The sequence below is a fragment of the Helianthus annuus genome, chromosome 8, assembly GCF_002127325.2.
Source record: "Helianthus annuus cultivar XRQ/B chromosome 8, HanXRQr2.0-SUNRISE, whole genome shotgun sequence".
In the NCBI taxonomy this organism is placed as follows: Eukaryota; Viridiplantae; Streptophyta; class Magnoliopsida; order Asterales; family Asteraceae; genus Helianthus; species Helianthus annuus.
Genome location: NC_035440.2, coordinates 85,701,385 through 85,773,473, shown reverse-complemented (window position 1 = coordinate 85,773,473; position 72,089 = coordinate 85,701,385). Strand labels below are relative to the sequence as shown.

The 72,089-nt window shown below is 40.3% G+C and overlaps 1 protein-coding gene and 2 long non-coding RNA genes across 4 annotated transcripts; all 3 read right to left on the bottom strand.

Annotated features, from left to right (window-relative positions):
* Positions 1-39,638: 39,638 nt before the first annotated feature.
* On the bottom strand, positions 39,639-44,790 carry LOC110873293. Its single transcript, XM_022122224.2, has 3 exons — positions 44,614-44,790; positions 42,432-43,788; positions 39,639-40,244 (listed from the first exon to the last, which is right to left on the bottom strand). The coding sequence occupies exons 2-3, from the start codon at positions 43,775-43,777 to the stop codon at positions 39,998-40,000; spliced, it is 1,593 nt and encodes a 530-aa protein (XP_021977916.1). The 5' UTR covers positions 43,778-43,788; positions 44,614-44,790; the 3' UTR covers positions 39,639-39,997.
* A 1,164-nt stretch (positions 44,791-45,954) lies between these two features.
* LOC110871278 lies at positions 45,955-47,508 on the bottom strand. The gene is made up of 3 exons (XR_002553614.2): positions 47,474-47,508; positions 46,894-46,960; positions 45,955-46,084 (listed from the first exon to the last, which is right to left on the bottom strand). It is a non-coding gene; the product is annotated as an uncharacterized LOC110871278 (long non-coding RNA).
* A 5,215-nt stretch (positions 47,509-52,723) lies between these two features.
* Positions 52,724-54,296, bottom strand: LOC110871277. Of its 2 annotated transcripts, none has more exons than XR_002553612.1 (3): positions 54,242-54,296; positions 53,663-53,729; positions 52,724-52,860 (listed from the first exon to the last, which is right to left on the bottom strand). It is a non-coding gene; the product is annotated as an uncharacterized LOC110871277 (long non-coding RNA). The 2 variants fall into 2 exon arrangements; XR_002553613.1 differs by having other exon boundaries at positions 52,724-52,853.
* Between the last annotated feature and the right edge of the window lie 17,793 nt (positions 54,297-72,089).

Here is a 72,089-nt window from a genome sequence, read left to right as displayed (position 1 = left end):
GTAAAACGCAATGACTAAATAAAAACCCAGATCGTGAAAATGAAATTAAAGAATTTCTTACATGGATCGAAGCTGGTTTCTTCATCAATTGACGAAATTTGAATGATAGAAACACTTATCAGCGATTGAATCGAACAAATCGAGTGATTATCTTCAAAATCACCAGAAAAAACGAGATTTTGAATGAAATTAAACTGGGTTTTCTTCGAAAAAATCTGAAGAACACGTTGATCGGGTGGTTGAATCATTGATTGATGACGAAAATCACACTATAATGTAGTGATTATTGAGATAGTAAGTGAAGAAAAGGTTGGAGATGGTGGGTTTTGAAAATGGTGGGTTTTGAAGTAACTGGGGAGAAGAAGGAAGAAGAAATGATGAGATTGACTAAAATACCGTTTCTCTTTATTTTAAAATTTGCCACATGTCATAATCATATGGCTTCCTATCCTTCCTAACCAAAATTAACTTCCTATTTGATCTTTTCCCTTGTATATAAAGTTAGCTTATTCTACTTTCAATTAGTTAATGAGAATCAAAAAAAAAAAAAAAATCCCTAATAAGTCTCTTCGTTTTACAAAGAGGAACACCATACTCTAACGAAAATGGTGTAACAAGAATGAGGGAAGTTTTTTCTTATTCTTTAGATATGTTAATTAAAGGATCTATATATTTAAATTTATATTATCGTTGGTGAGTAACACCCGGGCAATAAATTACTATATAATACTGATACGATTCTACCTCAAAGGATTTAACTCAATAGTATATGTTAATTCTATAAGGGGCAAAGTGAATGTTCTCAAAAGGGTAAAATGAATGTTCTCAAAAGGGTTAAGAGTTTGTTAGATGAATATTAGTATAAATAGTAATGAATAAAACGAGAGAGATTAAGATTGAGTTTGTTCAGTTGTTAGGCTCCTGCATATGCATTGAGAGAGAGGGCATGCATGACCCTTGAACTATCTTTGTAATTTCTTTTTTTTCTGCCAATTTCTTATTTCCTTTCCAATTTCATATTTGAGTTCACAATTCACATTCAGATCTCTATCATTGGTCCGACTTGCCCTTCATCTGCTCTTTTTGATTCGTTCTCACTTCTGATTATCAGATCTCAGTTCGATTTCTACTTCCGGTTTCTAAATCCAATTCTTCCATCTATGTTTTTCCGATTCAATCATGGTGAATCAGACATCTCGATTGGATACTCATGAGCAGCAAATCCTGCTATTACAAGCTGATGTTACAGAGACCAAGGCGTCTCTCGTGGTATTGAATGAAGATCGTGCGGAATCGGCTAAATTCCGCAAAGTTGTTCTAGCATGGATGAAATCGTAGGAGAAGAAACATATTGATGATTCATCTGGATCTGGCTCCTCGGGTATGGTGTTCTCGACGTCCAGCTCCAGATTTGGCCCTTCTGATCCTCCGTCTGGCTTACCATGGGCTGTGAAGAAGGTGAAATTGCCTGAGTTCTTTGGTTTTGATCCGCAAGGAATACTAGAGGCTCAAGAGCTACTCTTTATCAACTCGGTTAAAAGCTCGAACGAGCCTAGCTTTAACGAGCTCGAGCCCGAGCTTGAAATAGAGCTTATTTGGTTATCGAACCCAAGTTCGAGCCTAAAATACAAAGCTCGTTTAGGCTCGCGAGCCTAAATGAGCCCAAACAAAATTTTATTTTTATTATATATTATATAATAAAAATGATGATAACATTGGAGAGCCGAACTCGAGCCGAGCTTTGGCTCGTTTAAGCGATATTGAAACGAGCTCAAGCCGAGCTTTTAGCTCATTTGAGGTTATTCTCAAAATAGCTCGAGCCGAGCTCGAGCTTTGGGTTTTACTTACGAGCCGAGCTCGAGCTCAAATAAGTAAGCTCGAACCGAGCCGAGCTCGAGCTCGGGCTCTGCCCGGCTCGTTTACACCCCTAGCAAGGATAAATCCAAAAGGCAAATATGTATTTCGATCTCAACCATACTGCTGATGCTTCTCGGTTGCAACTTGCTCAACTGAGTATGATAGGTGTTGCTCAACACTGGTTTATATCATCACTCAGGTTTGGCCGACTCACTCTTGGCTTGAATTTCAGTCGGAATTGCTGTAACGTTTTAGTGGCCTGGAAATTCAACATCCGTATGAACAACTAGCCACGATTTAGCAATCCAAACCGATTTATGATTACATCGATGATTCGAGTATCTATTGTCCTTGGTCCCTAGGTTGCCTGAATCTCATGCACTAGGTTACTTTGTTGTTGGTTTAAAACCTGATGTGAAGCAATGGGTACGATTGCATCGCCCTTGGTCTCGATTGGACGCTATGTATTTGGCTAAGGTTTGTTCCCTTTCTGATACTGAGTGGGAGGATCGTAAGAAGAAGGGATTATGTTTTCGTTGTGGTCAACAGTATGGGTCGGCTCACAAATGCCCTGAGTGTACCATTCGGGTTTTGTTATTGGGTGTGGATGAGTTCGATGTTATGGAGGGGGCTAGTTTTGTGCTGGAAAATCAGGCTTCCCATGATGATCTACAAGTAGGGGTTTTTCGTGATTCGGACCGCTCCATTTGCAAGTCTTGAGGTCAAGACTTAATTGATAGGGGAAGTAGTGATACGGTTCTACCTCAAAGGATTTACCTCAATAATATATGTTAATTCTATAAGGGGTAAAGTGAAAGTTTTAAAAAGGGTTAAGAGTTTGTTAGATGACTATTAGTATAGTATAAATAGTAATGAATAAAACGAGAAAGATTAGGATTGATTTTGTTCATTTGTTAGGCTCCTGTATATGCAGTGAGAGTGGGCATGGCACTGGAACTATCTTTGTAATTTCTTTTTAGTTTTTCCCCATTAATAAAAATTTTTCCGCCAATTTCTTATTTCCTTTCCAATTTCAGATCTGAGTTCACAATTCACATTCGATTCTCTATCAAAGACCTTTCGAAAAAAAGTTAACATATAAGAAGTGACGTGTTTCTAAAATATACTTTAAAAGCTTATACTATCATAACTAGTGATTTCTGCGTTAAATACTAAATAATGAAATGCCCTGAGGGTACCCTTCAGGTTTTGTTATCGGGTGTGGATGAGTACGGTGTTATGGATGGGGCTAGTTTTGTGCTGGAAAATCAGGCTTCCCATGATGATCTGCAAATAGGGGTTTTCGTGATTCGAACCGCTCCATTTGCAAGTCTTGAGGTCAAGACTTAATTGATGGGGGAAGCAGTGACACGGTTCTACCTCAAAGGATTTATCTCAATAGTATATGTTAATTCTATAAGGGGCTAGTGAAAGTTCTTAAAAGGGTTAAGAGTTTGTTATATGACTATTAGTATAAAAAGTAATGAATAAAACTAGAAAGATTAGGATTGAGTTTTTTTAGTTGTTAGGCTCCTGTATATGCAGTGAGAGTGGACATGGCCCTAGAACTATCTTTGTAATTTCTTTTTAGTTTTTTCCCATTAATAAAATTTTTTTGTCAATTTCTTATTTCCTTTCCAATTTCAGATCTGAGTTCACAATTCACATTCGTTTCCCTATCAAAGACCTATCGAAAAAAAAAGTTAACATATAAGAAGTGACGTGTTTCTAAAATATACTTTAAAAGCTTATACTATCGTAAATATTGATTTCTGCGTTAAATACTTAATAATGAAATAAGTGAAATAAAAAATTGTCGAGTAATACATTACGAAAAAACCGCATACATAACATGTAGACCAGGCAATATTGACCCATCTAGTTAAGTTTGGATTGCTTTAGGGAAAAATATAAACTTATGGGTTGTTTTAGATTTACTATAAGTGGTTAGGATGGGCAAATTTATAAGCGGGAAAAAAAGTAAGTGGGTCAAGATGGGAATGTTAGAAAAAACAAACGAGTTAGGATGAGTTTATTCAGATAAACAACTCTCTTAACTCTAAATCAAAAGGTCACGTCAAACACCAAAAACTACGCTATTAACGTCACTGTTCAACAACAAACGTTTGTAGGTGCATCTTCTTCTTGTGTTCGTGGACCTTTTTCTTCTGTTTATTTTTAACTTGTTGACAGATAGGTGTTGCTGCTTCTTGAGTTTAGGGTATATTCGTAAGAAATTATGGTTTTGATGTTGTTTGTGATTGTTAGTTGTTTGTTTTGTTAATTGGCCTCAACACGCTTAATTACTACCTAGTTTTTACCTGTACTTGTTATGAACTCCGTGATGTTGATTTCCCGGAATTTTTGAGCTTCATGTTTTATCAAATCAGAAACTAATTTTAGATGTTTTTGAGTTGAATTGATGTACTAATCTAAAATTCTTGCAATTTGATGTTAATTTTTTCAGATATTTGATTTTTGAATGATATTATGAATTATGAACAATGCATTGTAAGTTATAATTTTTGTGTTGAAATAAGTACATAATGGAGATTTGTGATTATGATGACTAGAATGACACAAAATCATGCATCTTTGATTTAGATTGACTGGTTGTATGTGTATGCAAGAGGATTTTCAGCTCTATTTTTGAAAAAATCCTACATTTTTTTTTGTAAATTTGTTTAAAAAAGTCAGACAATGATCTATTTGATCTTCCCAATGAAGGGCCTGTCATCTGTCGCGCTTTTTGTTTATTGTAGCAATGGAGGGTTTATCGGCTTTGATTTATTTAGCAGTGGAGAAGGACCTTTTCAAGGAGTTTTTTTTCCTAAACTAGTGTTGGTGGAAAAATTATTTACCATTTTGGTGTTCCTTCAAAACTATTTACTAAAATAGTGTTTTTATTCATTTTTTTATTTGCCTTTTCTTTTAATCAACAAAAAAAAACTTATTAATTTTTTTCTATTAAATCAATCCACTGTTAGCATTTTTATTCGTTTATAAAAGAATAAAAATGGAATGTAATATTATAATTACATTAGGAAGTCAAGAAAACAGTGAAAAGATGTGGTAAAATTATTAAGTCTTATTACCAGAGTAAAACCGTTAAGTAATCATCTTTTTTTTTTTTATCATACCATTTTGTTTTTGAAATTTATGTTTCTTGCTATCTCAACCCAAGAATGTTAGTATAAGTTTCATTACAGTTATAATGTTTGATTAACTTTTTTTGTATGTTTTTTTTTTTTAATTGTTTAAATTTACTGTGAATGATTTTATTAGTTTGTCTCATGGGTTGGTTGAAAAAAAAAATTATAACAAAATGGAAAAGGGTATAATATTGATTTAATATAAAAAAATTAATAAGTTCTATATGTTGATTAAAAGAAAAGGTAAATACAAAATAAATAAAACATAAATAATTTGATTGAAAAAAAAAACATATCAGATTGATTGAAAAAAAAAGGTATAATAAAAAAATAAAAATACGCACAGTGAATTGATCGAATAAAAAAGAATAAGTCTATTATGTTGGTTAAAAGAAAAAGACAAATACAAAATAAATGAAAACCCAATTTGGTTAATAGTTTTGAAGGAACACTAAAATGGTAACTACTTTTACCGCCAACACTAGTTTGGGAAAAAAACTCCCTTTTCAAGGGTGTTAAACTTCTCAATTATCAAATCAAATGTTACGATGTTATTGAATACTTCATTAGAGAATACAAGCAATCCTAATATAGGCTAGAAAATTACAATTAGGTACCCTCTAAAATAATACTTATTTAATTAAAGACATATAGTCTAACATTTCCCCACAAGTTGAGGGCGGGGAACGACCTGCAACTTGGATCTTAGAAACTGAAATCTTTGAGATGATAAGGGCTTGCTGAAGACATCAGCAATTTGATCATCAGTCGATACGAATTGAACATTCAGATTTCCTTAAGCAACTTGTTCACAAACAAAATGGAAATCTACTTCAACGTGTTTAGTACGTGCATGGAACACAGTATTTGCAGACAAGTAGGTTGCACCAAGGTTATTACACCAAAGTGTTGGTTTAGGAACACCAAGACCAAGTTCTTAAAGTAGTGATTTCAACCAGATTAATTCTGCCACAGTATCAGCGATAGCCTTTGTATTCTGACTCTGTTGAAGACCGAGATACGGTCATTTGCTTTCGTGCAGACCAAGAAACCAGATTTGAACCCAGATAGATGGCATAGACCCCCGTGGATCGACGGTCGACTGGGCAGCCTGCCCAGTCAGAGTCAGAATAGGCTTGAAGCGGAGAGACCAAGGTATCACGCCAATGGGAGTCAGAGAAAGCATGGAGATTGGTACCCGAAGATTGGCGAAACAGAAGACCGAGGTCAAGGGTTCCTTTTAGATAGCGTAGTATACGTTTGACAGTCGACCAGTGATTTTCAGTCGGAGCATGCATAAATTGGCAAACCTTGTTGACTGAAAAGGCAATATCAGGCCGAGACAAGGTTGCATACTGTAGAGCACCGACAGTTTGACGATAGGCAGTGGGATCAGAAAGCAAGGGGCTATCATCAGGAAGCAGGATTTGAGAGGTGCTCATTGGTAAGACAGCAAGTTTACAATCAGAAAGACCTGCACGGTGTAGAACATTAAGGACATGTTTTCTTTGTGAGAGGATCACATTGGATCCATTTTAGAGAACTTCAATACCCAAAAAATAGTGCAACGGGCCCAAATCTTTGAGGGCAAACATGGAACTCAACCGATGAATGATAGAGGTAACGGCCTGATCGTTGTTTCCCGTGATAATAATGTCGTCTACGTAGACAAGGACGTAAATGAGAGTGCCATTATGATTGAGAATGAACAATGAAGGGTCGGTTTTAGAACCATAGAACCCAAGGTCAAGCAATGCGTTAGATAACCGAGTGAACCAAGCACGAGGGGCCTGTTTAAGCCCATATAGAGACTTGTGCAAAAGGCACACAAGATCGGGTTTTTCCTTATCAACAAACCCGGGTGGCTGCTTCATATAAACAGTCTCGTCTAAGTCTCTATGGAGGAAGGCATTCTAGACATAAAGTTGGCGAAGATTCCATTTAGATGTAATAGCGAGAGACAAGACTGTACGAATCCTTACCGGCTTAACAACAGGACTAAAGGTTTCATGGTAGCCCACACCCGGCTGTTGATTAAAGCCCTTAGCCATAAGACGAGCTATGTAACGAGTGATATTCCCATTAGGATCTTTTTTTAACCGATACACCCATTTGCAATTGACCACATTGACATTATGAACAGGGGGCACAAGCGACCAAGTTCCTTTTTTGTGTAATGCACTAAGCTCCTCCGCCATGGCATTGTGCCATTCTGGAGACTTATTAGCAACGGTAAACAAGGTAGGTTCAGTGGGTAAGGTGATGGTAGAGGCAGTATAGGCTGCAGGGTCATAGCGAGATATAGGTTTAGGATTTTGGCGCAAGTTGGGTGGTCGATGGCAAGGTGGTGGAGGAGTGGTTGTTTCGGTTTGGGTGGGTTGGATAGGCACGGTTGGTAGTGGGGATGGGCTGTTTGGTAGGGGCTGGGTATTAGGAGTGGATGAGAGAGGGTCGGGTACAGGTTGAGTTAGGTCAGGGCCGGGTTGTGGCAGATCATGAATGGGATGTAAATCTAGTAAAGGATCAGGGTAAACCGAGACATAAGGGTCAGCGCTAGCTGTAGAAGCAGCAGAAGGTTGAGGAGTTGAGAAGGGGAAGACAAGTTCATTGAAACGAACATGTCGAGCCACGTATAAACGATCGATGGTTGGGTCAAGACAGAGATAGCCGTGATGAACAAGGCTATATCCCATAAAAACACAATGAGTGGACCTGAAATCAAGTTTGTGGCGATTGTAAGGTCGAAGGTAGGGAAAGCATTGACAACCAAAAACCTGAAGAAAGGAGTAGCCTGGTTTGCGATTAAAGACATGTTGGAATGGAGATTTGTTAGAACAGACACGAGATGGGAGACGATTAATAAGATAGACGGCAATTTCAAAAGCAAATTGCCAGAAGCGTTGAGGAAGGTTGGATTGGGCCAAAAGGGCTAGACAGGTCTCCACAACATGACAATGGCGACGTTCGACGATACCGTTTTATTTACTAGTATGAGGACACGGTCACCAATGAATAATTCCCAATAATTTGAAAAAACTTATAAGGTTACGAAATTCCCCACCCCAATCAGATTGAATACCCTTTAATTTTGTATTAAACTTGCGTTTGGCCATGGTAACAAAGGATGTCAAGCCAGAAAATATATCAGATTTTTGTGCTAACGGATAAAACCACATATATCTAGAGTGATGATCAACACATAGTAAAAAGAAACGACATCCATTAAAAGATAAAGTGGATGCGGGGCCCCAAACATCACAATAAACTAAGTATAAAAAATTGGAACTACGAAAAGTAGAATCATTCAAAGACAACTTGGAAGACTTGCCTAACTGACAAGCTGTACATAAATCAGAAGACAATTTATTTGAAATAGGTAAAGAACAAGACAAAGCAATGGTATGAAAGACTCGAGCATGTGGATGACCAAGTCGTTGATGCCAGACATTGGACGAAGCACGGACAACAGTGAAAGCAACTTTGGGAAGAGACTTGAACTGTGGAAGACGTAGAGAGTAGAGACATTGTTCACTTGGACCCGTGAGGAGAGTAGTGCGGGTAGACTCGTCCTTCACAACAAAAAAGGAAGAATGAAACTCAAAAAATACAACATTGTCAGTGCAAAATTTTTGAACGGAAAGTAAGTTCTTTTTAAGGGTTGGGACATGTAGAATATTGGAAAGGTTTAGAGATTTGCTTGGGGAAAAAAAATTGGTAGAGCCGAAGTGAAAAATGGGTAAGGGTTTACCGTCACCAACAAGTAGAGAGTCATTACCGTAATAAGCTTCGGAGTTGTCAAGGTTGTCATGTCCGGTGTAGCATGATGATTAGCACCTGTGTCTGGATGCCAGAAAGTAGCGGATTGCGAGCCGAATTCAGAGGCAGCATAGTTGACCTGAGGCTGAATTCTAGGAGCATTGGATCGATTTGGGCAGTGTGCGGGGATGTGACCAATGCCGCATCGGTTGCAATAACCATACACCGTATTTTGTGTTGATGCCCAAGAGAACTGACGAGTACCTTGAGACTCACGAGCACGACTGCCACGGCCACCACGTGAGGAGCCACGCCCACGGCTGCCTCGGTTATTGTTGAAGGATCGTGGTGCAAAATAAGCCTGAGACTGACCCGAAGAGTTATTAGAAGTGGTGTTTAATTGAAACCCGAATTGAGCAGCCATAAGTTGAAGATTTGCAGCTAATGTTGAAGAGCATCAAGGCTGGGTGGAGGGGCTGGATAGGCAGCAGAAACAACCCCTGTAGAGCCAGCAACAGCAGTGCCAGCGGATGTCAATGGTGAATTCGCAACAGCAGTAAAAACCTGTGGTGGCACAGCTGTTTTGATAACAAAATCATAGTCAGAAATCAAACCATGTAACTCATTGAACTTGACAACATGAGTTCGGGTTAGAAGGTTGCTTTTGAGACCATCGTACTCGTCCCGTAAACCTGCAATTGTAAGCATCACAACATCTTTGTCTTTCATTGGTTCGCCAATATTTGCAAGTGTCGTGGCATAATCTTGGGCACGGCTCAAGTAATCAGCCGGTTTCTCATCGCCTTTCATTGAAATTTTGAGGAGTTGAGTTTTAACAGTAAACTCATGTGATTGTGTTGCAGGGGCATAGGCTTGTTCCAAAGCGAGCCAAATAGCACGTGAGGTTTGTCCTTAGACGTGTTGGAAAGATGATTCTGAAATTGTTGATACGAGTAGCATACGAACGTGGGCATCATTAGCCACCCACCGAGAATAACTTGGGTTCTTAGACATCGTTGTTTCAGTTGTTATTTTGGATGGAGGGCATGGTATGGTACCATCAATGTATCCAAAAAGATTGTTGGATACAAGGAAGGGTTCAACCATTGATCTCCAATAGCCATAGTTTGTGGGGTTGAGGGTAAAAGCAAATTTATGTGAGTTGTGGGCTGTATTTTCCTGAGTAGAGAAAGCAGCGATCTGAGCTATGAGATCGGAGATGAAGATTGGCCGGAATTAAGGTTGAGAAGAAGGCCGGAGGTTGCGACGATAGAATTTTTTTTGGCCAGAAGTTGCTGGCGGCAATTAGGGTTGAGATGATTTGGCTCTAATACCATATCAAATAAAATGTTACGATGTTATTGAATACTTCATTAGAGAATACAAGCAATCCTAATATAGGCTAGACAATTACAATTAGGTACCCTCTAAAATAATACTTATTTAATTAAAGACATATATTCTAACATCAATGAAGGACATGTGTCACACCCCGATTTCCGGTGTGCCCGGATGGGTACACTCGTGACGGTTGGATAACAGTTATCACAGTATAATAATATGCAATGGAAGTATTGGAATAAAATTATTAAAATAAAGCTTGAATGTATAAAAGTATTACAAGCGTTCGATACAGGCCCACAGGCAGGATCCAAATAAACAGAGCTTTAGACATCATAGGCCTTAAGCATCATGAGTGCAAATTCCTTAGTCTTCATTCTAGCCGACCCGTATTCCCAGCCTATTGTAAGGTTCGGTACCTGCTGTTCAATCTTTTGAAAATACGTCAGCCAAAGCCGGTAAATACAATTAACTGACTCTTAGGAAAAATAGTTTTTCGAAAAGAGTTTTATACATATAGATAACCCGTATGTGATTTTTTTTAAATATATCTTGGGATTATTCTTGTTACGAGATTATATACTTGGTTTAACCCATTGGGTTGTCCGGACATGGTATCATTAACCCCCAATTACGATAATTATCAAGTAAACGGATTAAACCGTATTCCTACACTTTTGCGCCATCATAGGCGACTTACTTATGTAATAACCATCCCAAGAGACATATTTGCCATCCCAAGTTTACACTAAATTAAGTCAAGGGTATTTACCTTTGCTAGCTATAACAACCCTCCTAAAACAATTCCAACACCCCTAAAATATTTAGAATATCTCTAAATGTCCTAAAATACACCCCCATATACGAAAACAGACCCTAAATACCTTTAATTTTGTAAAAAAATAAATAAAAACAAATTTTCATCATCGCTCGCGGGCCGCGAAGACTATGTCTTCGGCTTACGCGGGCCGCGACAACTCAAGATCAGAGCACACCCGGTGCCGCCACGTGGCAATAACGTGTTGGGTCTAGTGGTTGAGTCAGACAAGCTAAGCCCTACCCTAGACTTGCTCGTGGGCCGCGGAGGCTTTGCCTTCGGCTTACGCAGCGCGCGTCAAGGTGGACGAACAACCCTATATATAGAGGTTGTTGGCCTTCAGTCCCAACTCGTTCACAATTCACTTTCTCTCTCAAATTTCTGCATAGTAATTATAATACCCATGCATTATACTCGCTAAAATAACGAAGTTCTTCCTCATTGTAAGTATCATAACCCCCGGTTACGTATTAGATACGCTGCCCGATTGATCTAGTACTCCGTAACGGCTGTTGAGGCTCTGGCCAATGTAGGCGTTGGAATACTGTCTCGGGGAGGGTATAATTAATGTAAAATTTGGGTTATTATACTAACACGTGTGCATTGTTTAATTAATAGATTATAACCAGGAAAATCACAGGAAAAACCCTAAAGTTGCAAAGTGAGTAATTCCTCTTTTCACAAAGTGTTTTTACAAAACCTCAAATGTTTAAATTATATTTCACAGTGATTGAGTATTTGTAATTCTACAATTACCGTCGGTATGTTGGGGTTTTGTATACAAAATTTGTTACTACACTGTGAGTAGTAACATTACCACAAGTCAGGATTGATAGTACCGTGGGTGGTAATTAAAGTAGAAAAATAAACAAATGTAATTGCGAGATTGCCCTCAATACTGTAAGATGATAAAACATGTCTTGATTAAATTGGGATTCACTCACCAGTATTTCTCACTGACAAAATGTTTTTAAACGCGTTTCAGGTAACAAAATGTGAAAGCCAAATAAAAGCCAGCTGGACAGCACTGAAGGCTTGGAAAAGTGGCTATAAAGTTACCTAAATAAAGAAGATGCCTTATTTTAATAAAATAGGGTTTATCCCTATAAACCTGTTTGTAACAAAACTTGGGTTTTATCCCAATATATTTATTAATATAAAATGTGGTGTTTTACTCTGATAAAATATTTCCTAACTACGGTCCTAATGAAATTTCCGTTGCCAATTAATGATAAAACACCGATACCACCATCTATTAGTAGGACGCGGCCGCCCACCTCCCGAGGCAGGGGTCGGGGGTTGCGACAGCAGGTGGTATCAGAGCTACAGCCACTGATTCAGCCACAGAAGTCTTCCGCTGACACCAAAATTTTATCCATTTTGTTAAGAAATAATCTACGTGGTTACGTGCATATCTGTATATTATCGTTTTGTGTTATTTGAAAATTTGTTAGTTTACAGTATGAGTGACCAAGGACCTTCGGACGCTTACCGTCAATTGTCCAGCTCACCTAGGGACGAAGGAACCTCTTCCCAGCCTACCCCCTCGGGGTATTCGGCTGACACCGAAGAAGGGATTTTCGAATTCAAGGCACAATCTGAAGAGACATTCCCTCCCAAGAAGAGAGGATGGTTCAGCAGAGGAGCTCACGAGCTTAGAAAAAGGATGAGAAAACTACAGCAACATCGAGCTTTAGCAGCCGCGAATAGAGAAATGAACACTCAAACTCAGGATATAATCGATAGGAGACTAGCCAATTTCCACATACTTGCTACCACAGCCGCAGACCCGAACCTAGAATAACTCATAGCACCGCAGCCACTACCCTTATTCCCAACACAACCCATGGATATTGAGCCCAACCCAGGAAACCAAATCCCAGCACCTACTTTCGACCCAGCTGAAATCCCGAGAATACCAGCACCCCATCCCCCAGACTATTACCCATGGTTTGAAGACCATAGGAGCTACCCAGAACTCCACCCACAAGACGAACCCATGCAAAACCTAGCACCTTACCCAGACCTTGACCCTCTAGATCCCTACTGGGACAATGACCAATATATCAGGGAGATTCTAGAGAACCCGTACCCTTACGAAGAACCCATGCCACAATACTCTGACCCGATACCAGCACCCGCACCACCCATGAGCACTGAGAATGTGCAAGAACTCTGCACCTTTGGTGAGGAGATATTAGAAGGAAATGAAAGGATGAGACAGATAGGGGAAAGACTCGTTTGGAAATATGACAAGCACAACATGCAATATTGGATGAACCCCTATCAGTAATAGTAATAATAATAATAATAATAATATATGTGTGTAAGTTTGAAGAATATATATATATATATATATATATATATATATATATATATATATATATATATATATATATATATATAGGGTAAGGTTCATGCAAGAACCACCCTTATTGCGAGAACCGCGAGAACCAATGTGAACACAAAATAAAATCTAAAAAAAAATCAAAAAAGCACTCAAAAAATTTTTATATTTTTTTTAATATTTTAACAAAAATCGCTATATTTAGTTACCAAGAAAAAACGTTTTTTTTCGAGTAACAGTTATCCATGCACATGTGCATATGTATCATTACTTCAACAAATTCCGTAATACGTTATCAGTAATAGACAATTGCACTTTAATTTACAATACCATCTGTAATACACTGCTTTTTACATCACCAATATTCAAAATGCACATGTGCATCATTAGGTATAACCATGATATAACATTTTTTGGTACAAAAAGTTTGTGATTTTGAATGGAGAAGTAGGCCCCATATACATGTTTTTTGGTTAGTTATATCTAGTGGTTGATGGTTTGGCTATAGTTGTTACTTTATGATGTAATATGATGATTGGATGGTATAAATGGTGTTGATATACATGTAATAAAGTGAAAATATTGGTAATGGTATTGTATTATGGATGGTTAGAGGTAATGATGTTGTATTATGGATGGTAGGAGGTAATGGTAGTGTATTAGGGATGGTTTGATATATGAAAGGGAAAGTGTATTCAAAGTAGTGTACCAAAACACCTTATTTCATGTTGATACATATAGATGCACATGTGCATTTCTAATATTGGTAATGTAGAAAGTAGTATATTACATATGGTAGCGTAAATGAAAGTGCAATTGTCTAATATTTGTAATAAGTTAAGAAATTTGTCAAAGAAATGATACATATGCACATGTGCATGTTTGTGTATTATGGATGGAAGGATAGATGAAAGAGAAAGTGTATTCAAAGTAGTGTATAAAAACCTTATTTCATGCTGATACATATAGATGCACATGTGCATTTCTAATATTGTTAACGTAAAAAGTAGTGTATTACACGTGTCAGTGTAAATGAAAGTGCAATTGACTAATATTTGTAATGGATTACGGAACTTGTCAAAAAAAATGATACATATGCACATGTGCATGGATAACTGTTACTCGAATTTTTATTTTATTTTATTTTTTTGAAATTTTTTTTAATTTTTTTATTAACAAAAGATAGAGATTTTTCCCAAAAAAAAAGTAAAAAAATAAAAAAAAAATTTGGGTGTTTTTTAGATTTTTTTAGGAATTACTCTTTGTGTTCACACTGGTTCTCGCGGTTCTCGCAATAAAGGGTGGTTCCTAACGGATCTTTGTCCTATATATATAATCAACTAAAATAGATAATCTTATAGTTATTGATGCATACTAGTATTGTAATTTTTTTTAAATTTCAGTTGTGGTTGTAATAGATATAGATGCATATATAAGATAGAGTAAAGGTCGCAACGACGACGATTTTGGATCAATGTGTTGTTGTGTGATTATACGCATTCAATATTGTTTCATGATATTAATACTTGGTAAATGTTTATAATCCAGATGGACAACGAAGTGAATCAAGAAAAACAGAATAACGATAATAACGGAAACCAGATAGATAATAGTGCCATCCAACACATAGTGGCACAAGGGATTATAGACGCAATGCCATATATTATCAAAACGGTTAAAGAAGCGGATAATAATAAAAGTAATAGTGGAAACAATGGACCAATACTTCAAATGCCCATTCCAAAAAGAAGAAGAACCATGTCTTATGGTTGTTCTTATAAAGAATTCTGGTCTTGTAAACCAATGGAATTCTCGGGCAATGAAGGAGCCATTGCAGCTTTACGCTGGATAGAAAAGACTGAGGCAGTCTTAAAAATAAGCAAGTGCGCATAAGAGGATAAGATAATGTTCGCCTCCAATCTGTTTAAAAACTCGGCTTTAGAATGGTGGAACACTATCCTCCAATCTAGGGAAAGTGACATGGTCTATAATATGGAATGGAATGAGTTTAAGAACATGGTGGAAAAGAAATTATCTCCTCCTAATGAAAAGGAACAGATAGCCAACAAATTTTTAAACCTTAGAATGACTAGAATAGATAGTAAGGGTTACACTACTACATTCTTTGAATATGCTAGAATAGTGCCAACCCTTGCATCACCAGAACCAGTATTAATTTCCCGTTACATCTGGGGATTAATCAGTGAGATTAGACATGTAGTAGAGGCAGCTAGACCACAAACTATAGAAGAAGCTGTAGAACTAGCAAACACCTTGACTGATGAATTAGTACGAACACAAGAAGAGAACCAGAGGAGGAACCTAGCTCAAAAGCTTACCTAATAATTTCGCTATGGAAATTCCAACCATGGGAAAAACGTAGGTACTACCTCCGCACCTTACTGTAAGGCCTGTAAGAAGAAGCATTCAGGAAGATGCTCCACCTACTGTAACTTCTGCAAGATACCAGGACACAAGGAAGAAGATTGTAGGAAGAAACCCAGTAATGGAGTGTGCTTCAACTGTGGAGAAAAAGGGCATATCAAGCTGAATTGTCTGAAACTAGCTCCAGCCATGAACAACAAGACTAATAAAAATGCTAGGGCATTTGTTTTGGCAGTAGAAGAAGCAAAGCTGATCCCGGACGTGATTGCCGGTACGTTTTTAGTTAATGATGTTTTTGCTAAAGTATTATTTGACTCTGGTGCAAACCAAAGTTTTATTAATGCTTCATTTTGTAAATTTCTCGATCAACCATTAACTAAACTTCAACAAGAATGTCTGGTAGAGACAGCAAATGGGGAAACCATTAAGATTACCGAAATCTTACAGGGAGCAAGAATAGAATTTTTAAATCAAAAGTTTATTGCAAATCTTTATCCAATGAATCTGGCAGGATTTGATGTTGTATTAGGAATGGATTGGTTAGTATCCAATAAAGCCAGTATTCTATGTGATCAAAAGTCAATTCAAGTAAATTCACCAAAGGGTGAAAAGATCATAATTAAAGGAGATAAGCCATCTAGATCCACAAAATTCATTTATGTGATGAAAACAGCCAGTTATGCAAGAAAAGGGTCATTAGTATATTTGATTTCTATAATCATTAACACTAAAGGAAAGGAATTGAAAGATATTCTGGTAGTATCTCAGTTTCCAGATGTGTTTCCAGAAGAATTACCAGGATTACCTCCAGACAGGAAAGTTGAATTTAGAATTCATCTTCTACCAAGAACAGCACCAATTGCCAAAGCACCTTACCGTTTGGCACCGGCAGAAATGCAAGAATTGAAGAAACAACTGAATGAACTTTTGGAAAAGGGATTCATACAGCCAAGTTAATCACCATGGGGAGCACCGATCCTATTCGTCAAAAAGAAAGACGGGTCAATGCGTATGTGCATTGATTACCGTGAATTGAACAAGGTCACGATTAAAAATTGATACCCATTACCGAGAATCGATGATCTGTTTGATCAACTGCAAGGAGATCGATTCTTTTCTAAGATCGATTTACGCTCAGGATATCATCAATTAAAGGTACAGGAAGAAGATATTCCTAAGACCCCTTTCAGAACAAGGTATGGCCATTATGAATTTACTGTCATACCATTTGGTTTAACCAGTGCCTCGGCCGCATTTATGGACATGATGAACCGAATATGTAAGCCATGTTTGGATAAATTCATAATTGTCTTTATAGATGATATTCTCATTTACTCTAAGAGTAAAGAGGAACATGCAGCGCATGTGTATGCACTTCTAAATTTGCTGAGAAAAGAAAAGGTTTATGCTAAATTTTCAAAATGCGAATTTTGGTTAGAAGAAGTGCAGTTTCTTGGACATTTAGTCAATCATGACGGAATTCATGTGGATCCTACAAAGATTGAGGCAATTACTAAATGGAAAACCCCTGAGTCACCAACCGAGGTTAGAAGTTTTCTAGGATTGGCTACTTATTATAGGAGGTTTATTCAAGATTTTTCCAGAATAGTCATTCCCCCTTAACTAAGTTAACCTGTAAGTCTGTTAAGTTTGAATGGGGACCAAAACAAGAAGAAGCCTTTAGAATTCTTAAGCAAAGATTAACCAACGCACCCATACTAGCGTTACCAAAAGGAACGGAAGGCTTTGTAGCCTATTGTGATGCTTCTAAGTTAGGTTATGGATGTGTGTTAATGCAACGTTAAAAGGTTATAGCTTCTGCATCTAGACAACTTAAGAATCATGAAGAAAACTATTCAACCCATGATTTAGAATTAGGGGCTATAATTTTTGCCCTGAAAATTTAGAGACATTACCTTTACGGTAGTAAGTTTATCATTTTTACCGATCATAAGAGTTTAAGATATGTTTTCGGGCAAAAGGAGTTAAATATGAGACAAAGACGCTGGATGGAGATACTTAGTGATTATGATTGTAATATCCAGTATCATGCAGGAAAGGCTAATGTTGTAGCTGATGCTTTAAGTTGAAAATATCACGAAAAGCCAAAAAGAGTACGTTCTCTTAAATTAAATCTACAAGTAGATTTAAATGAGCAAATTAGAGAAGTACAAGAATCAGTAATCAAGGACGATACTGAGAAACTGAAAGGAATGATTAAGGAGCTAGAACAAGGAACAGATGGAATTTGGAGATTCCATAAGAAAAGAATGTGGATACCTAAACTAGGAAACCTACGCCACCATATATTAGAAGAAGCCCATAAGTCTAAGTATACGATGCATTCTGGAGGTGATAAAATGTATCAAGACTTAAGAAAAAATTTCTGGTGGATAGGAATGAAAAAGGATATAGCAGCTTATGTTGCTAAGTGTCTAACTTGTTCACAAGTAAAAGCTGAACATCAGAAACCCTCAGGTTTGTTGCAACAATTAGAAATGCCAATATGGAAGTGGGAATTGATAACAATGGATTTTGTTACCAAATTACCCAAGACAAGAAAAGGTAATGATACCATCTGGGTAATTGTAGACAGGTTAACTAAGTCAGCTCATTTCTTGCCGATGAAGGAAACTTTCAGTATGGAACAATTAGCTAAGTTGTAGGTAAATGAAATAGTTTCATTACATGGAATTCCTTTATCAATTGTTTTTGATAGAGATAGCCGTTTCACTTCTCATTTTTTGACAAGTTTCCAAAAAGCAATGGGAACCAAGCTAAATCTAAGCACCGCTTATCATCCTCAAACGGAGGGATAAAGCGAAAGGACGATTTAGACAATGGAAGACATGCTTAGAGCTTGTGTAATTGATTTCGGAGGAAATTGGGACGATCACTTACCATTAATAGAGTTTTCCTACAACAACAACTATCATACCAGCATCAATGCGATGCCAACGAAAGTGCCGAACTCTAGTCTGTTGGGCATAAATTGGAGAAAAGCAACTGTCTGGACCAGAAATAGTACAAGAAACAACGGGCAAGATCATTCAAGTCAATGAAAGACTGAAAGCCGCACGGGACCAACAAAAGAGTTATGTTGATAACAGGCGAAAGCCATTGGAAATTCAAGTGGGAGACAAGGTATTGTTAAAAGTTTCTCCATGGAAAGAAGTAGTCAGATTCATCAAGAAAGGAAAGCTAAGCCCCAGGTATGTTGGACCTTTTGGGATTATTAAAAGAATAGGACCTGTAGCTTACCAGCTACAACTGCTAGAGGAAATGGCAGGAATACATGATGTATTTCATGTATGTAATCTCAAAAAGTGCTTAGCCAATGAATCACTAGTAGTGCCTCTTAAGGACATAGAGGTAAACGAGAAACTTAAGTTCATAGAAAGACCTCTGCAAATTGAAGACAAGAAAGTCAAGAATCTCAAACACAAGAGATTGATTCTAGTCAAAGTGAAATGGGATTCCAAAAGAGGACCAGAATACACTTGGGAACTTGAATCAGAGATGCAGAAGAAATATCCACACCTGTTCCAGTAGACCTCGATGACGAGTTCTAAAACAAGGTGGGGAGGATATAACAACCCTCCTAAAACACTTCCAACACCCCTAAAATATTTAGAATATCTCTAAATGTCCTAAAATACACCCCATATATGAAAACAGACCCTAAAACCTTTAATTTTGTAAAAAATAAATAAAAACAAATTTTCATCATCGCTCGCGGGCCGTGAAGACTATGTCTTCGGCTTACGCGGGCCGCTACAGCTCAAGATCAAAGCACACCCGGTGCCGCCACGTGGCAATAACGTGTTGGGTCTAGTGGTTGAGTCAGACAAGCTATGGCCTACCCTAGACTTGCTCGCGGGCTACGAAGGCTTTGCCTTCGGCTTACGCTGGGCGCGACAAGGTGGACGAACAGGCCTATACATAGAGGCCGTTGGCCTTCAGTCCCAACTCGTTCACAATTCACATTCTCTCTCAAATTTCTGCATAGTAATTATAATACTCGGGCAGTATACCCGCAAAAATAACGAAGTTCTACCTCGTTGTAAGTATCATAACCGCCTGTTACGTATTAGATACCCTGCCCGATTGATCTAGTACTCCGTAACGGCTGTTGAGGCTCTGCCCGACGTAGTCATTGGAATACTGTCTCGGGGAGGGTATAACTAATGTAAAATTTGGGTTATTATACTAACGCGTGTGCATTGTTTAATTAATAGATTATAACCAGGAAAATCACCGAAAAAACCCTAAAGTTGCAAAGTGACTAATTCCTCTTTTCACAAAGTGTTTTTACAAAATCTCAAATGTTTAAATCATATTTCACAGTGATTGAGTATTTGTAATTCTACAATTATCGTTGGTATGTTGGGGTTTTGTATACAAAATTTGTTACTACACTGTGAGTAGCAACATTACCACAAGTCAGGATTGACAGTACTGTGGGTGGTAGTTAAAGTAGAAAAATAAAAAATGTAATTACAAGATCGCCCTCAATACTGTAAAATGATAAAACTTGTCTTGATTAAATTGGGATTCACTCACCAGTATTTCACACTGACAAAATGTTTTTAAACACGTTTCAGGTAACAAAATGTGAAAGCCAAATAGAAGCCAGCTGGACATCACTGAAGGCTTGGAAAAGTGGCTATAAAGTTACCTAAATAAAGAAGATGTTTTATTTCAATAAAATAGGGCTTATCCCTATAAACCTGTTTGTAAAAAACTTAGGTTTTATCCCAATATATTTATTAATATAAAATGTGGTGTTTTACTCTGATAAAATATTTCCTAACTACGGTCCTGATGAAATTTCCGCTGCCAATTAATGATAAAACACCGATACCACCATCTCTAAGTAGGTCGCGGCCGCTCGCCTCCCGAGGCAGGGGTCGGGGGTTACGACACTAGCTTCCAATCAGTAAGACTATATTTGGCAAAGAGCCGCAAGTCTAAGTATTATTAACCCAAGTCCGATTATCTGGGGGGGTACTATAGTCTGGAATGTACAGATTTATTATCTGTTAGAATGTATACGAGCCAAAGGTAGTTCCTTTATATATGACCTAATACTTAAGAATAGGTTCGCTAGATTAAGCGCATACTGAAAAGAATGTGGTTTAAACCCAATAAGTACTAGGACTTGTATAATATGGGTAAACATTGTACATTCTGGATTTTGAGAACAAAATGGTAAGGTTAAACCTTTTTCGGTAAACTTATGTAAATTAGTTACGTAAGTCTAACCGTACGCGTATAAGAGATGACGGGTAACCGGATGAGTCATGAACAAGTTCCATATGCCAATACACTTTAAACAAGTTATAATAGCAGTAGGATATTAACTTGTATGCCCGTTAAGGTTTTAAAATCAAACTATGCCTCATAAGGGCATTTAATAATTTTTACAAATTATAAAAGGAGCTTGCGAGTAAACTGATGTCATGGTCATAAACATTTTGTAAAATTAATTAAATTATGATATCATATCAGTAGGATGTCAAGTATATGTGTGGTTTATGCTTTAAGACCAAACTATACGCCGTAGGGGCATTTTGGTCATTTCACACATAGTTTTGATGACTTATTTGGGATTCTGAGTTTAGGACTTATATCTACTGTAAAAATATTTATAATGGTTTATAAAATCAGTAGGTATCAAGTCTTCGTTTATAAATATGGTTTAAAACCATACTACGCGCCTAAACGGCGTTAATGTCGTTAAATAACGATTTATGTTAAGGTTTATGAAATCTGATGTTATGACCAGCTTTACATAGTTAAAATATTTTATTTGTCATAACATATTAGTATGCAAAAGTTTTGGTTTGAATATTATGCTCAAAACACATTTTATGTGCCATAAGGGCATTATCGTCATTTATCGGCGTTATATACGAAACTGAAGTTAAACTCAGTTTACAACCTGACTTAGCATCCCAAATAATCCTAATTATCATATCATATCAGTAGGTAATGAGTTTTATGCTAAAATTATGTTTAAAACTCATTTTAGACTTATAAGGGCATTTTAGTCTTTTTTTAAGCATAGTTTACGCTTATACGCGTAAACTTAGTTTATGACTAGGTTATGCACATAAAATATTCTAAACATGTTTACTTATCAGTACATAAGTCATTTGCATGCTCATTTACTTTTCAAAACCTTATTTTTAAACAAAAGGGCATTATAGTCAAATTACGGCATAATAACGGAACATGCGCATAAACTCAGATTCCTAGTCCGATCGTGTAATATAAGCTTATGGGGTTATACTACATTATATTACGATCATAACGGAACCTAAAATCAGTAGCATACTAGTTTAATTCGGTTTATAACCAAAAGTCAACGTAGAAGTCAAACTACACGACTTTCGGTTGCGAACCGACCCTAAAACTGGAATTGACGAGCCGAACATGTTTACACATGTTCTAATCATTATTACCAAGTTGTTTAAGTGATAAAACATATTTTAGAACACTCTTAAACTTAGATCGTAATTATTTTAAAATCTGACTTGTTGACTTTTTAAATTAATATTACTTTGACTCGTCAATTGTAACAACCCGTGTTTCGAAAGTCAAAGTCAAAGGAAGAAAAGATTGCTAATTGCGATCTGTCACTCCTTGCTTAACTATTGATTTTACTTCTTGACTTGTAATCGAATCCAATTAGTTGTTTGCTTTAGTTGTATTATGTGGAGTATCTATAACAATCGAGGTTTAATCGATGCTTGTCGCTAATCTATTTATCGCTTTATCGCTAATCGCATCGCAATTGCATTCGCAACTTGATTTATAAGTTCTGTATATTGTTTTACGTGTGTGTGCTACTTATGTGTTACTTGTGCATGTTTACTTGATGTTTGTGGTAATTAATCGAAACGCAATCGCAACTTTATCGCAACGCAATCTAATCGCAAATGCTAAACGCAAGTTAAATTATGTTGTTGTATGTTAGTTATGATATTTATGTGACTATTATCTAAATCGATCGCATCGCTTAATCGGCACTCGCTTAAACGCATCACAACGCTCGACACGTAAAACGAAGCGCCGAAACTCACCCGCGGCAAACCTTTGATCGAATGACCATTCAATCGAATGGTCATCCGTACGGATGACCATCCAATCAGATGGCTATCCGATCGGCTTGCCATCTGATCCGTTACATGTGCACACTTTCCTCTTTTGGAATCCTATAAATACCTCCTGTCACATCACAAACAGTGATGTGATAGCTCTCTCTCCGGCCAGCACACTCAAGCCCTATTTTCTCTCGATTTCTCGTGATTCTTGTAAGTTTTCAACTCAAATCTTGTACATCTATCAGCTACACACACTTCATCATCATTTTCACCTTTGAATCTCCACTTTTAACCGTGAAATCAGCGGATTTGAGGTGTTCTAAGATGATGTCATCATGGGGTTCTTATGAACTTCAAGTTTTGGCCTCATTCCGCCAAGAACAACTCAGATCTAAGAGATTTTGACATGTTTAAGCATTGATTTCACAATAAAACTAAATATTTTCGAGATTAAAAGGATTGAAAGATGGTTTCTAACCTTTCTTTCAACTCTTTTACACTCAATGCACTCAAAACTGATAGAATCGGAGCTCGTTCAGGCCTTCTACCCGTTTCCTAGTGAAGTGTCGGTCCAAGATCTGATTCCTATCAAGGAGACCACCGATTTCAGGTTGAACATGAACAACCGTCACAAACAGTTAACTGATCAGGCTGGGGTGATTCCCACTTCGATCGGACGACTTGGGCTCGGCGGGGTTTCTGTTGTTTAACACGTTGTCATACCATCTCGATCAAACCGCAAACTTTTCAAACTTAGCAAAACATCTCAGCTTTCAAAACGATCAGATTGTCGAACGGATTGTCGTCCGATCGGATTGCCATCCGATCGAATGACAATCCGATCGGACGACAATTGGTCTTAACATTTAAACATTTTACAATCTTACAATTTTCAAAGAGCATCTGTTTCTAACGGATTGCCATCCGATTGGAAGATCATCCGATCGAATGACCATCCTGCTGTGAACTTGTTCTCTGAGAAATACCTCACTGATCGGATCGCCTTCCAATCGAACGGCCATTCGATCGAACGGCCATTCGATCGAACGGCCGTTCGATCGAACGACCTGAAAGGTAGAGATACTTCTCTGATTTTAAAATGCTACAACAAAAACTTCAAAGCCATCATACACAAACACATCCATCCCAAACGAATGTTAATTCGACCGAATGGCCATCCAACTGGATGACCATCCGAACGGATTAACATCCGATCGAATGACCGTCCGTTCGGATTGTCATCCGATCGGATGACCATTCGTCACCCAGTCACTTTTCCTCGTTTAACGCGTCATTCATCGCTTATGCTATCGCTAACTGTTCAGGCTAATCCCTCAGCGCTCCCTTCAATCCAAGAGAGTGTTATTTACTAAACACGATATGTGAGTATACTCGATCCCTTTTTGCTTTACGCACTTTTGGGTGTTACATACGTTATCAATATCAAAATACAACAATCACACAACGTAATACTTTTATACGCTGACCGATATTGCATGTTATACGTGTTACTCGATGAATGCTTGTATGATATGTTTACACAGTGATTGTTGCCTAACACCTTAGCATCGATAGTACCATAGTTTGGACTCAGCACCTGTCGTGGACAGGGGTTGTTAAGGGCTTTACTTCACGTGTCCCAGTGGGGATATGTGTTGCGCATTCTACAACTCGCAGTCACGTCTGTGAATATTTCATTGTCGATAACCTACTAGCTTCACTTTGCTACATGTTACATGTTGGTTATGCGTAAACGTTTTCGCTATTTATTTATACCATTAAACTTGTATGCTCACCTTTACACTATGTGTATTGACCGCTATTTTAACGTATGTGGCAGGTGTTTGAGATGCTAGGATGCCTGCTATATGGAATCATGTAGGAGAGAGTCTAGAAACAAACAAACAATTTAAATTTTGAGTTGTCGGAACAATGTTTTGCCTTGAGATATCTATGTCTGTAATAACTGCTTTATTTAGATAAGTTATGGTATGGGACATAATATTTAATTATCAGGTAAAATTAGTTGTTTTGGATTTCTCTTGGACAATCTGTTTCGCTCAGTGCCGCGCCCCGATGTTTCCGCTATCGGTTGGGTGTGACAGATTGGTATCAGAGCCATAACTATAGGGAATTAGGCAAGACTCGACCAGTCCAGGTCGGTGTCTTAGAAACGACCTAGTCTATAGTCTAAGCACCAACAGACCGCCTTGTGCGAACCCGGTAGGGGTTCCGTGCGAGCCTATTTCTTTTATTTAATCGACTCGCAATCATGCTATACTATCACACTGCCTTTCATAAGGCAGTCACACTGCACTATTTTCGAAAATGAACGAGTGATTAGATCGAGACTAGGTGTGAAAACCGCAAACTCTCGATCAGATCGCTTGCTCGACCCGTATTTTACTATAAACAAGAGAATTTGCGTTGAATCAGGAGTGAAATCCGTACTTCGACGCAATTTTCTTTCTCTATCTCGTGATTTTCTCACACAAACAGGAACGTAGTCGCTAAGTTATGGGTGAAACCCGAACCTTGACAACTCGTTCCGCTTTCTATTTTGGTTTTACAAAACTCTCACCAAAGTCTCGATGGATTCCAATGACTCGAGTTGCGTAAATGACCGAAAGGATGCGTGCCATTCACCGTATGTCGGTGATAGAGCACAGTCTATTAGGCCAACGCGTGTACTCGCAGTCTCTGAGAATAGTCGAATCATTTTGGGTAGTCGACGTCTATCAACCAAGACAATCTATCTTCGCTTTCAAGCTCGCAATCGCTGATTTTGTGTGTTTCGATTCTGAGCCCGCAACCACTGACTCTGTGATTTATTGTGATTTATCGCTTTTTATGGGAGCTTTTATATGTTTTATGTGGTTTTAAGTGTTTGTGTGTTTCGATTTTAGTGATTTGTACGCTTTTTGCTTTTCGCTTTTCGCTTTGATCAACAAACACAACTCGCACTGCACATCTATCTCTAATACGTTGTGGATAATTGCATGTTATGTTACTCGCTGTGCTACTCGATGTGTACCCGCTAATCGCAATCGCAATTTTCGAACGCGTGAACCTTGAATGATAGGTGAATATCTGCAATATAGAAAGGTGAATACGTGCAAAATATAATGTGTCCTGAAGGTTGTTGTGTTCTAAGTGCCTTATGTGCTTTTGTGCTCTATGTGCTTATGTGTTTCTGTGGTTTATGTGCCTATGTGAATATGTGCTTATGTGATTATTTGTGTTCCAGAGCTTTATTTAGTAGTAGTGCGTGAGAGGTGAGATTCGATTATATAGTGTTTGAGTCCTATGGCGATGTCTGTTGCAGACAATGTCGTCATTTGGATCGTTTCACTCCCGCACCGCTCGCCGCAATCACGAGGACAAACGCATCGTGATTCTCGTCGCTAAGCAAATAGCTAAAGTTATCCCTCAAATCGTCAGTGAGCTGAATGAGAATGCCAGCAAATCCTCTGAAGAATCAAGGACTGACTCGCCTAAGGGTACTTTCAGCTTTAAGCAGTTTAAGGCCTGCGGCCCAAAAGACTTTACGGGCGAAGATGGACCTACCGCGATGTTTCAATGGTTCGATTCAATCGAATTCATGCTCCATCAGAGCGGATGTCCGAAACACCTACGAACTGTCAACGCTACCGGCGTCTTCCAGTCCAGAGCTCTGGAGTGCTAGACTGTCGAAAGGAACAAATGTGGGAATGATGCAGCCTTTCGACTCACTTGGGAGGAGTTGAAAGACCTCATGATGAAGGAATTTTGCCCCCCTCACGAGCTCCAGAAGCTGGAGAATGAGTTCTGGCATATCAAGCAAGACGGTGGCGACAACACTGGTCTTACTGCCCGCTTCAAACAGCTGAGTATCATCTGTCCAAGCCAGGTGGCAACACCTGACATGACGATCAAGAAGTACATTCGAGCCTTACCGGATTGTGTTGCTGACTTCGTGCAAGTCACGAAGACAACAACAATTGAAGAAACCTACCTACTCGTCGCTGAGATAAACGACAAGCGAGTTCTCGCTGGGTACTTCAAGAACACTCTGAAGAGCTTTCATCAAGTCACCGCCGGTCCCACCGCTGAAACCGCCGCCGCACCGCAAGCTTCAAAGTCCTCCGTCCGCGAGAGAAAGAACAACAACAACAACAACAACAACAACAGTAGCAAGAACTACGATGTCACAGCCGCCGCTCCGCTTCAAGCTATCTCTGCTCAACCGCAACCCCAGAACCGCCAAGTAATGTCCCCAGTGACCTATGCACCGCCGGCTAAGCGTGCATATACTGGTCCTCACCCGCTCTGCCCTACCTGTACCTATCATCATCCCATGGGGATTGCTTGCAGATTCTGTTTTAACTGCAACATGTATGGCCAGTATACTGCCAATTGCCGTACTGGTCCACATCAAGCTCTAGCTCCAGGTCAAGGTCAAGCTCCTGCACTGCAAGCTCTCCTTCCTGCTCCTCAAGGCCAACAAGCTCCTGCACCCGCTGCTCACGCTAGAGCTTGCTTTGCATGTGGTGATCCCAACCACTTTGCGAACATGTGCCCTAACAGAGTGGTGAAGCAAGAGCCACAGCAGCAGCCACAACAACATCAACAGCAGCAGCCTCAACAGCAGCAGTAGCAGCCCGCGAACGTGCTTTCAACATCAACGCCCGCCACGATCAAGCAGACAACAACGTGGTTAATGGTACGTTCCTTGTGAATGGTATATATGCTTCGTGTTTGTTTGATACTAGAGCAGATAACTGTTTTGTATCGTTTGAATTCGAAAAGCTCCTTAATCGTAAGCACACCCATCTCCCCTCGATGTTCGATGTTGAAGTTGCCACTGGAAGAACCGTCGCTGTCAATTCTGTTCTACGAGATTGTACGCTTGAACTCAACAATCACGCCTTCCCTATCAAACTTATTCCGATGCAGCTCGGTAGTTTTGACATCATAGTAGGCATGGATTTTCTTCGTGAAAATCGTGCTGAAGTTGTTTGCTTCGATAAGATGATTCGGTTCTCGCTCGCTAATGGTGATCAACTTTGTATGCATGGCGAAACTCCTTCGAAAGGTCTCAAGCTTTTGTCGTGTGTCCAGGCTAGCAAGCATCTCCGCAAGGAATACCAAGCTTTCTTGGCGCACATTGTAGTAGCAGAGAGAAAGGAAGTTAAGGAAATGGATAAGGTGCCTGTGGTTCATGATTTTCCTAAGGTCTTTCCTGATGATTTACCTGGTTTACTCCCGAGTCATTATATAAATTTTCGTATTGACCTCATTCCTGGAGCTAATCCTGTTGCAAAATCTCCTTATCGTCTCGCTCCGTCCGAAATGCATGAACTCTCGAGTCAACTCCAGAAATTACTTGACAAAGGCTTCATTCGCCCTAGCACCTCTCCTTGGGGCGCGCCAGTTCTTTTCGTCAAAAAGAAGGACGGGTCGTTCCGGATGTGCATCGACTATAGGGAGTTGAATAAGCTGACTATCAAGAATCGTTATCCCTTGCCTCGAATCTATGATTTGTTTGACCAATTACAAGGTGCTACGTGTTTCTCGAAGATTGATTTACGCTCAGGATATCACCAGTTAAGAATCCAGGAGGAAGATATACCGAAAACCGCTTTTCGAACCCGATACGGCCATTATGAATTCGTCGTAATGCCATTTGGTTTAACCAACGCACCCGCGGTTTTCATGGGTTTGATGAACCGTGTGTGCAAAGCATTTCTTGACCGCTTCGTCATCGTATTCATCGACGACATCCTTATCTATTCGAAGTCGAAAGCCGAACACACGCAGCATCTACGTTTGGTTCTCGAACTACTCCAAGGGAATCGACTCTATGCCAAGTTCTCCAAGTGTGAATTATGGCTGGAGGAGGTTCAATTCTTCGGTCACATCGTCATAGTCAAGGTATACACGTCGACCCCGCGAAAATCGAAGCTGGTAAGAGTTGGGTTACTCTAAAATCACCACCGACGTTCGTTCGTTCCTTGGATTGGCGGGCTATTACCATCGATTCATCGCTGACTTCTCAAAAATCGACGTTCCGCTTACCTCTTTGACGCATAAAGACAAGCCTTTTGTTTGGGGAACTGAACAGGAGACTGCCTTTCAAACTCTCAAGCATATGCTCTGCAATGCTCCCGTTCTCGCTTTACCCGACGGAAACGATGACTTCATTGTCTATTGTGATGCCTCGAACCTTGGTCTCGGTTGTGTTCTCATGCAACGAGACAAGGTTATCACCTACGCGTCTCGTCAGCTCAAGATCCACGAGAAGAACTATACAACCCACTATCTCAAGCTTGGTACAGTTATTTTTGCGTTGAAAATTTGGCGACACTACCATTACGGTACCAAGTGTACGGTCTTCACAGACCATAAGAGCCTACAACACATTCTCAGCCAAAAGGAAATGAATATGCGCCAACGACGATGGGTTGAACTTCTTAATGATTACGACTGTGAAATTCGTTATCATCCTGGCAAAGCAAATGTCGTTGCCGACGCCCTCAGCAGACGAAGCTATTTGCATAGCGTTCGTAATATTCACGCCCAGCACAATCTCGAAACTCTTATCCGTGACGCTCAACATGCTTGTTTTACCGAACGCACTCTGAAGAAGGAAAGGATTCTCCATAATGGCGAACAGTTAGTGAATAAGTCGAATGGGATATTCCATTACTTAGACCAAATTTGGATTCCCAAGCGCACTAACTTACGACAAATTCTACTGGATGAAGCCCACAAGTCTCGATATTCTATTCATCCCGGTGCCAATAAGATGTACCAGGACCTTCGCTACAAGTACTGGTGGCCGGGCATGAAGAAAGATATAGCTATCTATGTTTCGAAGTGCCTGACTTGTTCGAAAGTCAAGGCCGAACAACAAAGACCCTCTGGCTTACTCGTTCAACCTGAGATCCCTATGTGGAAAGGGGAGAGTATAGCTATGGACTTCATAAGAAAACTCTCGCGCACGCCATCAGGTCACGACAGCATCTGGGTTGTCGTTGACCGTTTGACTAAATCTGCTCATTTTCTGCCGATACGAGAAGACTTTAAGGTAGAAAAATTAGCCCGAATCTACACCGACGAGATCATTTGTCGACACGGGACGCCTTGTGACATCATCTCTGACCACGATAGCCGGTTTACCTCGCGTCTTTGGGAAACGTTTCAATCTGCTCTCGGTACTACTCTCAATCTAAGTACCGCTTTCCATCCCCAAACCGACGGTCAGACTGAAAGAACGATTCGTACCCTTGAAGATATGCTTCGCTCGTGTGTCATAGATTTCGGTGGTAATTAGGACGCACACTTACTTTTGGTTAAATTCTCGTACAATAACAGTTATCATTCTAGTATTCAAATGGCACCGTTTGAGGCATTATACGGAAGAAAATGTCGATCGCCTATTGTGTGGCATGAGATCGGAGATGCGCAGATAACCGGTCCTGAGCTGCTACAAGAAACGACTGACAAGATCCTCCAAATTCGAGACAATCTGCTGAAAGCTCGGAGTCGTCAGAAAAGTTACACCGATAGACGCCGCAAGCCCCTTGAATTTGACGTTGGCGATCATGTACTCCTAAAGGTATCACCTTGGAAGGGTGTGATCAGATTCGGTAAGAAAGGAAAGCTCGCACCTCGATATGTTGGACCCTTTAAGATTATGGAAAGGATCGGCAAGTGGACTACAGACTCGAACTACCGGAGGAACTTAGTAACGTCCACCCGACTTCCCACGTTTCGAACCTCAGAAAGTGTCTAGCCAAGCAAGATTTACAAGAGCCACTTGAGGATCGACAAGTGGACGAAACATTACACTTCGTGGAGAAGCCTGTCGAGATCATGGATCGAGAAACCAAGAAGCTTAGGCGCTCACGCATTCCCATTGTGAAGGTTCGCTGGGAAGGCAAACGCGGCGCAGAGTTCACCTGGGAACTCGAAAGTGACATGAAGGCGAAATATCCACAGCTTTTCGTTATGCCTGCGCCTTAATTTCGGGACGAAATTCCCTAAAGAAGGGGAGGCTGTAACAACCCGCGTTTCGAAAGTCAAAGTACAAGTCAAAGTCAAAGTCAAAGGAAGAAAAGATTGCTTAACTGCGATCTGTCACTCCTTGCTTAACTATTGATTTTACTTCTTGACTTGTAATCAAATCCAATTAGTTGTTTGCTTTAGTTGTATTATGTGGAGTATCTATAACAATCAAGGTTTAATCGATGCTTGTCTTAATCTATTTATCGCTTTATCACTAATCGTATCGCAATCGCATTCGCAACTTGATTTATAAGTTCTATATATTGTTTTACGTGTGTGTGCTACTTATGTGTTACTTGTGCATGTTTACTTGATGTTTGTGGTAATTTATCGAAACGCAATCGCAACTCTATCGCAACGCAATCTAATCGCAAATGCTAAACGCAAGTTATATTATGTTGTTGCATGTTAGTTATGATATTTGTGTGACTATTATCTAAATCGATCGCATCGCTTAATCGGCACTCGCTTAAACGCATCGCAACACTCGACACGTAAAACGAAACGCAGAAACTCACCCGCGGCAAACCTTTGATCGAATGACCATTCGATCGAATGGTCATCCGTACGGATGACCATCCGATCGGATGGCCATCCGATCGGCTTGCCATCTGATCCGTTGGATGTGCACACTTTCCTCTTTTGGAATCCTATAAATACCTCCTGTCACATCACAAACAGTGATGTGATAGCTCTCTCTCCGGCCAGCATGCTCAAGCCCTATTTTCTCTCGATCTCTCGCGATTGTTGTAAGTTTTCAACTCAAATCCTGTACATCTATCATCTACACACACTTCATCATTTTCACCTTTGAATCTTCACTTTTAACCGTGAAATCAGCGGATTTGAGGTGTTCTAGGATGATGTCATCATGGGGTTCTTATGAACTTCAAGTTTTGGCCTCATTCCGCCAAGAACAACTCAGATCTAAGAGATTTCGACATGTTTAAGCACTGATTTCGCAATAAGACTAAACATTTTCGAGATTAAAAGGATTGAAAGATGGTTTCTAAACTTTCTTTCAACTCTTTTACATTCAATGCACTCAAAACCGATAGAATCGGATCTCGTTCAGGCCTTCTACTCGTTTCCTAGTGAAGTGTCGGTCCAAGATCTGATTCCTATCAAGGAGACCACCGATTTCGGGTTAAACATGAACAACCGTCACGAACAGTTAACTGATCAGGCTGGGGTGATTCCCACTTCGATCGGACAACTTGGGCTCGGCGGGGTTTCTGTTGTTTAACACGTTGTCATACCGTCTCGATCAAACCGCAAACTTTTCAAACTTAGTAAAACGTCTCAGGTTTCAAAACGATTAGATTGTCGAAAGGATTGCCGTCCGATCGGATTGCCATCTGATCGAACGACAATCCGATCGGACGACAATTGGTCTTCAACATTTAAACATTTTGCAATCTTGCAATTTTCAAAGAGCATCTGTTTCTAACGGATTGCCATCCGATTGGAAGATCATCCGATCGAATGACCATCCTGCTGTGAACTTGTTCTCTGAGAAATACCTCGCTGATCGGATCGCCTTCCGATCGAACGGCTGTTCGATCGAACGACCTGAAAGGTTGAGATACTTCTCTGATTTTAAAGTGCTACAACAAAAACTTCAAAGCCATCATACACAAACACATCCATCCCAAACGAATGTTAATCCGACCGAATGGCCATCCGACTGGATGACCATCCGAACGGATTAACATCCGATCTAATGACCATCCATTCAGATTGTCATCCGATCGGATGACCATTCGTCACCCAGTCACTTTTCCTCGTTTAACGCGTCATTCATCGCTTATGCTATCGTTAACTGTTCAGGCTAATCCCTCAGCGCTCCCTTCAATCCTAGAGAAGGTTTATTTACTAAACACGATCTGTGAGTATACTCGATCCCTTTTTTATTTACGCACTTTTGGTGTTACATACGTTATCTATATCAAAATACAACAATCACACAACGCAATACTTTTACACGCTGACCGATATTGCATGTTATATGTGTTACTCAATGAATGCTTTTATGTTATGTTTACACAGTGATTGTTGCCTGACACCTTAGCAACGATAGTACGATAGTTTGGACTCAGCACCTGTCGTGGACAGGGGTTGTTAAGGGCTTTACTTCACGTGTCCTAGTGGGGATATGTGTTGCGCATTCTACAAGTCGCAGTCACGTCTGTGCATATTTCATTGTCGATAACCTACTAGCTTCACTTTGCTACATGTTACATGTTGGTTATGCGTAAACTTTTGCGCTATCCATTTATACCATTAAACTTGTATGCTCACCTTTACACTATGTGTATTGACCGTTATTTTAACGTATGTGGCAGGTGTGTTTGAGATGCTAGGATGCCTGCTATGTGGATTCATGTAGGAGAGAGTCTAGAAACAAACAAACAATTTAAATTCTGAGTTGTCGGAACAATGTTTTGTCTTGAGATATCTATGTCTGTAATAACTGCTTTATTTAGATAAGTTATGGTATGGGACATAATATTTAATTATCAGGTAAAATTAGTTGTTATGGATTTCTCTTTGACAATCTGTTTCGCTCAGTGCCGCGCCCCGATGTTTCCGCCATCGGTTGGGGTGTGACATCAATTGACCAAACAAACGTGATTCTTAGGAGGTGCCCTTTTGAGGGATTAACACCTACCTAATTACGATCACGTAGCCATGTTCGTTGCGAACAATGGCTTGACCGTTTAAGGTCTAACTAAATGTCAAAGCGTTTATCATAAACGCTTGACTTTTCGGCTTTAAGAGCCAAGTAAAATAACTAGCCATGAAAGGATCACTTACTTGTGGTCCTTAGGACTGAAGAAACTGAAGGGGAAGCTCCCAATTGCTCAGGAACCTCCAAAGGAGAGTTTATAGAAAGAAAGAAGGATAGGTGCAAGTTTGAACAAAGAATTCAACACTTAGTCACCTATTTATAGTTGAAGAGGATCAAGGAGATCATTCCAGGTGTTTAGAGGCTTCTTAGGATGATTACAAGTGCCCCTTAACGTGTCACAAACAACATACAAGCCCCTAGTTTTGATTAGAGAGGTATTGACAGCTTTGTGTGGCTGGCAAGCAAAATTCATATCTGCAGGTATGCTTACGGACCGTATAGGTCCATTCTTACGGTCCGTATGGACCCTGGTCAGCAATAAACTTTCAAATGTTGACACGTTTGGCCCTTGGACTTTGTTTCGTCGCGTTTTGTCACCCGTAACCCCTTTTAATCCTAATTTCTAGGCTTAATAAAGGTGTTAAGGCATTTGTGACTTGGATTATGTCCGGGAATATCACGGATGTCGGTTCATTCGGTTGTACGGTTACGCGTTTCGCAAAAATGCGTAAAAGGCTTTAACGTACACGAAAACGATCGAAATTTTGAACGATGGACATCTTCACATCCTTATCAATAAAACACAAGATTTTATTGTATGTAAAATATTTGGATTTGTATATAGGGTCCGTATTCAAATCACGAGAATCGGTAGACTTCCGCAGTTGTCGAAAATAGTAACCGAGCTTGTAAACTTTCGTATTTTATCGTTTAATGGCATGAAGCCTTAAATGGCCAATATTAGGTATTTCTAAGAGTATGATTGAATATCATAACGTTCTGGATTCGTTAAAAGGTTACTCAGAGGTACTATTAACATGTTGACACTTTTAACCTCCGTTACCGAAACTTTTGAGTTTATCGTAAACGGTTTCACTTATCCAACAAGTGGCTTAATATGAGAATACGGATACCGTATAATGTCACTCAGAGGGTTAGTTTAAGCATGTTGACACTTTCAGTCATCTCATTTTCGAAGTTTTAACGGTTTGGCGATCATAGTCCCTCCTAGTCAACGTTTGACATAATTAGGATTAGGGACACGTGTTAATACATTATTGGACACGATTTTATGAGGTGTTACAACATGTCATCTCTCACACCTCATATGCTGATGTTACTTTATTGGGTGAGTGGGATCATCAAAATCTTATGAACCTTAAAGAGAATTCTTTGGTGTTTCTATATGATTTCTGGTCTTTGTATTAATTATGGTAAATGTTGATTGATTGGGGTTGGGTGCTCGGAGGATGAGGTTAATCAGATGGCTCAGCAAATGGGATGCAAGGCAGATTCTCTCCCTATCTCTCACTTGGGTCTCCCGCTCGGGGCAAATATGAAACTATATAAGTATTGGGATCCTATAGTTTAGAAGTACAAAAACCGTTTAACCACTTGGAAAGATAAAACTTTATCCTTTAGTGGCAAACTTACTCTGGTAAAATCAGTTCTTGGCAACCTTCCTTCATACTTTTTCTCAATGTTTAAGGCCCCATGTAAAATTATAAATAATCTTGAAAGTATAAGAAGGAGGCTCTTATGGGCGGGTAATGATTCTTCTAAGAAAATAAGTCGGGTTGCTTGGCGTAGGATAATGTTTCCCAAAGTAAATGAGGCCTTGGCGTGGGGAGTCTAAAAGATTTGAATATGGCACTTCTTGTCAAATGGAAGTGAAGGGCGCTAACTGATAGGAACTGTCTTTCGGCTGATGTGGTTAAAGCTATACACAAGGTCTCCTTTGTTTTTGATTGACGATATGTACAAAAAATCCATTTCTTACGTGTGGTCCTGTGTTGGGTCTGTGGAGGAGGATTCTAAAGCTTTGGGACTGGATTTAAACAGAAGTTTAAGGAAGTTGGTAGGGGATGGTAAATCTACCTTGTTCTGGTCACATAAGTGGTTTGGTTTCCAGCCCCTAAAAACTATATTTCCTGATCTCTATAACTTGGAGAAAAATAAGAGGTGTCTTGTCTCTCAAAGAGTTGTTTTAAACTCTCATGCCTCTTGCTCCTTTGTTTGGAATTGGAATGGAAAAAAATTGTGTGATAATTTTCAATCTCAAATCAAAGACCTTGAACAATTAATAGAAGCCTATCGGTTTGGAGAAGACAATGATTCATTGAGATGGGTTATGGATGCAAACGGGGTTTTCTCAACTAGTTCATGTTGGGCGTGGATCGATAGTGTTCGGGCTCCTTTTGATCATCCTCATGTAAGATGGGTGAGTTGGATTCCTATTAAAGTGAGATGTTTTGGATAGGATCCCGGTTGTGGATTCGTTCACAAAAAGGGGGCATTCACCTTCAGCATGTTTCTTGTTAGCTTTGTACCCTTGAAATTGAAGATGTAAATTATCTTTTTATTAGGTGTCCAACAGCTAGAGAAATGTGGAGAAAAGTATCCAACTAGATAGGTATTGACATTTGCAGCTAGGGTACCATTCTTGAAGCCTTATTTTCTGTCACAAAGTCTACAGGAACAGCAATGGAAAAGAAGGCTTTGGCTACTATTATGTACACTTCTATTTGGGTGCTATGGAAAAATAGGAATGCTTGGAAGTTCTCATACAAAAGAGAATCTATGAAGCCATTGGTGTATGAAATAATGGTCCTCAGCTTCAATTGGATTAAAGGCAGATCGAAGAAAGTGGAAGTAAATTGGGATAAATGGGTTCTTTGCAATTCTTAGCGATCTTTAATACTCTGGTTTTGCTTTTTTCGGTGTTGTTTGGGGTTTTGCTGGCTGGCAATAGATATCCGTATAAGACACGATTAGACATGTTTACTGAAAAAGTACACAATGTGATTTTTACTTTTTTTAAAATAAATAAAATTATGAGGTTAGGATCCATCATTTCTTTTTCTTGGTACATAAAACATAAAACTATGTTATAGACATGAGATATCAAGTAGTTAAACTAGTTGTATTCATATTTAATACTTGTGTTATACGCGTCGTTAGAGACCTGTTAAACCTGATAAGACACGATTTGCCAGCCCTACCTGCTAGCTTTTTATATGATATCTCATTGTTGCCGTTAAAAAGATACAGGTAAATTAATCATATAATCCGTTTTTCCTAGCATACTAGTCAATTTAGTTTTTTCCAAAACTTTTTAGAATCCATGCTGGTAACTTACTTGAAATTCGGGGTGTGCAAAAAACCGAATTAACCGAACCATAACCGAATTAACCGAAAACCAAACCAAATAAAAAACCGGTGGGTCGGTTAATGATTTTTTGGAAAACGAAAGTAGCGGGTCGGTTATGGTTATCATTTTTTCCATACCCAACATAACCGAACCGAACCGACATGTAATAAATCTTTGTAGGATTTCAGACTTTTCACCATATTTTTAATATTTGATGTTTTTGACGGAAGATTTTTAGTACTTATGGGTTTTTTATATCATTTTCTTGGTTTGTTTGAATGTTTATTTAAATTTATGGAATGTATCATATCACTTTATTTGAATATTCGATAATAATTGGTATTAATATTATAGATTATATGTATTCTGTAATCCTATGTAATATACAAATATGCAATAACAATTTATTCCATGTTAAAACAAATAAGCTATTTTTAGCTAAGCTAAATACACGGTTAACCACCCATAACCGACCCACTATAACCATCAAAACCAAATAGCCATAACCACCATAGCCAATCGGTTATGGTTATCAAATAACCGACATCGCGGTTATGGTTATGGTTTTTTGTCAAAACCGACCCATACCGACCCATGAACACCCCTACTTGAAATAAGCATCATCTTTGTTGATTTTGCGGCGAAAATCTTCCAAAAGTAGATTCCTTAGATTATATTATTAATTAGAGTAAACTTCCGTTTTTTCTTACTGTGGTTTGGTCGTTTTAACGGTTTTGCCCTAATCCTTTAAAAATAATCATTTTACTCCTTGGTCTATTTAACTTATCTCCGTTTCATTCCACGCCTCTAACTACGTCCAAAATTTTTGTTAGAAGCACCACCACAGCCACCGCCTATAACCACCAGAACCACCCCCATCTGACCACTACCGTTCTCACCATCACCCTTAAAAACTCTCTCTATCTCTGCAACAACAACTTTCACAACCCAAATCTAACCTCCCTTGCCTAAAAAACAAACTTTTTCGTAACTTACGACCACCTGCAAAATCATAACACCAACCGGATCTGAACTTACCATTTTTGTTCTTCACATATCTGAACGGTTTCAATCAAACGAAATTTCTCCGATCGCGCTCTCTGACATGTTTGGGGCCTATGACCGATTTGGGGCGATTGGCTGGTGGCGTCGGAGAATTGATAGCACATCAATGGGGGTTCATCTTTCAGATTATGTTTTATGGTTTTGGTGGCGGCGGCAGGTGGTGAATGGTGGTGGTGGCTGGGAGAAAGACTTAGAAATATTCAAGGGTGATGGTGAGAACGGTGGTGGTCAGATGGGGGTGGTTCTGGTGGTTATAGGTGGTGGCTGTGGTTGTAGGCCAGCAGTGATGATTCCAAGAAAGCAAAGAGGGAAGAACACATGATTGATGTTGTAGATGAGCAATCTGATTTGTTAGGATATGAAGTGTTATCTGGAAAGCTAGTTTTAAAAGATTTAGTTACTTACTTATAATATACAGTAAACTTCTGTTTTGCTCCCTGTGGTTTGGTCGTTTTAACGGTTTTGCCCCAATCCTTTAAAAATAGTCATTTTACTCCCTGATCTATGAAGCTTATCTCTATTTCACTCCCCGCCCCTAACGCCATCCACACCCACCACATGAAGGGCATTTTAGTCTTTTCTCATCCTAGATATTTTTAACATCTTTTTTATTAATTATAAAACTTAACCCCACCCCACACCCACCACATCCTATCATAGTATATTCCTTCCAAACCAGTTCACCATCTCCGGTAAATTCCGGCAGTTCAGCGGCCACTATCTCTGGTGAATTCCGGAAACTCTTTCACCAACCTAATCCTACAAATCCCCTTAACCAAAAACCTAACTTTATTAGCCGGTGAAAACATAAGTTCCCCTGCACCTTCTTCGTGTCGGTGAGGTGACAAGATAAAACCACCTACACCATCGATCGAAACCGTTTCTCAGGTACATTTCTCTTTCTCACTTGCCCTCATGTCTATTACCCCACTCCTCGTTTAGATCTGTGGTTTAAATAAGTGGTTTTTAGAATCGTTTGAGTTAGATTAATGATTATGTGTGTTTTTTGGTTGAACTTGCAGAGTCAAAGATGAATCGATGGATTTTTTAATCGACAGTTTGATTTCTTCAATTCCAGAGCAAAAATGGATATAAAATAACAACATATGCGTTTTTAGGCATCGAAATGAATCAAAATGATATTGTGATTAGATAATTTGATTTTTAGCCATCGCTGCAAAATCAACATCTCTTTGAGAAACATATAACCAAAATTACCCTCCTTCCTCTAACCTTCATCTTCCTGGCATATCTTGAGAGCTCAAAATTAAATATTTAAAGATATTGAACATACTGAATTAGAGGGTCTCGACATCGCCGAAGCTCACTTTTTTCTTCGGTGACAAGTTTTAAGACAAGTTATAATTAATTACTTATAAATAAAATTACTGAAATACCCTACCCTTAGTTGAATGATTTAACTGAGTTTAGAGTTGGGGAGCAAAATGGAAAAAAACATGGTAAACTATTGGAGTAAAATGGTTATTTTTAAAGGATTAGGACAAAACCATTAAAACGACAAATCCATTCTATTATATTTTTATTTATTATTCTTTTTTAATCTTTTTAATTTTATTATATTTTAGCATACTTTGACTTAAATCCATTCTAATCCAAACTCATCCAGACTTAAACTCATTCTAACCCAGATCATTCTAACCCAGATCATCCTGACCCAACAACCAATTGCTTGAACCAAGTAAACTAGATGTACCATTTAGTCTTTAATACTTTTTTTCAATGTGTACCATACTACCATGTGTAACGTATTAATTATCCTTTATAAACAAAATTAAGAAAAATTAATTACAATTGTTGGCCCTTACAAAATCACATTTTGTAGCGGAAATAAAATATAATCAAACTAGAACTTGAAAACATCATCACCACCACCATCACCACCACCGTCACCACCACGACACCACCATAGGTCCGTGTATCAACCAGAACACGCGTGCCACCATCCATCACATTCGCTGTGAAAACTTCCTTAACAGTACTAACCACACACCTCTTCAACCACAAATTAAGCGGCCATAAACTTACACTTTTTTTTTCATTTCATCCTTATTATCAACCACACGACTAACCTAAACCGACTTTGCGGTGGATAAAGGTCAAGAATTGGTGATTTCAGGCGAATCAACCGGGAGACAAGTGTCGTCGGGTCCATTGGCCCAGAGAAAATTTGCATAAGTGGCTGCATAGAAGGGGTTAATGGGGTCAACAGATATGGCTTCCAATAGAGTTTCCTCAGCAGCCCATAAATCCTTTCTTACTTCCCATAAGAAGTTTGCGTATTTGCTTAGTGCTTCTGCGTCTTTTGGCTCTACCTTAGTAGCCCTTTTGAAATACTCTTCCGCTCTATTCACATGAATTAACAACTTTTATGGCATAGTGTACAAGTCATTAAACTGTTTACAACTAGCCCTCCCTATCATAGTTTTCCCAACTTTAAAAAAAAAAAAAAAAAAAAAGAGAGTAAAATGTCATTTTCGTCTATGAGTTTTGGCCAGTTTTACGACTTTGGAGTTTGGACTCAGGGACTATGGATGAAAGTCGCAAGACTAGCCAAAACTCAAGGACAAAAATGACATTTTACCTAAAAAAAACTAACAATAAGTTTGACAAGTCAACTAAAAGCACCCCTTTCGAAATTTCCAAATTAGATTTTTTATGATATAACTTATGATCTATTATTAAATAGAAACTCATACTAACGATTTAACAAGTGACACTAGAAAATTTTGTTTCATTGTTATTGACAATCCCACTCACATAATAATTAATCCTTATACAAGTCGGTTGCCGTATACAACGAAAGTAAAAGTTTAAAGTGTCATTGGTTAAATTTTTAATGCGAATTATTAATTTATTATTGACCAATGAGTGATAGGTTAGATTATTGAAATTCAGTTTACCTAATTAAATAGAAAATGATTTAAAAAGTGTAACCAGATTAGAAAAACATTTCTAAAGGTAAGAATACATTACTTGGGTTCCTCTATAGAAATGAATCACTGATGTAAAAGATGAACCAACCAATGAGTTACAATGTAACACATCATGTTGTTTTTATTTAAATATTATTTTTATCTGGATATAAAAGTAGGCAAAAGATCAAATACAAATAATCTTAACATACTAAACATACAAATTGAAGGAAAACCCAAAAAGACAAGGTGGCATTTTTGTAATTACCACCAACTATCAAAGTTACAACCAAAAATACCTAAAAAAAACACAATTTTTTTTAACATTTTTTATTAAAAAATCGCTACATTTCGTTAGCAAAAAAAAAAAAAAAAAAAAAATTTTTTTTTTTTGCTGCTACTAAAAGTAGCGATTTTTTAATAAAAAATGTTAAAAAATAAAATAAAATAATTTGTGTGTTTTTTTATTTTTTTAGATTTTTTAGGTTTTTTGGGGGTTTAGTTTTTAGCATTTTAGCTTGGGTTGGGGGGGGGGGGGGGGGGTTAGGTTTTTGGGGGTGGGGGGGGGGGGTTAGGTTTTTTTTTAGGTTTTTTAGGGGGTTTAGTTTTTAGCATTTTAGCTTGGGTGGGGGGGGGGGGGGGAGGGTTAGGTTTTTTTTAGGTTTTTGGGGGTGGGGTGGGGGGGGGGGGGTTAGGTTTTTTTTTAGGTTTTTGGGGGTGGGGGTTTAGGTTTTTTTTGGGGGTGGGGGGAGTGGTTAGGTTTTTTTAGAGGTATTTGTAGAGTAACTTTGATAGTTATTGATAATTACAAAAATGCCACCTTGTCTTTTTGAGTTTTCCTTCAATTTGTATGTTTAGTATGTTAAGATTATTTGTACAAGAACTTTACCCTATAAAAGTAAGATGCTTTTTTTTGTATGTGCATGAAGATAGATACATCTAGATTATTTCTTTTCATGCAAGAACCCATACCACACAATTCATCCTTATGCCCTTATCCCTTCCTTGAATATGACTATTTGGCTTTCACTTTATTGAAAAAGATATATTAGAAAAAGATGCCTATCTGCCTTGGAGTCACGTTTGGCAAGGAAAAGATATTTTATTATCAAAAGCCACAATATGAGTCGTTTCAATTTAACTTATTGAGCAACTAAATTATACAAATGGTATCTATGTTTTACTAAAATTTTAAATTTATTTCCTATCTTTTGAAAAATACATGAATAGTCTTTGTGTTTTGCACTTTATAACACATTTAGTCCTCAGTCAACAAATCTATACTATAGGTTTTAGCATGTTCAAGCTAAGGATTAAATTCGTTACACAGTGCAGACACCATCCATGTACTTTTAGAAAAAGCTGAGGACTATCCATGTACTTTTGGAAAAAGCTGAGGACTGAAAGCGTTACAAAGTGCAAACCACAAGGACCATCTGTATACTCTTGAAAAGCTATGAGCAAAATGCGAAATTTTGGTAGATACTTTATATTTGTTGCATTAAGCCATTGGATTTTTATACTTTTAGCATAACTGTTTAAAAGATGGATTATCTTAATTATATTAAGGATTCTAAATCTTAATATAACCAAAGTATTAAAAATCAAAGAGTTGTACCTATCAAAATCTTGGGCGATGATGTAGAGAAACTGAGCATAATTAGCCAGGAGAAGAGTGTTATCTGGTTCTTCAGATAAACCCATTTGATATAAAAGATCTGTTCTAAAATGGCCTTCTGATGCATTATCTTCTTCCATAACTTTTGCATTCACTGGAGATACAAATCTTTGCATGGTGTGATGATCTAAAACACCATCTCTAATCACATCCTGCATATCAACAGCTTCTTCCACAATCAATTGCCATAAACCCGATTCCTCTTCCCGGGTCACCTGACCCGAAACCGACGGGTTTATCGTTGAGGCCGAGGAGGTTTCATCCGGAATAACCTTCTGGTGATGTCCGACCGCCCCATTGAAACTCTCCTCACCGTCTGTGCCGCTAGCTACCGGTCTAGATTTACCACCACCACCATTGATGCCATCAATTGAGGTGTGTTTCCCATTTGAAACCACAGGAAAAGTCTTAACTGATGAAGAGTCAATATTGGTAGGCTTCTGAATGTCAACAAATGAAATAGACTCCATGGTGGTTTGAACCGCCGCAAAGGCTACATTATTGGACATTGCGTGCACGCTATAATTTGCTAAAAGAATCATCACATACACCATTAATGTAGGAGTATGTGAAAAAACCTGCTGAAATAGCCATACAAAAGATGCATTCATCTCTTTCTGTACTCTCACCAACACCCCTTGTAAATCTTCATAAAACAAAGCTTCTCTCATTTGTAGAGTGTAACTTTGAAGCTCACGAATTATAAACACCATTGAAGAAAACGCCTTCTTCACTGAACAGTAAGCAGACTCCCCTGCTTCTCTAAAACCTTCCTGCCATTGCTTCTTTTTTTGTATAATTCGTAGCGAAAATGGTAAATCCACGCTGTTTGCCTTACGCTCTATACTCGCAGGAATCATATCGCCTGTCCACTCAGGCGGTTTCATATTCGAATTCACGAAAAAATTCGGATTCTGTGTTTCTGATTCCGGTACTATTTCACTGTCTGTTGTGTTAACATCATCATCATCTGATAGATGAAATGTAAGTGCTAGTTCCTGAATCTCTTTACAGAATTCTTCGTCGGAAAATTGTGCATCTAAGGTAGCTTTGACGACGTTTTTAGTGGATTTCCGATCTCTAGATTCAAGCGAACGAGGTCGGTTCAACTTTGTTCCGAACATAGCCGGTTGATACTGAAAAAGCACTGCGACGTTCGTTAATCTCCGACATCTGGTTGACGGTGAAGAGATTGCGGAAGCTAGGGTTTGAGGTGATGAAGAAGATGGCCAGTAATTTGTAGATCGTGACCAGTTCAGACAACCACTCGCTACTCTTACTCCCATTTCCTATACACCTATACATAGAATAGACGTAAATGATAGATTAGAACATGAATCGTCAATAACCTGCAACTGATAAATAATCTGAACAAAATCTCAATAGAATTGAACATGAATCGTTAGTAAACTACAACTAATCAATAATCTGAACAAATTCTCAATATAATATAGAACATGAATATTCAGTAAACTGCAACTAATCAATAAACTGAACAAAATCTCAATAAAATTGAACCTGAATCTTCAGTAAACTGCAACTAATCAATAATCTAAAGAATATCTCAACAAAATAGAACACAAGTCGAACATGAATTGTCAACAACCTGCAACTAATCAATAATATAAACATTATCTCAACAAGATTGAGCATGAATTGTCAGTAACATGCTACTAATCAATAATCTGAACAAAGTTTTAATAAAATAGAACATGAATCTTCAATAATCTGCAACTAATCAATAATCTGAACAAAATACTAATAAACTAGAACATGAATCGTCACTAACGTTCAACTAATCAATAATCTGAACAAAATCTCAACAAAAATAGAACACGAATCGTCAGTAACAGTCAGTAACCTGCAACTAATCAACAATTTAAACAAAATCTCAATTAAACTGAACACGAATGGACTGGTCAATAACCTGAACAAAATCTCCATAAAACAGGTTTGAACGTCTCAACAATGCGAAGAACAATAACAAACGAGAAAACGCACATAAAACACATTTTCGGGCATTAAAATCGGATCACACAACATACTCGCACAAAGTAATTCAAATACGATTAAATAAAGCGAAAAGGAATATTTAGATAACAAGTTATCGGAATCCACTGACCTGTAGAAACTGTTATTCGTAATCACGGCGGTGATGTCGGTTGTGAGTGTTTTCCGGTGGAAGATTCCGGAGAATAGCTACCGGAGTACGAGCTGTAGCTCCGTTTAAGAAGAAAATGAAGGTGTGATTGTGTGAATGAGTTTATCTCACATGAAAATATCTTCGGTGGATTTACACATAGTGTGTGTGTGTGTTCTGATGGGACCGGATACGAAGAAGATATTGATAATTTTCACTTTTAGTCCTTAAAAAGTTGTTAGTTTAACTTTTTGGTGCTAAGTCTTTAGTTCAATGTAATTTTAGTCCTTGAACTTTTGTGAAACGTCTTTTAACCCCAATATCCAGTGTTTTGGCTATCGGCTATCAAGTTTCTTTAAAGATTTGAAGAAACACTGAACTAATTTGGTAGTTAATTAGTTTGGTTTATGTTTCTACCATAAGGGTTAATCTTCTTTTCACTTTTTGAGCTTCTTAATGATCCGCTAATCCTGCAAAACAGAACACCGTTAGCTCGTTAAAAGGGGAATATAGGGGTTTCCCTCTTAACCAGACTCCAGCGTGAGAATAAATATCTGCTTTGAGGAGATTAAAGTGTGTAAAGAGTGAGAGTAGAGGGAATAGAATGGTTTAACCTGTGAATGAAGGGTCCTATTTATAGTCGGAGAGGTGTAAGAGGAGGTGGGCTGATGGGTCTTGGGCTGCAAGGCGAAAACTTAGAGGATACGCTCTTTGTCTCACTGACGTCGACTGTTAGTGGCTTCTAGAAGTCTCCGATGCTGGCGTACCATGAGTGGAGCCACGTGTCAATGTTGTTGGCCTTGTTGTCCCTCTACCATCAGCAGGTAAGTGGAGATCGTGGGGCAGGTATCTCTGCCCTGTGATTGGTGCCACGTAGGCATCCTTGTGTACTATCTGTCTCCTGCACGTCAGACGATCGTGGAGCACGATTGGCAGAGCCTGAAGGACGCGGATTGGCCCCTTTCTTCTGCCACTTGTACCTTTGTGTGTCTTCTGAAGTGGCCATGCGCCATAGTCCTGTGCAACCCTTGCTAAACACGTAACCAACCCGTGCAGGGTATGGGTGGTTAAAGGCTCTAATTCAGAATGCTAAGTGTTGAAGTCGGTGTTCTTTCATGTTTGGACGTCGCGCGAGTTCAGTCTTTGGTGAAGTAGCCCGCGCGAGTCTGAAATTGAACCGCTTGTTAAATTAGTGTAAGACCCAGTTTATATTACTAGATTTAACAACATAGAACCTTGCATTTAACGCCAAAATGACGACTTAACAAAAACTTTCAATATTTTAAACCAAAACTAAACACAACATACATGTATAGTTCTTACGAAATCATAATCAAGATATTAACTACAATTGTTTACATAGTTTTTAGAACAAAAGATCATATGCGGAAGCGTTTGCTAGAGTGTTCGGTTCGGATAGTTATGCTTGATCATCATCCTTTTTCTTGAATACCTGAAAACTAACATTTTAAACAAGCATTAGCGTTATCATTCTTGGAAATTTACGTATTCGAATCAGGTCCGAAAACTTGTTCAAGAAAATGAATTAAAAATTTCATCAAACTGGGCTCCACCGTAACTTACGGTGACACCGTAAGTTACGGTGGCTTCTGGACATTTTGAGGCCTACCGTAAATCAGTAGAGCCCCACCGTAAAAATTTTCTGGCCGCCGTAAATTACGGTACCACCGTAATTTACGGTGAACGCTGTACTAAACCTCCTTGTTTCATTTGCAGTTTTGCTGATTATTTTCCATGCATCAAACAGCTTACTTTCACATAAGTTGTTAAGCGACGAAGTAAATTTCCATACCCATATTCTACCTGTGCTAATACTCGACTATTCTCATGAGGGTATGTCTACGGAATAACTTACAGGCTTGATTCCGAGGCTTCATGTTTAGTTACTTATGCTACTTGTCATGCATTAAAATTTCTAAACTTTAACTCCTATATTAAGGGTAAAGTTTCTCAATTTGCTTACTGTGTTTGCTACACAGTTTACGCATCCTATAAAATCATGCATTATGTAATAGTATCTAGCTTCGTGCTTACTACAAGACTTGTTTGACCCGTTTGGGTGCTGAATTGCACTCCATTCAGGACATACAAGGTTTCATGCTTATCACTTGTTTTGACCCGTTCGCTTGTTTAAGACGCAAAGTCACTTTCATGACATATTGGTCTATCTTTTTTACCATGCTTTATATTACGACATAAAAACAATAAGAAATTTAATGTAACGAAGTAGTATCTTCGTACCTTTAGAGCACGCCCTTTCCCCGTGGATTCCCTTCGGTTTGTCCGCTTGACGATCCGGACTCTTTGCCTAGAAATTTCAGTTTACAACATGTTTAGAACTCTTTTTATGACCACAATCACATCATTATGGACCATTATCAAATCTGCGTTTTTATCAACATTTTACATTTAAATCCTCACTTAGGCATTTCAACAAACACCTAACGGGTCAGATTTTCCTACAATCATTACCAAGTTCATATCTTGTAATTTTTATCGAATTTCACTTGAATTAAACAACTTAGCACATATCTTATCATTAAATTTCAGAAATCACTTCCAAATTTCAGATTGTGCTAGAACAAGAATTTTAAATTCTGCATTTATCAAGTTTCTTAGAGTTCACTACTCACCTACAATGGTGATTATGTAACCCTACAAGTATTATACAAGGTTATGTCAAGAAATCATCTAGGGTTTGATCCTAAACCTCATAACCCTTCTAATTTCAGCCATGCATCAACAATCAAGTTGAATCTCTTGTTTTTTCACACTTAATCTAGAATTCAAAAAGTAGCAAAAACACCAAATTTCTACATACCTGTTGATCACTATGATTAGGTGATCGTTAATTCGTGCTTAGAACTTGATTTGAAGCAGATTTGCAGCCTTAATTTGTGAATTTTGTGAAGATTCTAGGGTTTGAGGGATGGGGGTCGCCCCTTTCTTGCTCCTGATCGACCAGACACACCAAGAATGGTGTGTTTGGTGAGTTTTGTCACAATTCGGCATTTAACTTTCCTCTTTGGCAAGTTTAGCCCCTCAATTTTGTTTTATTCTTAAGTTTATGTGTCTTAACCCTATTGTGAATTATTTCAAGACTTGAACTTAACTAGGTTAAGTTCCTAGTTTGTAAATTCTTGTTTATTAACTCTTTGAATTTTCCAATTTAAGGATTTATATTTTCGGGGTGTTACAAGTCCACCCCCCTTAAAAAGGGTTTCGTCCCCGAAACCGAATTACGTACCAAATAATGTAGGGTTGAGTCGTCGCATCTCTTCTTCGGACTCCCATGTAGTGTCTGACCCTTTTCTGTGCTCCCATTTGACTTTGACTTGGTTTATTATCTTGTTCCTCAAACTTTTCTCCTTACGATCTAAAATCGCAATTGGTTTTACTGCATAGTTGAGGCTGTTATCCACCTCGATATCATCGTAGTGGATATGAGCAGTTTCGTCGGCCAAACATTTTCGGAGATGTGACACGTGGAATGTGCTATGAATTCCACTCAACTCTTCGGGTAATTCAAGTCGATAAGCTACTTTACCAACCCGTTCAGTGATTCTAAATGGCCCAATAAATCTTGGGCTTAGTTTTCCCCTTTTTCTGAATCTAATAATACCCTTCCATGGGGAAACTTTTAGCATAACCATATCGCCAACCTGAAATTCAATTGGCCTATTTCTTTTATCTGCATATGCCTTTTGCCGGTCTTGAGCCGCTTTCAAGTGTGCCCGAACTATGTCGATTTTCGCATTTGTAGTTCGGATTATATCAGCAGGTGCTAGCCCCCGCGGGCCCACTTCTCCCCAACATACCGGCGTCCGACATTTTCTGCCATATAATAGCTCATACGGGGCCACTTTAATACTCGCGTGATAGCTATTGTTATATGCAAATTCGACCAAGGGTAAATGGACATCCCAACTACCTCCAAAGTCAATAATGCAAGCACGCAGCATATCTCCCAACGTTTGTATTGTTCTTTCGCTCTGCCCATCCGTTTGTGGATGGTATGCAGTGCTAAGGAACAATTTAGTTCCCATTTGTTCTTGGAATTCACGCCAGAATTTCGAAGTAAACCGAGTATCTCTGTCTGACACAATGGATATCGGTACTCCATGCCTTGCTATGATTTCATTGGTGTATACCTCCGACATTTTCTCAGATGTATAAGTCTCACGAATCGGAATAAAGTGAGCACTTTTAGTTAACCTATCCACGACTACCCATATAGCATCAAAACCACGACTTGTTTTAGGTAGTTTGGTCAATAGGTCCATCGTAATTTGCTCCCATTTCCAAACCGGGATTTCTAACGGTTGAAGTTTACCATATGGCTTTTGGTGTTCCGCCTTAACTTGTAGGCAAGTCAAACACTTTTCCACGTATTTCACGGTGTCACGCTTCATTCCGGGCCACCAATAGTTTTGCTTCAAGTCATTATACATCTTGGTCGCTCCCGGATGAATGGAATAGCGGGATTTATGAGCTTCATCAAGTAGAAGCTTCTTAACTTCACATGTGTTAGGGACCCAGATTCTATTAAAACAAGTCTTTAGACCGTGACTGCCCATCTCAAGGTCTTTAACTTGGCCGATAATTCTTTCCTTTTTCCAGTTTTCCGCCTTCACAGCTTCATCCTGCGCTTCTCGAATTCGTTCTAGTAAGCTTGAAGTCACAACAAGTTGCATTGATCTTACCCGTATCGGGGTATAATCTGCTTTGCGACTCAGCGCATCGACCACTACATTGGCCTTCCCAGGGTGGTAATGTATTTCACAATCGAAATCTTTGACTGTTTCCAACCACCGCCTTTGTCTCATGTTTAATTCCTTCTGGTCGAAGAAATATTTCAAGCTTTTATGGTCGGTAAAAATTGTAAAATTTACCCCGTACAAATAATGCCTCCATATCTTTAAGGCAAACACTACTGCCGCCAATTCCAAGTCGTGAACCGGGTATTTCTTTTCATGAACCTTCAATTGCCTCGAGGCGTAGGCGATGACCTTACCTCGTTGCATCAAAACACACCCGAGCCCTAAATAGGAAGCATCCGAGTAAACTTCCATGTCGTCAGTCCCTTCCGGTAATGTCAATACCGGAGCGTGGGTCAACCTTTCTTTGAGCGTTTGGAAAGCTTCCTCTTGCTTAACGCCCCATACAAACTTTTCCTCCTTGCGAGTCAATTTGGTCAATGGCAAGGCAATTTTGGAGAAATCCTGTATGAATTTCCGATAATACCCTGCAAGCCCTAAAAAGCTTCGGATTTCTGAGGGGTTTCTTGGAGGGTTCCATTTTGACACCGCTTCCACCTTGGACGGATCCACTAGTACTCCATCGGTACTAATGATATGTCCAAGAAATTGCACCTCTCTTAGCCAGAAAGCGCACTTAGAAAATTTTGCATATAGCTTTTCTCGTCTGAGGGTGTCTAATACTTCCCGCAAATGACACACATGCTCGGCTTCATTCTTCGAATATACCAAAATGTCATCGATAAATACGATTACCGACTTATCGAGCATGGGTTTCCAAACCCGGTTCATGAGGTCCATGAAAGCCGCGGGTGCATTTGTCAATCCAAAGGGCATTACAAGGAACTCATAATGCCCGTACCGTGTACGAAAAGCCGTCTTCGGAACGTCTTCCTCCTTGACCTTCAATTGGTGATAACCAGATCGGAGATCAATTTTGGAGAACCAACCTGCTCCTTGTAATTGGTCAAATAAATCATCAATTCTTGGAAGTGGGTATCGATTCTTCACCGTGAGTTTGTTTAACTCTCGGTAATCGATGCACATGCGCATACTGCCATCCTTCTTTTTCACGAATAAGACTGGTGCGCCCCACGGAGACACACTCGGTCGGATAAACCCCTTGTCAAGAAATTCCTGAATTTGAGACATCAATTCTTGTAACTCCGACGGTGCAAGTCGGTATGGCGCCTTGGCCACGGGTTTCGCGCCCGGAATCAACTCGATTCCGAACTCTACCTCCTGTTCTGGTGGTATCCCCGGTAGTTCTTCCGGAAATACATCTTCATAATCACGCACCACCGCTACATTCTCAATTTTGAGGGGTTCTTTTTCCATTTCACTTGCATATACCATATAGGCCTTGCATCCATGTTTCATGAGTTTATGGGCTTCTAGCATTGTGCATATCACCGGGTTACCTCCTTTTTCACCATATATCGTAACTTGTTTTCCACTAGGAGACGTTAGTTTTATTTCCTTTCGGAAACAAACCACTTTCGCGTGGTAACGGGATAGCCAATCCATTCCCACTATCACTTGGAATTCTCCCATCGACATCGGAATCAAATCTATTGCGTATTCCTCGTCATCAATGTTCATCGTACAATTTTCACATACATCGCAAACAATAAAGCTTTTGTTATTACCTATCTCTACTTCTAAAGGCATAGGTAATTTTGTTAGAACAAATGAAGGGTGCCGAATAAACCCATATGAAACAAAGGATTTATTCGCACCAGTATCAAATAACACACGTGCGGGAATTGAATTTACAGTGAATATACCTGAGACCACGTCAGGTTCGACCTTTGCTTCAGCAGCGGTCAATTGGAAAGATCTTGCTTTGGCTTTTGAGGCTTCACCTTTCGAGTCTTGCCCTTCTTTCTTTCCCACCAGTTCCGGGCACTCCGATCTTTTGTGACCCGTTCGGTAACAGTTGTAACAAACGGTCACTTTCTCCGGGCATGATATAGCCATATGTCCCGTTTTTCGGCATATGGGACAGGGCTTATCTTTGAAGCGACATTCACCCTTATGATTCTTGCCACAGATTTTGCAACTTGGTGTACCGCCCTTTGTATCTGATTTCTTCGCTGTTTCATTCGTTCTTGCTTTCTTGGTAGGGCTTGGATTTACGTCTTGTGCCCTTCGTTCACCCCGTTCTATACTCTTTTTCAGCTCGATTTCCCTTTCCCGAGCGGCATTGACAATCTCGGTAAGGGTCTGGTACTTTGAAGGGGTTATGAACTCCCTATACTCTGCGCTTAGCATGTTATGGTAGTAATAAACCTTTTGCTCTTCATTCGTTATCAGATCGTCACAGAACTTCATCTTGTCCATAAACATCCCCGTGATCTTGTCTATGGATTCACCTTTGTGTCTGAGTTGCATGAACTCTTCCTTGATCTTGTTTATGACCGCTTTGGGACTATGGTGTTTAAGAAACGGCGTCTTAAACTCCTCCCATGTCATGGTCTTAGCCACTTCACTTCCAATCTCCTTCTTTTTATTATCCCACCAGTCTTTTGCTTGACCTCTTAATTGACCCGTACCATAAGCTACGTAGTCATTCTCATCGCAATGAGTTCTCTCGAATACTCCCTCGATATCGCCTATCCATCGTTGACACACAATTGGATCAACCTCCCCATTATATATGGGTGGTTTACAAGCCATGAATTCCTTGTACGAACAAGGCTTTCGTCCTCCAGATTTTTCCTTTGCTAGATTCGAGTTTTCCTCTAGCTTCTTGATTCTTTCTTCTACTACTGATAAAACCGTATTTTGGATTTTATCAATGAAGTTCGATAAACTGTTTTCGATCACCTTTCCAACCTCCTCGGCAATCACTATTCTCATTTGTTCGGTGACTCTTGGCACCGCATCACCATCACCTCCGCCCGCCATCTTTAGTACTGAAATGTTTACATATATTGTTAAACATTCCATTTGTAACACATGCTTTACTTGTTTTTATTTCATCAAGTTCATAACTTGATTTAATCATTCTTGTTTCATGCATTTCTTGTATTTGAGTGAGCTTACACACCCTTTTCATGCATATTTGTTCATGATTTATTTCTATATTCTCTAATTTCTACTTAAACGATTAACTCTTACCGGATGCTTGATCAAGCTGGAACCGAACACTTACTGGCAACCTTGGGCTCTGATACCAACTTGTAAGACCCAGTTTATATTACTAGATTTAACAACATAGAACCTTGCATTTAACGCCAAAATGACGACTTAACAAAAACTTTCAATATTTTAAACCAAAACTGAACACAACATACATGTATAGTTCTTACGAAATCATAATCAAGATATTAACTACAATTGTTTACATAGTTTTTAGAACAAAAGATCATATGCGGAAGCGTTTGCTAGAGTGTTCGGTTCGGATAGTTATGCTTGATCATCATCCTTTTTCTTGAATACCTGAAAACTAACATTTTAAAAAAGCATTAGCGTTATCATTCTTGGAAATTTACGTATTCGAATCAGGTCCGAAAACTTGTTCAAGAAAATGAATTAAAAATTTCATCAAACTGGGCTCCACCGTAACTTACGGTGACACCGTAAGTTACGGTGGCTTCTGGACATTTTGAGGCCTACCGTAAATCAGTAGAGCCCCACCGTAAAATTTTTCTGGCCGCCGTAAATTACGGTACCACCGTAATTTACGGTGAACGCTGTACTAAACCTCCTTGTTTCATTTGCAGTTTTGCTGATTATTTTCCATGCATCAAACAGCTTACTTTCACATAAGTTGTTAAGCGACGAAGTAAATTTCCATACCCATATTCTACCTGTGCTAATACTCGACTATTCTCATGAGGGTATGTCTACGGAATAGCTTACAGGCTTGATTCCGAGGCTTCATGTTTAGTTACTTATGCTACTTGTCATGCATTAAAATTTCTAAACTTTAACTCCTATATTAAGGGTAAAGTTTCTCAATTTGCTTACTGTGTTCGCTACACAGTTTACGCATCCTATAAAATCATGCATTATGTAATAGTATCTAGCTTCGTGCTTACTACAAGACTTGTTTGACCCGTTTGGGTGCTGAATTGCACTCCATTCAGGACATACAAGGTTTCATGCTTATCACTTGTTTTGACCCGTTCGCTTGTTTAAGACGCAAAGTCACTTTCGTGACATATTGGTCTATCTTGTTTACCATGCTTTATATTACGACATAAAAACAATAAGAAATTTAATGTAACGAAGTAGTATCTTCGTACCTTTAGAGCACGCCCTTTCCCCGTGGATTCCCTTCGGTTTGTCCGCTTGACGATCCGGACTCTTTGCCTAGAAATTTCAGTTTACAACATGTTTAGAACTCTTTTTATGACCACAATCACATCATTATGGACCATTATCAAATCTGCGTTTTTATCAACATTTTACATTTAAATCCTCACTTAGGCATTTCAACAAACACCTAACGGGTCAGATTTTCCTACAATCATTACCAAGTTCATATCTTGTAATTTTTATCGAATTTCACTTGAATTAAACAACTTAGCACATATCTTATCATTAAATTTCAGAAATCACTTCCAAATTTCAGATTGTGCTAGAACAAGAATTTTAAATTCTGCATTTATCAAGTTTCTTAGAGTTCACTACTCACCTACAATGGTGATTATGTAACCCTACAAGTATTATACAAGGTTATGTCAAGAATTCATCTAGGGTTTGATCCTAAACCTCATAACCCTTCTAATTTCAGCCATGCATCAACAATCAAGTTGAATCTCTTGTTTTTCACACTTAATCTAGAATTCAAAAAGTAGCAAAAACACCAAATTTCTACATACCTGTTGATCACTATGATTAGGTGATCGTTAATTTGTGCTTAGAACTTGATTTGAAGCAGATTTGCAGCCTTAATTTGTGAATTTTGTGAAGATTCTAGGGTTTGAGGGATGGGGGTCGCCCCTTTCTTGCTCCTGATCGACCAGACACACCAAGAATGGTGTGTTTGGTGAGTTTTGTCACAATTCAGCATTTAACTTTCCTCTTTGGCAAGTTTAGCCCCTCAATTTTGTTTTATTCTTAAGTTTATGTGTCTTAACCCTATTGTGAATTATTTCAAGACTTGAACTTAACTAGGTTAAGTTCCTAGTTTGTAAATTCTTGTTTATTAACTCTTTGAATTTTCCAATTTAAGGATTTATATTTTCGGGGTGTTACAATTAGGAGTATGCTCCCGCGCGCGACCTAGTAGACGGCTTGCGCGGTTTTTTGGGAGCGTACCCCTTCAAGTCCCCCCAGTCCAGTGCTGCACCATGCGCGAAGTAAGTGGTTGGAGCTCTGGACTTAAAGAAAAGTGCTAGTTATGAAAAAATGCTTGATTAATCTTGGTAGGCGCGCGCGTGTAATTGCTTGTCAGTTACTACGGCGCGGCTACCGGATTATGCTGCTGCTGATTCGCTGCTTTTGAGTGTAGGTGCGCAGGCCTGAGTAACTTCTGCATGGGGTTTGTAGTAATTTTGGGCGGGAAAACCCTCGAATTTTGAATTCTGACGGGTTGGTCACGTGCGCGGTGATCTCGGCACGTTTACCCATCGCATTAATTGCGATAGGTATTTATATCCGATGAGGGGTGAGAGAACCTTACTTCTTCTACTGTTGCCGACTTCTTCTCTCCAATTTCCCTCTTCATATCATCAAATCTTCAAACCCGCAGTAGCAGAACTTCAAGATTTTTTGAGCATATTCGAAATTTCTTCCTTTATTATTGATGGCCGAAGAACATCATCCAGAAGAAAATCCCAGAGAAGAAGGTCCACTTCGTGTCCTGAAGTGGGATCTAGGGTTGTTCGAACAGATCACCAGGGGCTTCCGGTTTCCACCGGAATGGGATGCCCGATACCCCGGCCAGAACCAGACGGCCGCCGATGCACCGCCGGGGTATATCACCTTGTTTGAAGACTTCTTTTTGCAAGGCAACTTCCGGTTGCCGGCGACGAACTTCATGGCCCATATACTTCAGTATTATGGGTTTCACATTTCGCAGATGAGTCCACCTGGAATGGTGAGAGTTCGACATTTCGAATTTTTATGTCGTGCCCATGATATAGAGCCCACAGTTGAGAGTTTCCGGGTGTTCTATCAGCTCATTAGGAACATGGGGTTCTATTCCTTCAGTAGTCGGGGAGCGGCTAGGAAGATCTTGTTGAATCCACCCAAGAGTTTCCATGACTGAAAACAGAAGTTTTTCTTCATTCGCGAGAAGGTGTTGCCGATTGCTGTCACACCCCGACCACGTAGAACATACAAAACGTGGCGGAAACGTCGGGGAGTGTTGTAACAGAATCAATTGTTTCAAATCCATGGCAATTGAAGTTTCGTTTTATTGATCAAATATGAAAGTATACATTGTTTAAACGAGAACCAAAGAGTACATAACATGAATTAACTAGTTCTTGTCTCGTTTTAAGTTACTAAGGCACAGGACCGCCTAAGTATGTCTTGATAAGTCCTACGCATCATCTCCTGAAAACACATGTGAAAATAGGTACGTCAGCATAAAAATGCCTGTGAGATACATTGGTTTTGTGAAAACGGAATTCATGACTTATGTTTGAGAAAATGTTTAGTCATGAACCTTGTAATTTGCTTTGTCTTATAAATCATTTGAAAAAAAACGATAAGATCTGATGATATGTATAAATAAGAGAACACTGTATGGTTAAACGGGTAACCATGTAAAATGTGTTTGTATAAGATAAGTCGTTTGTAAAACAATGTCTCGTGAAAAGCTAAACTTGATCTAGGAGCTCAGGTATGAAGCAATGGCATCAACTTAGAGCTTTAGACCTGGTTTTGTGGGGTTTTTAGCCAAAAGGGGGGGTATTTATAGGAAAAGCAAAGTTGTTAGGATTGTTTCTTGAATAACGTGCCACGATCTAACCCGTACACTTGTCGAAACGTTGTGGTGGCTTATTTTGCCCCCACCATAGGGTTTTGACACGTGTCGTTGCCCTTTGGGTGTTCGAAAGGTCGCTGCAAGTGGATCAGAAAACATTGAATCTGGTCTGTATGTCTGACGCGGCCCGCGTGAAGGTTGACCCTGGGCTTACGCGGGTCGCCTGAAGGTGCAGATCAGACAACAAGTTTCAGAATTTACAGTTTAGGTCCCTGTTGTGGTTTAAGGCCATTTCCGACACTTCTAAGGCCCGTAAAGCCAACTTTAAGGCCCTAAAATGATGCCTAAACATTGTGGACATGAAACATGCTCAAAAATATTCCGGATGTTGGTTCGTTTGGCCGTACGATCACGATGTTCGGTTAATTACGACGGAATGCGCATAAGCGCGAAAAACGATCCAAATGACGCGACGAATGGATTTTTCTCATGCCACTAAGGCATAATATAAGGATGCTTACATAAATTTTTGGATGTCCGGATGTATTCAGAACGTAAATTATGCGCGAAAGTGCAAACTTGTGCACTTTTTGACACTTTTAGTCCCTGAATGATCCAAAAGTTTATTTTAGCACACCGAACACCTCAAAGCCTATTTCTAAGCTATGAAGAGGATATCTATGGTATGTTTAACTTATGGTCATGTTCCGGAATGTCTGTTACAGTTCAAATTGGCATACTTTCGCAGTTTGTCAAATTTAGTCCCTGTAGGCGAATTAACCAAAGCCTTCAAAACTTATTTCTAAGTATGTAAAGGTTATTTAAGGTATGTTAAGTATATATTGATGTTCCGGAGTATTTGTCGCATTAAACTGAGTACGTTTACGCACCAGTTTGCGTATAATTCTCCAGAAAGCGATGTAGAGTTTGAAATTGAACAAGAATTGATATGTGCAAAAGATACACATATTTATACAAGATCCCAAGTATGAAATACAATATTTCATTGGCTTGGTATTTGTTTGATGGTCGCGGTGACACAGGTGTCACAATTGCCATGACCTTCCATCCATGGACTGATGTGATCGAGAAGGAGGAGCTGACGATTCCTAAGAAGGAGGGTTGGTATTTGAAGCTCACCCCTACGCCGAATCGAGTTTTTGGTGAAAACGTCCTGCTAGCGACGCGGATGAGTGATCAGTGGCGGCCAGAGAGCAAGGACGTTCTGATTTTGAAGTTCGAAGATAGAGGTTAGTTACTTCTTTAATTTCTTTGATTTTTCTTTTTTGTAATCTTTCTGTGCTTAACTTGATGATTTCGAGTGTAGAATCACATTTGTGGCAAGCTGCCTTACCCACCTTTGGTGGGTCCATGGGGGTGCGCCCGCTGGAAACAGGGGAGCAGTATTGGTACGAAGAAATCAAAGGTCATTTTATGTATTCGGTTGCTTGAGCTTTCGCCAATCCACCCACTTCTACCGAAGGTGCGCATATACCTAACCCCCGGCCTTTGCGCGCTATGACCTTTGCAGGGAAAGAGATCGTCTATCTTTCCAGCGAGGGGTCTGTGGGATCTTCAAATGGAGAGCTAAGTTCCTGGTCTAACATCTTTGCAAGTGTGTGGCGCGACCTCGGGATTGACCCAGAGGAGAAGAAGAAGAAGAAGAAGAAGAAGTCAAAAAAGAAGAAAGTTATCACCATTGATGCTGATGTGACCAGCAAAAAGGGTGAGAGTACCCGCGCGGTGACCGGTGCTGCTGATAAAGGTACTATACGCTTTCGCCAGAGTAACATGGAAGATTATGTTATTACCAGTGATTCACTTGAAGGTTTGTCGCATGTAGGCGTGAAGAAAACAGGAGCTGCTGGTTCAAAGAGTTCAGGGAGTGCGGGTTTTCGAAACCCAAATGTTGGAGCCACTCTGTCCTCTATCGCGCTAGATGAGAAAGAGGAAGAAGAAGAAGAGAAGGAGCCTGCTGCAAAGTTGGTCAGCAGGAAAAGGAGCAGGGAGACCACGGTTGGTGCTTCTGTTGCGCAGAAGGCTGGTGGAATTCCTCTGATCGGAAAACAGAGCAATATGCGCTCTTTTTATAAATTCTCACCCGGTTAGTTTCTTGACTACCTTGTTTTATTTTGTTGTTACTTCTTTTTAACATTTGGTTTGTTGCAGAGGCCAAAAAGAAGACCCCTGGAAAGAAGGGTGTTGTTATTAAGGATCCTCAGGAGCCGGCGCAGAAGAGGCCCAAGGTTACCATCAAACCTTTAAAGACTTCTGGGGTAGAATCTGAGAAGGAGAAGAAAGCTGCTAGGGAACCTGTTGACAAGCCTGTTGAGAAGGAGGAGGAGAAGGAGAAGGAAGGGGAGAAAAAGAAGGTTGCTGAGAAGCCTACTGCTGATGCAAAGGAGACCGGGGCCGCTGCTCCAACTGCACATGAAAAAGCGCAGGGTCCGGAGGTCGTCCATATCACGGGGCTTAACCAGCTCATTCATGAGAAAAGGAAAGGTCCTGAGGTTGAGAAGTCGACTAAACCTGCGCAGGCTGATGCCCCCGTTCAGACTGCTCAAGTAACTTCTACTACTGGGGGATCAGGTTCTGCTATTCACAAGGAAAAGACTGCTACTGCAGGTGGCGCGAGTTCTGGTGGCGCTGGAGGGTTTGTACCACAATCTCCAATCGGCCCTAAAGATATTGTGGGTGATCTTTACTAAAAGACTTATACTGAGGAAACGCGTGGTAACGCTCCCCACCAAGCTCCCTGGGGTCTAAAGCAGAAGGATACTTTTATGGAGTTTGGAGCATGCCGTGACTGGTTTGAATCTGATAGGAAATCAGAAGAGTGGGGCCGCGAGGGCCTTAAGGGCAAGCTTCGTGCTGCTGAAGATCTTCTAGCGAAGGAGAAGTCTGAATGGAAGAAAATTTGTGAGAAAGATAACCAGCGTATGTATGCAGCGCGCGCCAAGATTACCGAGCTCGAGGGTAAGGTTGTAGAGCTGACAAGGAAGGTCGAAGATGAGCAAACTGCTAAGGAGCATGTTGAGGTTCGAACAACGTTGATCTTCTTCGTTCTTATGCTTTTTGTTTGTCAAATTATCTAAGTCTTACCTTTTGTAGGCTGAGCTTAAGGCGCAAGTATCCAGTAAGGATAAAGACCTGGCGGCCAAGGACGTCGAGATTGCAGAGTTAAAGCGTCGCCTGCAAGAACAGGTTGACAAAAGTGAGTCCTTGGAGATCGACCTTGAAGCTGAGAAGGGAAAAGCTGCTTCTGCTGAGGAGGCCAAACAAAAGGTTGAGGAGGCGTGAGACATGAGAACATCCGCCCTCAACATAGCACATAATAATTACTCCGAGGCTCAAGGCATCGTTGACACATTGGTTGCCGAGGCTGAATGGATGCGTGGTAGGGGAGTAGTTCTGGTATGGTTCTCTTCTTAACTTAGGCTTTTATTTGTTAAGGCCTATTTCTTATTCATTACCTTTGTTGTAGATGGCCAACTCTATCCTCAATGCTGGAGAACTGGATGGAGCTGTTGCTGCTCTCATAGATGCCTCATGCGTGGTAGGTCACCGTGGAGGTTATCTAGAGTGTGCGCAGCATGTTAAAGAAGCAATAGGACAAGAGTTTGATACTAGTCATTGCTCAGTGACCAATCAGGCGGATGCTGAGTTAGCCCGCGCTGAAAAGGTTTATGACCATCTATCACTGCCTGTGATGGACCTGGTCACAAAGGCACTGGAGCATGACGACTGGTGCCAACGGTTGAAGCAGATTCTTGACCCTCTAGTGACCGTGGAATTGTCTGATGAAGAGCCAGCTGGAAATGATAGTGATGGTGATGGCGATGGCGATGGTGATAAGCATGACGACGATGATGATGGCGGTGATGGTTATGAGTAGGTAGCATTGACAGGCTTTGTGCCTTGTAATTTTATTTTTAGATGTTAAATGTAACCCGTTGCGCGGTCGCGCTTATTTTGGATTGAATCGATGATGGTTTGTTTCCATGTAACTGTTGCGCGGTTGCGCTTGTTGAATATGATGTTTATGTTTGCTTTCTTTTTTTCCCGTTACAATTATTGCACTGTTGTTAGAAACTTTGGTTAAGTTAGCGCGAATAAATGTAAGCGTGGCTCTTGTGCGAGTGTAACTGCCCGGTCTCGCGCTATGTTCGCGGAGGACCTTGGAGGCATAACTCAAGAGCTCGTAATTTGCTGAATTGTTTTCGTGCTAATCAAAAGTTTAACTTGCATTTGTAACGTAGAAGTCATCATAATAAAAGAAAACATAAGGTATATGCTTTCATTGATTAAGAAACAGGCGCTTAGCCCAATATACATCGCATGCAAGTAACATAAAGGGCGTTTAGCCAACATAGGAAATTAAAAAAGGCGCGTGGCCAACATGAGTGAGTAAAGGCGCAAGGCCGAAAGTAGTTACATATAGCACTTGTGCAATTGTTGCGCGTTCCACGTGCCCGGGATGATGTATCCATCCAGAGTGCGCAGCTTGTATGCCCCTTTCCCTAGCACCTCGTGTATTAAGTATGGGCCTTCCCATTTGGGTGCTAGCTTTCCTGGGCGTTCAGCGTTTGAAGCTTCATTGTCTCTGAAGACATATTCTCGTGGAGTGAAGGTACAAATGCGCACTCTTGCATTGTAATACCTTTCCAGCTGTATCTTGTACTTGGCTTCTTTAATTCGCGCAATTTCGCGCCTTTCTTCGAGTAAATCCAAGTCAAGACGATGCTCTGCCTCGTTATCAATTGTGTTGGCTGCTGTCAAGCGCGGCGAGGGCAGGCCAATTTCGGCTGGGATAACCGCCTCTGAGCCATAGACTAGGCTGAAAGGGGTTTCGCCAGTGCTCGTTTTCGGCATGGTTCGATGAGCCCACAGGATGCTCGGGAGCTCATCTACCCAGCCTCTTCTCTTTGTGCCCAGTTGGGTTTTTATCCCTTCGACGATACTCTTGTTAACACTTTCGACTTGTCCGTTGCCCTGAGGATGCGCAACAGATGAGAAAGTGTGTTCGATATTCATTTCTTTCATCCACTTTTGAAGGTCTTCAGAAGCAAAATTGGTGCCGTTATCAATTACAATTTTGAGTGGGAGACCAAACATGCAAATGATATGTTCCCACATGAACTTGCGCACCATGATTGTAGTTGTTGAAGCGAGTGCTTTGGCCTCCACCCACTTGATGAAATAATCGACGGCTACAATTATGAACTTCACAGCTCTCGGAGCTTCAGGGAAAGGTCCCACCATATCAATTCCCCACTGCTGGAAAGGCCATGCAGTGGACACGGGAATGAGATCATTTTTCGGGGGCAGGGTTTTCGGGGCGTGCCTTTGGCAGGAGTCGCATTTGCGCAATTCCTTTAAAGCATCAACGTGCATCCCTGGCCAATAGTAACCAGCGTTCATTATTTTCGCGACAACCATGCGTGGGCCTGCATGGATGCCACAGATTCCTTCGTGAATCTCCCTGATTAAGTAGTTTGCATCTTGGGGGTCCACACAACGCAGAAGTGGCCCCAAGAAGGATCTTCGGTACAAGATACTGCCATTCATCTCATAATGCAAGGCCTTGTTCTGTACCTTTCTTGCCTCTGCTTTGTTGTCAGGGAGTATTCCCTCTTGCAAAAATTGGATTATAGGGGTCATCCAAGATGGCTGCCCTATCTCAATCACGTTTACTTGACGCATCAAAACCGACGGGTTTTTTAGTACTTCGATTCGTACATCTTTGGCGAGATGTTGGAAAGAAGTTGAAGCGAGCTTGCTCAAGGCGTCCGCTGGTTTGTTCTCTGAGCGATTGATGCGCACTACCTTGTATGACTTGAATTTTTGAAGCAACTCTTTTGCTTGGTCTAAATACAAGGCCATAACTTCGCCCTTTACATCATAAATTCCTTTGATTTGACTAGCAATCAAGAGTGAGTCGACATGCGCTTGGACGTTTTGTGCTCCCATTTTGATGGCGAGGCGCAGGCCTGCCAAAAATGCTTCATATTCCGCCTCGTTGTTGGTATTCTTAAAATCCAACTTGATGGCGTATGTAAATTCATGTTTCTCAGGGCTAACCAGGCGCAATCCAGCTCCTGCGCTGTCACACCCCAACCGATGGCGGAATCATCGGGGCGCGGCACTAGGCGAATCAGATTGCTCAAGAGAATCCATAACAACTATATTGCGATAATATTTATTACATTTGTCATCCCATACTAACAAACATTACAATCACATAAGTTATCACAGATTTCTTGTTCTCTCGAACAATTCAAATCCGACAACCTATAATTTAGATGAGTTTCTAGACTTCCTAGCTTGATTTGATGTAAACTTCGGCTAAACCTGCAACATACGTTAAAACTTTGTCAATACAAAAGCATTGGCGAGTATACAGGTTTGATATGTGATAGTGTGATAGATTGAAAGTGCTGCGAATTTCCACATGCATAAACGTAATACACAACATATATACTCACAAAACTGATACTACCAGCTCAGTCCTCGATGCTCGACTCTTGATGGCATAACTAGACCCCGTCGGGCGAAATAGTACTATACTAGTCTTGGTGGGACGTCACGAGTATAAGTCCTAGCATACATGTACTAGCATCACGTATATCTATGCAAACAGTTATTCGCAAGTGATAAATAGTCCAATTAAATCATTCGTTTGATAAGTTTGGTTTTTATGGAACGTATGTTACACCCAAAATTCGATAAAAGGGGTCAAGTATACTCACAGCGCGTATTCGGTTAGGTTTGCGGAATCGGTGCCGGAGAATGTCCTGATTTCAGACAATTTATGTGAGTGATAGATTACTATGCGTTAAACGGTATCGATTTGCGTGAAATCGGGCGAAATTGGGTTAAAATCGGACAAAATAGTGAAATTGGGCTGGCCCAGTCGAACAGGCCACTCGATCGAGTGGGCCTGGTCGGTCGGACGGATGGGCCTGATCGATCGGACGGATGGGCCTGATCGATCGGACGGCTTGATCGATCGAATGGGCCGTTCGATCGAATGGGCCACTCGATCGATTGGCCTGTTCGATCGAATGGGCCACTCGATCGACTGGTCTGTTCGATCGATTGGGCCACTCGATCGACTGGTCTGTTCGATCGATTGGGCCACTCGATCGACTGGTCTGTTCGATCGATTGGGCCACTCGATTGGCCATCCTGTTCGGCTGTTTTCGATGATTTTTCGAGCGTTTTTCGGCGTTTTGGGTCGAGACGTTACGATGAGGTGTTAAGCAACTGAAATCCCGTCAATTCCGACCTGTTTCATCGGCCGGGAATCACCCCGTTCGTCAGATTTGGTCGTTTTTGTCGGTTTTTCCGTGTTTAACCCGAAATCGATCATTTTATGTATAGATCTGATGTAAAAACCTTGATTTTACTTAGGAAATGCCCTGGATCTGAGTTGTTCTTGATGATATGAGGTCAACACTTGAAGTTCATAAGAACTTTGTGATGAAATCTATCCGAACATCCCAAATCCGTGGCCCTTTGACTAGAAAAACATTGATTTGGTTGAGATTCATGAAAAATCGTATGTAAATCATCCGAATCTGAGTTGTTCTTCATGGGATGACATCACCTTTGAAGAACTTTGTGGTGACATCACCTTAGAACAGCCCAAATCCGTTGATTTCACGGTTGAAAATTGGGATTTGAAAGATAGAAAGATGAAGGATTGCATTTGGATCAAGAAAGTACAAGATTCGGGTTGAAAACTTACAAGAATCGGAAGAAATCGAGAGATTTGAGGGCTGGAGCGTCTTGGTCGGTTAGGAGCAGCAACACAAGTGTTTGGGAGTGAATGGAGGGGTATTTATAGGCAAGGAGGAGGAAAGGAAGGCAAAACAGTGACTGGATCGGCTGGCCCAGTCGATCGGCTGGCCCAGTCGATCGGTTGGCCCAGTCGATCGGCTGGCCCAGTCGATCGGTTGGCCCAGTCGATCGGCTGGCCCAGTCGATCGGTTGGCCCAGTCGATCGGCTGGCCCAGTCGATCGGTTGGCCCAGTCGATCGGCTGGCCCAGTCGATCGGCTGGCCCAGTCGATCGGCTGGCCCATTCGATCGGACTGGCCCATCCGATCGGGCCGGTCTGACCAATTGGACTAGCCTGATCGAATTGATCCGTTCGGAAGCCTTTTGATCCCGTTTTTGGTGCGATTTCGACGGTTTGAGCCATATTTTCATATATTTATATAATTATTAAATTATTTATTATTATTAATCACAAAAGGGCCGTATATACGTATTTATGTATCCAATTCTCAGTGCGGTGATCGAGTTACGCGTGCCTTCGAGTGCGTTCTTCGATGTGATGTGCCACAATGATTATCGGGGCACCACTTACTCATATTGCCATCATCGTCATGACGGTTAGAGTCATAGTACTCACCCGATAACCCTCGTTAGCGTTGATTACTCACATTTTGACACCTCACGCTCATCGAGAAGGGTAGTTTAGGCCCATATTCGACATCATCGTGAGTGTTATGCAAAATAGGTTTGTAATAGCGATAGAATATGCGTAATTATTCGATTATACTTCGATTTAGCGATAAAATTGGTATGATTACATTATGATCCGAATCTCCGGTGCTAGGCGTAACGAGTGTATCGAGTAGTAACAACGCACGAAGGTGCGGGTTGTTACAGTATCCCCTCCTTTAGGAAATTTCGTCCCGAAATTAATCCAATAGTAGGGTCGTAAGAGTTGATGCGATTGATGGAAGGGATTAATAGCGTCTAGACAACGAGCGATTGGTTACGATTCAACAAGCGAAGACAGAGGGAAATATAAGATTCGGTTACTTAGAAGTGATAACACACATATAAAAAAAGCAATTTTATAGCGTTTTAAACTTACCAATACTCGATTAATTTCCGAAGTTAATTAAGAAAAATCTCCTCATGGCGCGGTGTCGACCGGTTTGATGTCCACACCAGCGCTATGTGGAGGGTTTTGTTATTTGATAACAGGTTTTGAGTTTTACATTTTAAAAGAATCAGGTGGCAAAATAAGTTTTAAGAAAACTTTCCTACAATGTGGGTTCGAGCGGAACTCGACTGCCGAACCCTCGTTCTCGGGAAGATTCCTGTCGGTCATTGCAAAGGTTTTTAAGAAAAGAATTGGACTTATGAAATTTTCATTGGGCACGGAGCCAAACTGATTCAATGTTTTCTCCATGTTGTAAGGAATTTCATTTGTCCAACGGTTTTAGTAAAAATTTTATAAAAATAGGTTTTCCTTAATACTATGGAAAAATAACTTACATCGGGCCCCACGTGGCACCTTCCCACAAAAGTTCGTTAATATGGTTAAAACACTTATATATAGGAAGTACCAGCGGCGTATCCACCATGCTTTACCCATATTAACTCTGTTTCATGAGGCAGTGTCATGCGTGCTGATAAGACACAGATAGAATTTCGATTCCCTTGATCCTAGCGATGAGGTGCTAGACCGAGTTTTGAATAGAAATAAGTTGGATGCAAACCAAGCGTAGGCAGCGGGTGCGAGTAGTCCGGTCGCACAACGCTGATATGGTATGCTTGGTTGGGCAACGAATGACACGATTTTGATTCGGGTAAATGAGATTTCGATTTGATTCCACACGAAGTTCGCATGGCACGTTTCCACAAGACTTGCTAATATGACAAACACCATGTTTCCATATTAGTTTTATCTTGTGAAGCAATGTCATGCCCCCTAACATTACACCACCTGCGATGACTTCCAAGTAACATTCGAACATCGATAGACAATAGATTTCAACAGATTGATAAACGACGATTGTTGCGTTGCGAGTGATAGACGATTGATTGAACTGATTACACCACGAATAGTACTAAGGCTAGCCCACACGGCCTTTTTTTCCACAAAGTCAACTAATATGGTCAAAACATCACCATGTTTCAACCTTGTTAGTTTCGTCTCGTGAAGCGAGGTCTTGTGCGCTAACATGACACGTAGAATGCGTGCATTGATAAGTAATAGCGAACCATGCTAAGAGTATCGAGTTGGTGGATTAGGTGCGAGGCGCGTTAAGAGTGGAAGGCGGCGAGTGATTCTCGATACTCGTCTAGCGAATCCACAATAGACGATCCACACCAGCTGATAGAAGTTCACACAATTGACAACAACTAGCGTTAGAGATTTCTAGACAAACACATGATGCGATTGCGATTTCGAGCCACTTATCGAATGATTTGATTGCGAGATTGATCCGGCAAAACTGCGATTAAGTTGCGTTCTAGACTTTACGACCAGTCTCGCGTTGCTCCAATTGCTCTTCGGGGTGAACTTACCTAAGTTCATCGATGTGGCAATTTGTGTACGCGGACTTACGAGAAGCCTCGCAGTGATGCGGTTTAGTTTTGTTACGCCTTGTGATTGATGGTAGAGTGTCAAATTAACCATAATAGTATAATAGGTCTAATAACGTCCAACTCCACATGGCACTTTCTTCACGAAGTTTCGGTAGTATGGTAAAGCGTACCCCCGCGTCACCCCTACTACTTATGCCCCGTGCTTTGGTGTCACACTTTGTTGACACGGCCTTGACCGTTCTTTTAAACGTTATGGCACCATTAGAACTTCACTACGATCTCCGTGCACTGACCAAGATAATCCCGTGTGCACCCGTGATTAGTTGTCCCTTGCACGTATACCGTACCTCGTTCTAAGAGTGTTATAGGGATAAAACACATAATATAGTACATAGTGCTAGCGTCTAGATAGTGCTCGATTGTAAGAGAAATAGAATCCACACACGATGATATATGAAATAAGTTCCAGAAATGATAGCGATAAATCGTATTATTACAACAACATTAGGATCAAAATAACGTCGTTGTGGAAACTTGCGGAGACGGCGGTTGCTGATGACTTCCTTCCAGGTTACGGTCCTGTACGGCACTGCGACGTATAATGCCCATACCAGTTGCAATTTGCGCAATAGCGGCATCTTGCTTCTAGCGGGTGATGATACGTGCATGTGAAACACAGGGGATGAGATCCATTGTAAGCACGTTTTGACTGAACTGGGACTGATCGGAGAGGTTCGGGTTGTGGCAGTCCAGTTGTTGAGGAGTCTGGGCTCGCGGTCTTTCGTTTGCGGCTAGGTTGGGCTTCCTGAGTTGATGCAACGTCGTCTTCGGATTCGCCTGACGATTTAGCGGAGGCATTGTCGGAGTAATTCTTAGAAGAATCCTCCGAGGAGCTGTCAGATGATCCATCGACCGATTCTCCAGAGGAATCGTCGGACGAGTTGATGATGATTGCTTGATGAGCTCGTTTGACAGGCTTCTTGGAGAAGAATCCGTCCACGACTCGTTTGCTGTTGAGCTCTGCGGCTAGACGGTAGGCTTCTTCGATGGTAGTAGGTTTTGCAGCTTCGACAAAATCACCCACACACTCTGGTAAGCCACGAATATACTTCGCGATAGCTTTCTTTGGAGTGTCGACTTGACTTGGGCAGATTATGCTAAGCTGTTTGAACCTTGCTGTATAGCTCGCATTGTCACCTTCGGTTTGCTTGATTTCCCAAAATTCGTTCTCTAGCTTCCGGACTTCGTGAGGGGGACAATATTCTTCCTTCATGAGTTCCTTCAGCTCACCCCATGAGAGGGCGTAAGCTGCGGAGATCCCACGTTTGTTGCGTTCGGCGGTCCACCAATCGAGCGCTCGGGATTGGAATACTCCGGTGGCGCAAGTAGTTTGAAGGTCCTCGGGGCACCCACTCTGACGAAGGGTAACCTCGATGGCATCGAACCACTGGAGTAATTGAGAAACATCTCCTTCACCAGTGAAAGGCATTGGATCACAGGCTTTGAAGTGTTTGTAGAGGAATGCAGATTCCGTCTTGACGTCTTCCGGGGCTCGAGAGTGGCTTTGAGAGTGCACTTGCGCGACAATTTGAGGAATGAGCTTGACCACTTCCTTGGTCACAATTGAGGCAATCCTCTTATCGGCGCGTCGTTGGGCTCTTCTCCTAGCTACTCGTCTCGAGATCGAGTTGTTGGAAGGCATCTAGACAGAAGGATTCGGAATGAGATTCGATCATAATGATTTTTGAGCTTTTGATGCGATTTGATTCGATCAAAACTCGGTATAGAATTTAATTAAACACATAGGAGCCACATAGGAAAATTCTAGGTTCCTAAACTCTCACATAATTGATTCGTTTTGTATATAGTACGTATAGGTATAGCTGTAGGTTACACATAGATATTGATTCAGAATTCGCGAGGACGCGGTAAGGGGAATAGCGTAAGCGAATTCGAGTACTTAGGCGTTTGTTTCGTTGCGATCATTCGGTCTTTGTTTTAGATTGCGATGGCTGTGCAAGTTGTGCGCTTGGTAAATCTAGGATCGTAAATCCGATAAGTCGAGAAATCGATAAATCGTAAAGCTTAAATTTGAAAACTCATAGACGTAATTGATACCATATACGTAATAGTTTAGATAGAATGCCTTGGGTGTTTAGGCGTTGACTACCCAAGTAACCCGACTATACCCAACAAGTTCGGGCATACGCGTTGACCTAGGGGACTCATGCTTCCACTGGGATGCAGCTCCTGACATTCGTCTCTCTAGTCTTCGCGTAGCCTGAGTCGTTGTTATGGTCGTGACCTTGGTGAGAGCTTTTGTAAACCATTTTATGGAGTGGAACAGTTGATTAAGGTATGGGTTTCACCCCTGGCTTAACAACTTCGTTCCCATTTGTGGTTGTGCTCATCGAATAAATCCGAGAGTTCCACCAGAATTTCGAAATGGAGACCTTTTGTCGAGATGTGGATGTCACTCCTAGCTCAACGAAGAGTTCTCGTGCTAGAAAAATACGCTGAGTGAGTGATCCTATCGAGAGTTATTGGTTTTCACACCTGGTCTCGACTAGATCACTCGGTTTTGTTATGCGAGTAGTTTTGAAAACATGTGTATTGTGTCAGCCTTAGGAAAGGCTAAGTAACCTTCTAGCCTTAGGAAAGGCTCTTTGTGTGAAGCTGTAGTATGCGGTGTTCACACAATAGTTGTAACTTTTCAACAAATTCGATCGAGAGTAGCAAGTTGGCCCAAACAAACCCTAACGAGTTCGTAAGAGTCGGCCTGTTGGTACTTAGACTATAGACTAGGTCACTTTCATAAGGCATCGACCCGGACTAGGTCGAGTCTCAAACTTTGCCTAATTCCCTATAGTTATGGCTCTGATACCAATCTGTCACACCCCAACCGATGGCGGAATCATCGGGGCGCGGCACTAGGCGAATCAGATTGCTCAAGAGAATCCATAACAACTATATTGCGATAATATTTATTACATTTGTCATCCCATACTAACAAACATTACAATCACATAAGTTATCACAGATTTCTTGTTCTCTCGAACAATTCAAATCCGACAACCTATAATTTAGATGAGTTTCTAGACTTCCTAGCTTGATTTGATGTAAACTTCGGCTAAACCTGCAACATACGTTAAAACTTTGTCAATACAAAAGCATTGGCGAGTATACAGGTTTGATATGTGATAGTGTGATAGATTGAAAGTGCTGCGAATTTCCACATGCATAAACGTAATACACAACATATATACTCACAAAACTGATACTACCAGCTCAGTCCTCGATGCTCGACTCTTGATGGCATAACTAGACCCCGTCGGGCGAAATAGTACTATACTAGTCTTGGTGGGACGTCACGAGTATAAGTCCTAGCATACATGTACTAGCATCACGTATATCTATGCAAACAGTTATTCGCAAGTGATAAATAGTCCAATTAAATCATTCGTTTGATAAGTTTGGTTTTTATGGAACGTATGTTACACCCAAAATTCGATAAAAGGGGTCAAGTATACTCACAGCGCGTATTCGGTTAGGTTTGCGGAATCGGTGCCGGAGAATGTCCTGATTTCAGACAATTTATGTGAGTGATAGATTACTATGCGTTAAACGGTATCGATTTGCGTGAAATCGGGCGAAATTGGGTTAAAATCGGACAAAATAGTGAAATTGGGCTGGCCCAGTCGAACAGGCCACTCGATCGAGTGGGCCTGGTCGGTCGGACGGATGGGCCTGATCGATCGGACGGATGGGCCTGATCGATCGGACGGCTTGATCGATCGAATGGGCCGTTCGATCGAATGGGCCACTCGATCGATTGGCCTGTTCGATCGAATGGGCCACTCGATCGACTGGTCTGTTCGATCGATTGGGCCACTCGATCGACTGGTCTGTTCGATCGATTGGGCCACTCGATCGACTGGTCTGTTCGATCGATTGGGCCACTCGATTGGCCATCCTGTTCGGCTGTTTTCGATGATTTTTCGAGCGTTTTTCGGCGTTTTGGGTCGAGACGTTACGATGAGGTGTTAAGCAACTGAAATCCCGTCAATTCCGACCTGTTTCATCGGCCGGGAATCACCCCGTTCGTCAGATTTGGTCGTTTTTGTCGGTTTTTCCGTGTTTAACCCGAAATCGATCATTTTATGTATAGATCTGATGTAAAAACCTTGATTTTACTTAGGAAATGCCCTGGATCTGAGTTGTTCTTGATGATATGAGGTCAACACTTGAAGTTCATAAGAACTTTGTGATGAAATCTATCCGAACATCCCAAATCCGTGGCCCTTTGACTAGAAAAACATTGATTTGGTTGAGATTCATGAAAAATCGTATGTAAATCATCCGAATCTGAGTTGTTCTTCATGGGATGACATCACCTTTGAAGAACTTTGTGGTGACATCACCTTAGAACAGCCCAAATCCGTTGATTTCACGGTTGAAAATTGGGATTTGAAAGATAGAAAGATGAAGGATTGCATTTGGATCAAGAAAGTACAAGATTCGGGTTGAAAACTTACAAGAATCGGAAGAAATCGAGAGATTTGAGGGCTGGAGCGTCTTGGTCGGTTAGGAGCAGCAACACAAGTGTTTGGGAGTGAATGGAGGGGTATTTATAGGCAAGGAGGAGGAAAGGAAGGCAAAACAGTGACTGGATCGGCTGGCCCAGTCGATCGGTTGGCCCAGTCGATCGGCTGGCCCAGTCGATCGGTTGGCCCAGTCGATCGGCTGGCCCAGTCGATCGGTTGGCCCAGTCGATCGGCTGGCCCAGTCGATCGGCTGGCCCAGTCGATCGGCTGGCCCATTCGATCGGACTGGCCCATCCGATCGGGCCGGTCTGACCAATTGGACTAGCCTGATCGAATTGATCCGTTCGGAAGCCTTTTGATCCCGTTTTTGGTGCGATTTCGACGGTTTGAGCCATATTTTCATATATTTATATAATTATTAAATTATTTATTATTATTAATCACAAAAGGGCCGTATATACGTATTTATGTATCCAATTCTCAGTGCGGTGATCGAGTTACGCGTGCCTTCGAGTGCGTTCTTCGATGTGATGTGCCACAATGATTATCGGGGCACCACTTACTCATATTGCCATCATCGTCATGACGGTTAGAGTCATAGTACTCACCCGATAACCCTCGTTAGCGTTGATTACTCACATTTTGACACCTCACGCTCATCGAGAAGGGTAGTTTAGGCCCATATTCGACATCATCGTGAGTGTTATGCAAAATAGGTTTGTAATAGCGATAGAATATGCGTAATTATTCGATTATACTTCGATTTAGCGATAAAATTGGTATGATTACATTATGATCCGAATCTCCGGTGCTAGGCGTAACGAGTGTATCGAGTAGTAACAACGCACGAAGGTGCGGGTTGTTACATGCGCCATCCTCGTTTGAGGCACCATCAGTG

What these genes read in the sequence shown, in the direction of transcription:
- LOC110873293 (XM_022122224.2), bottom strand. Translation starts at nt 43,777, where the DNA reads ATGGGAGTAAGAGTAGCGAGTGGTTGTCTGAACTGGTCACGATCTACA. An exon ending in ATCGCCCAAGATTTTGATAG is followed by an intron (nt 40,245 to 42,431) that starts GTACAACTCTTT and finishes TCATGTGAATAG; the next exon opens with AGCGGAAGAGTATTTCAAAA.